Source organism: Echiichthys vipera (genome assembly GCF_963691815.1).
Source record: "Echiichthys vipera genome assembly, chromosome: 23".
Lineage (NCBI taxonomy): Eukaryota > Metazoa > Chordata > Actinopteri > Perciformes > Trachinidae > Echiichthys > Echiichthys vipera.
This window is the reverse complement of record NC_139848.1, coordinates 4,471,152-4,541,070: the sequence shown is the minus strand read 5'-3', so window position 1 is coordinate 4,541,070 and position 69,919 is coordinate 4,471,152. Positions and strand designations below refer to the sequence as shown.

At 43.5% G+C, this 69,919-nt stretch overlaps 6 protein-coding genes across 15 annotated transcripts in view; 1 reads left to right on the top strand and 5 right to left on the bottom strand.

Annotated features, from left to right (window-relative positions):
- abi2b (abl-interactor 2b) overlaps nt 1–13,770 on the bottom strand; it is a 16,025-nt gene extending 2,255 nt beyond the window's left edge. Inside the window, exons 1-11 of one of the 8 annotated variants that reach the window (XM_083938088.1) lie at nt 13,635–13,770; nt 10,470–10,637; nt 10,124–10,300; nt 9,091–9,194; nt 6,138–6,284; nt 4,393–4,517; nt 3,912–4,112; nt 2,497–2,661; nt 1,213–1,299; nt 222–410; nt 1–131 (exon numbers count right to left, since the gene is read on the bottom strand). The exon at nt 1–131 is cut by the window's left edge and continues 2,255 nt beyond it. In XM_083938088.1, coding sequence (XP_083794214.1) covers nt 1–131; nt 222–410; nt 1,213–1,299; nt 2,497–2,661; nt 3,912–4,112; nt 4,393–4,517; nt 6,138–6,284; nt 9,091–9,194; nt 10,124–10,300; nt 10,470–10,637; nt 13,635–13,751 — 1,611 coding nt within the window. In that variant the 5' untranslated portion in view covers nt 13,752–13,770. The remainder of the gene's footprint in view (nt 132–221; nt 411–1,212; nt 1,300–2,496; nt 2,662–3,911; nt 4,113–4,392; nt 4,518–6,137; nt 6,285–9,090; nt 9,195–10,123; nt 10,301–10,469; nt 10,638–13,634) is intronic. The other 7 variants (XM_083938089.1, XM_083938090.1, XM_083938092.1 and 4 more) reach the window with 7 other exon arrangements.
- A 1,588-nt stretch (nt 13,771–15,358) lies between these two features.
- On the bottom strand, nt 15,359–20,159 carry cyp20a1 (cytochrome P450, family 20, subfamily A, polypeptide 1). Its single transcript, XM_083937659.1, has 13 exons — nt 19,999–20,159; nt 19,313–19,362; nt 19,002–19,168; nt 18,751–18,896; nt 18,475–18,642; nt 18,148–18,226; nt 17,493–17,605; nt 17,327–17,381; nt 17,040–17,160; nt 16,797–16,908; nt 16,537–16,601; nt 16,326–16,415; nt 15,359–15,874 (listed from the first exon to the last, which is right to left on the bottom strand). The coding sequence occupies exons 1-13, from the start codon at nt 20,068–20,070 to the stop codon at nt 15,724–15,726; spliced, it is 1,389 nt and encodes a 462-aa protein (XP_083793785.1). The 5' UTR covers nt 20,071–20,159; the 3' UTR covers nt 15,359–15,723.
- A 1,251-nt stretch (nt 20,160–21,410) lies between these two features.
- On the bottom strand, nt 21,411–27,768 carry LOC310964535 (transmembrane protein 237A-like). The gene is made up of 14 exons (XM_083937713.1): nt 27,640–27,768; nt 27,529–27,564; nt 26,108–26,139; nt 25,993–26,006; nt 25,835–25,906; nt 24,278–24,406; nt 24,001–24,094; nt 22,798–22,955; nt 22,587–22,719; nt 22,300–22,491; nt 22,062–22,135; nt 21,870–21,957; nt 21,671–21,792; nt 21,411–21,577 (listed from the first exon to the last, which is right to left on the bottom strand). The coding sequence occupies exons 1-14, from the start codon at nt 27,658–27,660 to the stop codon at nt 21,513–21,515; spliced, it is 1,230 nt and encodes a 409-aa protein (XP_083793839.1). The 5' UTR covers nt 27,661–27,768; the 3' UTR covers nt 21,411–21,512.
- Nucleotides 27,769–28,343: 575 nt separating this feature from the next.
- Nucleotides 28,344–35,970, bottom strand: LOC310964731 (MAGUK p55 subfamily member 4-like; the record flags this gene model as incomplete). The annotated part of the gene is made up of 19 exons (XM_083937987.1): nt 28,344–28,535; nt 28,651–28,785; nt 28,859–28,967; nt 29,319–29,412; nt 29,584–29,664; nt 29,746–29,919; nt 29,995–30,036; nt 30,731–30,751; nt 30,863–30,937; nt 31,120–31,178; nt 31,473–31,669; nt 31,746–31,820; nt 31,934–32,019; nt 32,493–32,574; nt 34,915–35,046; nt 35,210–35,293; nt 35,387–35,464; nt 35,700–35,821; nt 35,913–35,970. The coding sequence occupies 19 exons, from the start codon at nt 35,968–35,970 to the stop codon at nt 28,344–28,346; spliced, it is 1,896 nt and encodes a 631-aa protein (XP_083794113.1).
- Nucleotides 35,971–41,153: 5,183 nt separating this feature from the next.
- als2b (alsin Rho guanine nucleotide exchange factor ALS2 b) lies at nt 41,154–55,924 on the bottom strand. Of its 3 annotated transcripts, none has more exons than XM_083937610.1 (34): nt 55,793–55,924; nt 54,417–54,467; nt 53,758–53,903; nt 52,575–53,551; nt 52,027–52,399; nt 50,382–50,556; nt 50,207–50,303; nt 49,993–50,070; nt 49,682–49,912; nt 49,383–49,554; nt 49,094–49,283; nt 48,925–48,990; nt 48,663–48,825; nt 48,196–48,327; nt 47,953–48,081; nt 45,673–45,743; nt 45,422–45,488; nt 45,121–45,317; nt 44,973–45,038; nt 44,778–44,876; nt 44,457–44,621; nt 44,253–44,364; nt 44,035–44,112; nt 43,758–43,897; nt 43,498–43,662; nt 43,307–43,424; nt 42,948–43,105; nt 42,747–42,863; nt 42,480–42,656; nt 42,335–42,392; nt 42,180–42,241; nt 41,944–42,093; nt 41,723–41,819; nt 41,154–41,590 (listed from the first exon to the last, which is right to left on the bottom strand). In XM_083937610.1, exons 2-34 carry the CDS (start codon nt 54,428–54,430, stop codon nt 41,552–41,554), a joined length of 5,079 nt encoding a protein of 1,692 aa, XP_083793736.1. In that variant the 5' UTR covers nt 54,431–54,467; nt 55,793–55,924; the 3' UTR covers nt 41,154–41,551. The 3 variants fall into 3 exon arrangements, with proteins under 3 accessions (XP_083793736.1, XP_083793735.1, XP_083793734.1); XM_083937609.1 differs by having other exon boundaries at nt 52,072–52,399; XM_083937608.1 differs by having other exon boundaries at nt 49,094–49,554; nt 52,072–52,399.
- A 5,152-nt stretch (nt 55,925–61,076) lies between these two features.
- On the top strand, nt 61,077–64,422 carry LOC310964730 (neuronal acetylcholine receptor subunit alpha-2-like; the record flags this gene model as incomplete). The annotated part of the gene is made up of 7 exons (XM_083937986.1): nt 61,077–61,199; nt 61,303–61,347; nt 61,444–61,553; nt 62,269–62,488; nt 62,845–63,338; nt 63,756–64,212; nt 64,297–64,422. Exons 2-7 carry the CDS (start codon nt 61,318–61,320, stop codon nt 64,420–64,422), a joined length of 1,437 nt encoding a protein of 478 aa, XP_083794112.1. The 5' UTR covers nt 61,077–61,199; nt 61,303–61,317.
- Nucleotides 64,423–69,919: the final 5,497 nt, after the last annotated feature.

Sequence of the window (69,919 nt, the reverse complement as noted above, 5' to 3'; positions counted from 1 at the left end):
GAGGCCCGTGGTCCCGTTCATCACGCCCTCGTACCAGCCGTCGTCGTTCTTCTTGATCACGTAGATAATGGCGCCCTCCTGGAACGAAAGCTCATCCTCCTTGTCTCGAGCGTAGTCGTAGATGGCCACCACTGCAAGACAACAAGAAGGGAGAAGAGTGTTGGGAACGGTGCAGCCTCAGTGTCCCATTATTTCCTTTACAGTGGGCAGTGAAGGCAGACCTTTCTCCATGTAGGTGCGTGGGGCCCAAGGCGGGTCCTCCTCGGCGTAGGGGTCACTGTACTCCACCACCGCCGACTCTTCCTCATCTTCTTCTTCATCCTCGTAGTCCTCCGGTGGCGGAGGAGGAGGTGTAGGTTCCTCAAATACCGGCTCGTCGGCGGGCGGGGGTGGAGGCGGCACGTCTGAGACTGTAAATAGTTTTCAGGCAGGCGGAGAAGAAACAGAGGAGCAGTTAGAGGCGGAGACAGGAGCAGAGAGACGACTGCGTTAGCCGGGACTTGATCATGCACGAGAGAAGGGAACGGAAACGGTCCGTGCTGGAGAATTTAGATGTTCAGTACTGTGATGAAACTATAACCACAGCACTTCACTGAGGATTAACTGCAAACACAGTCAAACACAGAAGGCTGAGGAGACAGGATCTAAAATGTGCACACGTGGATTTCAACGTGCACTTAAAGGTTCAAGTAGGAGTGAAATCTGATCATGCTCATGAACAAACATGCTCCATTATCCATGCTTTAAAAGTCTGTTCTTAATAACTTTGCTTACACATGTTAACGAGTGGTCAACCACCAACATCTGCAAAGTTCTACTTAATGCGTTTATGTGAACAAACACTTTGAATGTTCAGAGTATAACTACTTTTGTGTCCTACACTTGACGTGGCTCTGATTTGGGTCCACGTTGATTAAAAAAAGGCAGATAAGGAGGCAAACAAGTCACCGTGACATTCGTTTTACGCCCTGTGACAAACAAACAACGGAACACAGAATGATCAGATCCGAACATGTCTCCCTGGAGGTCTCACTCTGACAGATGTGTGCATTTATAATTCAAAAGAAAAACCCTAAATGTGGTGCCGTTAGACTCCCTGACGCAGCTGATGTTGGAGGTTGATCACTCGCTCACTCCAGTCCACTGACACTAACTGTTGGGGAAGGGGACGTTCATGCAGGTGGAGGAGAGCGAGGGGCTAAAACCACTTACTAGTCTCCTGAACCCGGGCCACAAAGCCCATCAGAGGCAGCTGAGGGGTGATCTGCATGGAGGGGGGAGGGGGCGCGAGCGGGCCTGCTATCACCAGACAGTATCAATACACAGAGATGGAGGAGGACGAGGCCGCAGAGACGGAGAAGGACACACACAATAAACAGCAGAGACATGAGAAAATGAGGTTAGAAGAACCCAGAAAGGTTAAAGAACAGGAATAAGAATAAAAAGAGTGTCAATGCAACATTTAGAATCTGTAACCACTGATTTCAGCACATAAATGTTTATGTTCTTTCCACCAATAATCCAAAAACTGCTCTGCACAAGTAAATACTTGTCTTTAATGACAGTAACTTTGTATATCCATGTGTCAAGCTGAGGTCTGAGATCTATTTTGTTTTGCATTTTATAATAAGTTGCATCCCCAAATGACTTAAAAATGAGGGCGCAGTCCCACTGTGCCTCCGTCCCGTGCCCCGTGCTTTAGGGTCCTTGTCCCCCCCTCCAGGCCCGTTTGTACTCACACTACCTGGGCCTCGGAGAATGCTTCTTGCTGCCTATACGTCATCACGCCGTAACACGTCACACGCATTGATGACGTCATGGCGGTGCGTGGCTTTGTTTACAAACTCTCCTCAGAGTTTTTGTGCGTCTTATCGACTGTTTTTGAATATATTTTTATCGACCAAATCGACAGTAAACACTCCACCTCCGCATCACACCAACGCGAACCTTTCGCCGTAGGCCTCGTGCTCGTACACGTGCGCACGCTTGTGCTCGTACATGTGCAAACGTGCTTTACTAAAGCCCACCTCTCCCAAACAGGCCTTGGACAGCAAGTGTGCCGCTCCTAGACGCGGTACGGTTGCACTCACACTGGTCAAAGGAAACAGACTTTAGCCGTGAAACCTGTTTGGGCACGGTACGGATGGACAGTGTGAGTGCGCCCTGAATCTAATTGCTTATTTTACTAAGTAGGCGTGGCACTTAAAAAGCAGACAGATGGAGGACAAAAGGTTGCAAAGAGCAGTGATGACAGAAGTTAAGTTGATGGGAAATGACAAAACCAGACAGGAGATCTTTTCTTAAAGACGCAGAAACACGTCACTGAAAAACACCTGGTTATAAGCATCATCAGATCGGTTCCAAGGGCTGTTAAACTTGAGATACTTCTCAGTATCTTGCAGCATTTGTTAAATTAAAAATAGCAAAAACAAGTTCAGCCTTTCCGGAGCATGCTCAGTTGTAATTATGTCCATTGACCACACATGTAAGCAGCACCTTGGTTCTGGGCGAAGTGCGGTCCCCCGTTGAGCTGGCTCTGGTTGTGGACCGCGTTGGGCTGACCGGTGACGGAGGAGGGTCGGCGGTACGGCAGCGAGCCTCCCACCTGCGAGTTCTGGGGCGGCTGAGCGGGCCGGTTCATGCTGTAGAACTGAGGAGCACCTGCGAGAAGACAACACCGCGGGGCAGCAGAGAGTCAGTGAACCAGGCAGGAGCATTTAGTCATCGTCCCTCTGGGGTCCTGAACATTAAGGTCAAACTCCTTTAGCCTTAAAGACATTCCTGCTTTTCCTTTCTTCTTAATTAACGATCATAAAAACAGGGTATTTTATGGTTCAGCTGCAGGCCAAGCAGTGACAAGCCTTTCAGGAAATGTCACAAAACAGCAGCAAATCTACTTTTTATAGACTCTTAAATGCATTTTAAGAATTACCATGATTAAGCATTTGGCTTCAACAGGGTTCATTTGCTACACTGAAAAGCAGCAACGCACATTAAATGATGATTACAATATCCAGCCACACAACAACAACAAAAACAACAAAAAGATGTCAACATTTCACCACAGAACTCATGCATTATACAGCAGAAAAATAAAATCATCACCACAGACGCAGCTGATGTGATGCTGTGAGGAATGAAGAGCAGCGGTGGAAAGAGGGAAACCTGCGCGCCGGCCGGCCGGCCGGACGATCCACACGTTTGATATTTCACGCCGTTTAGATGAATATTCTATTAAAAGTGAAGAGCTGTACAATGACCTTTAAAGTCGAATTTCTTTTGGAGCACTTAATCGTTCGAGGGCAAAATAAGACATCCTTTGAAATGCTGATAAGAAATTCCACAATATACTATCTCACATTTTCTGTACTTAAGATTGTACTTTTAAAAAAAAAATGTTTGATTAGGTTTGAAAGGGCGGAAACCTCAATCTGTCTCCTAAAACCTGGATGTTTGGAAGCAGAGCGTGATCTCAACGGACAGATTTTACACCGGCCTAAATGTCCCATTTAGAGTCATCATTATCCAGTTAACACCTGCACGTCTTTGCACGACTGCAGGAGGAAGCCGGAGAAACCCACGCAGACACGGGGACAACATGCAAACTCCACACAGAAGGGTGGCATGACTTAAGCGAATTCACTCTGAATAAGTAAACTGCAAACGAATGTTTTTCCTTAATTTAACAACTGCAACTAAACACCGTTATTACAGCGTTGTGACTGTTATTTCAGAATTCCTTTCAGAGAGTCACCTTGCGATTTCTAGTACGCAGAGCGAGCTGAATATACAGCGCGATGACGTGCCAGAGGATGAACACATCTGGGTCTTGCAAAGTGGAGGATGCATGTCAGGGGGAGGCGGGATGGAGGGTGTGCAGAGGCGAGCTACTCCCACCGGGTTACACTCACCTTGTGCAGGGTTGCCGTAAGCAGCGGGACCCGTGCCAGTGGGGGCTGCAGAGGCAGGGAGCTGGGGAGGGGGTGGGGGTACAGGCGGGATCTCTACAGGGGGGTTGGGGGCCTGTTGGGGGCCGTCTAGGGCAGAGGGAGGGGGTCCAGGGGTGGTGGCAGTATTGGGGGGAGGTTTAGCTGGGTTGGATGGGATGGGGACTGAACCAAGGGGATTGTAGAGGTAAAAGGAGGAGAGAAAAGGGTAAGTGAGGGAGGTCAAGACAAGATCAGAGTGAGAAGGGAGGAAAGGACTCCAGAAGATCCAGGGTTCCTACACATCCTCATTTCACTTAATTAAATCCACAACAGAGAGTGCAGGAATCCTGGATACTCAACAAAGATTAATCAAGTTAGTTATTTTCAGGCGCACACACACACATACACACACACCACACACACAGACAGATCCTGTATAGAGGAAACATGAAGGCGACGTTACCTGGGAAGGCCGTGGGCGGGGCCGGGGTGGGCACAGCGATGGGCACGCCCACGCTGCCACTGCCGCTGTTCTCTCGGCTGCTGCTGCGACTGCTGCTGGGGTGGCTGCCTCCGCTGCTCCCACTGCTGGTGGTGAGTAGGGCGGCAAACACGTCAGACCACAAACGCTCAGGTACTCTGTCACACTGCCGTGCACTCACACACCTCATTACTTTATTTTTTTCTTAATAACTTAACATTTCGCCCTGTTCGACCAAATAGCTCCAGAAACTATGGAGCCACAGGAACTGAACTCAGGAACTAAAGAGTAAAACTACAGATGCTTTTTACTGTCACACATCGAGCTTAATGTGTGGACCCATGCCATGGAGACGACGAGACAAGTTAATACTTAGGTTATTTGATTTGGTGGCACCGACTGCAAAGGGAAAATCGTGAGGGACCAAGAGTTTTGATAGCACAACACAAACGTTTCTAGTGCTGGTGTTTTATGGTTATTTATTTCTGTGTCTTAGCTCATTAAAAGCCAACAATATAAAATAGTTTTTCATGTCAAACATTACAAAAAATGTCTAATATTGATACTAGCGGCACGCACTTCCACGCATTTGTTCCCTACGAATCACTGATAGTTTTGCATTTGTTTTTCCACGTAAAAAGGACCAGAAGCAGTAGAACAAGACACCTTTCTTCTCACTGAGAAAAGTTCCTGTGGCGCAAACGGGCTAACACACACATCATTTACTTCAAAGTGACAGATTTGTCATTTTTGAATAAATCTCCTTATGTCATTCATCCGTCGTGTCCTGCCTAGGATCCAGGATTTGCGACAGGCCTGAATCAAAAGGGTTCAGGTCAGCATGTTGACGTCTTCCTCGGTTTCCTTCTCAATAACTCACATTATTAAATGTGGCACCCTCAAGAGCTTTGATGTGTTAATGTGAGCTGTTATGCCTTTGAAATGACTTTTAATGTCACAGTGATAAAAGAAAAAAAGCAGCTTTAAGCCTCACCAAGGACACGACACAGGTGACGCAGCAGCGACACGAGACAAAAGACAGAAAGAGGTGACACGCTGTAAAAGCACGAAGCATCAAGACACATGGGGCGGACGTTTTAGATACGACAGAAGGGAGCGCATGGCTGAGAGATGGAGAAAGTGAGCTGTGGATGGAGCGGTGCAGATAAAGACTCGTGCTGAGAGGAGAGTCAGGGAGCAGAAATGTTTAAAAAGCCTACAGATGGGACGCAATGACAAAACTCCCCATGCTTTTACTTCTCTCAGGACAGACAGGGGGATCTAGGAATACCTCTCGTGTTAGGGATGAAAGAGTCTCGTCTTGGGAGATGAGCTGAAGTTGGATTGACAGGACTGTAGGGGCGACGCTGCCTATTTATCTACTATTACCATAGGAACCTGTGTCTAGCAGAGCTAAATACAGCTCTGTGTCTCCTTTCTTTGTCCTCGTCTGAGCAGCGAGGAGAGCACAGAGGTGAGGGATTAACACACAAACCAATCTGGGCAAAAAGGTTAATGTTGGTGAAACTTTAGGTGGAAAAAAAAAGAAATAAAAGGGGAGTAAACCTGATTTCCACGAGTCGTTTCAGAGAAGGAGGGACAGGCATGTTCACAGGAGCTGGCTCGCATTTAAGTGTAGGAGAGGAGAAGAAGAAAGGGGGAGGAGGTGGAGGAAAAAGGGGGCGTGTTTAAGAAGTGTAACATGCTGGGAAGGGGGAGGGGGGTACCTGTACGTGCGGTTCCTCTGATTAACGGATGCAGTGCGTGCAGGGCTCTGCTGGGGGTGCGCCATGTTGCGCGTCGGGCTTGAGACGTAGTCGTTAGGGACAACGGGTGGACGCACCGGCTCAAGCGTCCTATAGGGGGAGTGGCGCCTGCGAGAGGGTCAGGAGGACAGGAGTCGAAAAAGGGAGAGGGGGGGCATCCACAGAGAAGTGTAAGGGGAGGGGGAGGGGGAAAGCAAGAAACAAACAAGTGCAAACTTAAAAAATGGGGTATGACTGGAGGTGAACATTAGGGTTGGCTGGGGCGAATCCACGGGCGGAGTCAGGACAAGAAACACTCGCTACTGTCGGTGTAAAACAACACTTCTGTCACTGTATGCTCATCCTTCCATCCTACTGACAAATGTATGTTACGTCCACTTCAGTGAGACCACATTGAGGCGATTAAACTGGCTTCCTGAATGTCAAAAAAAGGTACTTTTTGTGCTCTTTGATGTATTTACATTTAGATTTTTGCTTAAGCAAATAAGCGTTGGGGAAGCGAGAAAGTGATAAAGTGCATAACACAAACAGTTTATCACCAAATTACAAGCTTGTTAGTTTATTTTTCTCTCAATACTTGAAACACAGCACTTTTCCTCATGCAAAACAGAAGAAAACTGTGTTAAAAGTCCTTTACCAAAGGTCGTTTTTAGGCAGATGTGCGTGTTTTTGCACTTTAAACAACAAGACAATAAATGCTATGAGATCCTGCTGTGAGAAAGTTATAGAAACACAACATCAGAGTAACTGTTGTTGAGAATAAAAGCACCATCTGTTCTGCTAAAGTGTCCCTGACCATGACTGTGAACCCCTTCCTACATATTCTCAACTAGGAACCTACAAATCTATTTAACAAAACCAAAGGAAGTGTTTTAAACCGGACAGCAGCGCTACGTTCATGATGTCCTCAGGTTTTCTTTAAAAAAAGAGGGGGAAAGAAAAACAATAACCCTGAGATTTATTGATCGGGGTCTGAAAAGATGCACTGGCATGTAAATTTCCCAGCAGGGTGACCCATCTCTGAGCACTGTTGCTATGGCAAAACGTTGCTATGAGGAATATGGGGCAGCCAGGAGTGGGCGGGCTGGGTCACAAACACACAAACTGAAAGTAAAATTTGAAAAAACAAAGAAGAAGTTGAATAATAACAGGAGACAAATTAAAAAGTAAGATGTCCGCTCGTAGCCACAGGCTGCGGCAGAAGGTGCATCATGGAGGGTTGGAGCTGCGGTTGATCGGCATGCGTCTTGAAGGGACAGAGACACAAACACACACGGACACACACACTTCTGGGAGTCAACAAGAAGAGGTCGACACACTCGAGAACTCACACACTCGAAGAGACAGACGTACACAGAAACACAAACAGCACTTGACGCCCAGGAAGGTCCCACAGGTGACAAGAACACAACATTTATGTGCTGCACTAGCAGAGTCCCTGTGGGATAAGAGACACCTTCAACAGTCAGACACAGAACAGGAAAACACCAGGAACACCTCCATCTTTGGGATCAGGAGCACTTAAAGACAGGGTATGAGATCATTTCTAACTGTTTATCCTGAGCTTATTAATAATACAGAGTGTGAGAAATGGCTGCACACTATTGTCCACATGCGTCGTACTCTGATTAGAAAGTGAAGCAGAACAAAAAGAAGTCAAAAACCTTGATTAATCTCATCCCTCCTGTCCCCTGATGTCAGACAAATGCCAGGTTGAAGACTGGGAGATCTGAGTCCCCTAAAGCAACAACAAAAGGGGGCTTTTCCAGTGCCTGCTTGCTGAAATGTGACAGTTTCATGTTTCAAGCACATGTTACTTGTGTAGTATGTCAGTGATTTTAGCCTGAAGCAGCACGTTCAAGTGGCTGTGTGTTAGCATCGGCATCTCACTGAAGGAGCGCTCACTCAGGCCTCGACTTTCTGAATGGACTTTGCATATTCCTCTGGTTTACTCCTCCCACAGTCCAAAAACAAGTCAGGTGTGTGTGTGTGTGTGTGTGTGTGTGTGTGTGTGTGTGTGTGTGTGTGTGTGTGTGTGTGTGTGTGTGTGTGTGTGTGTGTGTGTGTGTGTGTGTGTGTGTTATTCTCTATAGCTGCGTCCACACTGGACTAATTGTAACCTAAAAATATGTTCTGAATTCAAGAATCCAAGGAATGTCTTGCTTTTGATACACTGGTGGCATTTTACTGCATGCACACATCCTTGGAAATGCTGTGTGAAAGAAACCTAGCTGCACTTTTATGTCTTGCTGTGCAATAAAACACCTGTACCTCCTGCAGGTTTTGACTTAAATCAGAAACTCTCTGATTATATAACACGTTTCATTCTCTTATGACCGCCTGTCTTTGGACATTAAACATTTTTTGGCTTCCTTTGGTCATGAAAAAGGCAAAAACGTGTCTATATTTCCAAAAAGCAAGGTGAAGAATAAAAGCATTTTTGCTATTTGTAAACAGGTTTCAGCACCACGTTGTAAAGTGTTGGATAGTTAAGTCTGAGGTAAAAAGGTCCTATTGTTTCGACAAAAGGTCCTATGGTTTATGGAGGTATGTACAGTATGTTTGTGTGCACGAAACCATAAAACAGCCTGATTTCAGCATGCAATTGGTGTGAAAACCTCTCCTGATTGTAGCAAAAAAGAACCTCTAAAAAAGGCTTACTCCTACACAGACGATGAACTGAAACAAAGAATGCCACTGCACAGAGCACCGGCACTAAAGTGCATTTTAAAATCACCCCAAAGACACTAATTAAACAAGGAGGTAAAAGGGGTGATGATGAAATTGGGAGCAACTAGGCCCCATCTGAGGGGCTTGTGGTTACGCTCCCAAAGCCACAACGACACAGCTACATTGGGCCCCTGACGGATACCACTCTGAACTCCTTAAGTCCATCTGAACACTGTTCACATACCCGAGGGTCCCTTTCCCTGACATGGGCGGGCTGGGGGGCTTCTGTGTGGGGGGGTTTGTGCGAGGGAGTGCACCTCCTCCAGCCTTCATGTTCTGAGCGCTGGCCTATGGGAAGAGAACAAAACATTTATATGAGAACTTTCATTATGTAAGAAGCCTTTAAAGGGAATTGTTTGACATTTGAAGAATTGTATTTATTTACTTTCATGCAGAGCAAAGAGACAGCTAGCTTCACAGACTAGATGATATAACCTGGATCTTTCACAAGGTCACAACACACCTCCTCTATAATTCACAGGTTATATCTTGTTTGTTCAATCAGCAAAACAAATGTGCAAAAACTGTAAGACTGCAACGTGTCGTTTTCACACTTTCAGACTTAAATGCAAAGTGTATTTGCCAAAAAGTGAAACTAATCCTTTAACAGCAAACAAACGTCTTAACAAACAAAAGAAGAACAGAAAAAAGACGGCTCTCAAACAATTAAAAATCACATAATCACAAAAAAAAGCCTCTTTTGTTTGAGGCTCTTACTTTGAAAGTCTTACCTTAAACCTTTGCAACCACTACGGTTGATTATAAAGATATAATTAGGCAAGCACAAAGAGAGAGAGAGAGAAGAAGAGATCAGAGGATTAGTGTGTGAAGGAGGTGTGTGAAAAACAATTATTCATGCATGTGGCACATAAAGCCAAGCTGGTGAAGTTCAGGCAACAATGGTTCAGTGTTCAAATCTGAGGAGTTTGGTCTTTGAGACCTTTTGTGAGGTTGAAACAAAGGATCTGATTTTGCGGAAAACAGGGAAGTCAGTAGGAAACCGGACATTCGTTTCTTTTCATACATTACTTTCTTACGTTACTGAAATAAAAAAGTAGCGAAACAAGTAATTATATCATCAAATTAACTTCCTAAACTGTCTTGTAGTCAGTGTGTTTCTTACGTGTTTCACTGGCAGAATTTAATATTGCTAAAGTTTAATCAAGAACAGCAGTGATTGATCCACATCATTAAGGGCAAAAGAACAAAATGAACACCTTGACTCCATGGCCCATGTCGTCGAGCATGCTGTAGTCGATAGGCTTGCGGATGTAACGCACAGGCCTCTCGGGATTGGCTGGAGCTATGATCTTGTGTGTGCGGGAGGTGTTCTTGTTGGTGGTGAGGATACCGATCTCTCGCCGTGCTACCTTCTCTTTGTGGATGTCCACCGTCTGAGGAAGAGAGAGGCAAGAGGACAGGACATATCTTCTTTAATGCCATGTATCAGTGCCACTAATTTGGCTTTTTATGGCTCGGTTTGACAGGACATCTGAAGGAGGTGCGTGGTTTATCTGTGACGTAGCTTAAAGGCGGAGCAATCGTTGTGTAATAATTGCCAACCTGTGAGATGTGGTTGATGGAAGACTCCATGCGGCGGAGCTGCGAGGCCTGGATGTCGAGCATCTGCAGCACATTGTTGGCCAGCGTGTTGATCAGGTAGGCTACGCTGGCCAGAGACTGGGTGGTGTAGTTCTTGGTCTCCTCCAGCGCCCTCTGCTTGTCTGGAGACTGAAGGAGCGAAAGGAGAAGCGTGACATTTCACATATTTGCAATTTAAAGTGTGCATAGTCCTCTAAACCTGCAACCTTTGACACAAGCTCATCCTGACGTCACATTTCAGAACTAAGTATCTAGTTAAAAACACAAATGGGAACCTGAATGTAATTTGTGGCAGCAGGATGAAAGGGAAACTGCTGCATCGAAGGTTTCAAGTGCCAAGAAGCCACATTTAAAGTTAAAACATACAAATGGGAAGTGAGCAGCAAGAAACAGAGCTGCAGCCAGAGTGAAAGGAGACTTCTGATGCAGCGTGGGCACATCTACGGGAGCATCAAAGAGCAGATGCACCCGCTAATGTTTCTGCAGGGAAACCAACTTCCTTACTGACACTGAACGTATCGCAACATGCAAGGTTGAGGTACAGAATACAAGTATTTAGTTATGCAAGTAAAAGTATATATTTCACTATATGCGTCGCAAAATGCTGATATTTTTATGACTTACTTTATTAACAGATGAATCAGTTTTCAAGCGACACATTTGATGGGTCCTGATTCTCAGATGTGAGGCTTTTCAGCTGACGTTACATAAATGATTATCTTTGGATTTTGGACCGGTGGTCGGACAAAACAAGCCATAAGAAGGGCGACCTGCGAGGGGCATTATTCACTATTATCTGACATTTTAATCTATTAATCTGGACAGTAATCTGCAGAGTAATTAGTAATGAAAATCATTAGTTGCAGCCCTGACACCAATCCATTCGTTATCTATTTACCAAACAAGCAGTCCCCCTCCTTCTATGTGCATAGCATAGCAGCAGATTGACTCCAACGCGCTCTGGGCCCCAGCAGCCTTTGGGTTGTGTTTGGGTATTGAGTGACTGATTGATTTTATTCTACGCTTTTCAATTTAAAACCACAGCTATGCTGCGGGAGACAAGTGTCAGGGTAGCCCCAATCAAAAAACAAATCTAGGGCTACCTATGGATTTATTTGTATTTCTGTTGCATCCCAAGACACCAACACGTCAAAGGGAAAATCAGGAAATGGGAAGAATCTGTTTACATCTGATCCATAAAAGCTGAATAAAGATATAAAACCTAACGAAAGGCAGCACAATAACGCCGTGAACTGAGCTTGTGATGCGACACAATTCCCCAACTCATCACACACAGTCTGCGAACAAACAGAGGATACAGAGGGTGCAGCACAACCCGAGTAAGGAGACAAACAGGTTATGTGGCAAAAGTCAGGAGTTGAGATCCGAGCTGTAGCTGCAGGACAGGAAAGAGACATGTTTTGATCTTCTACACTTTTGGATGGAGAGGAAAGATGCATGGAGCAGAAACCTACTGGCCACAGTGAAATTGTACACGCCTGAGGTTAGAGGCTGAAGATAAGGCAGTGCTCGCCGCTCACAGATGAGGATATACACTGTCTTTTTGGGGCCATTTAGTGAGTTTGGTGTCTCCTGATACAAATACCTCAACTCAGGTTATATGTTGATTATAAACCCTTTACCAGGGCTCTGTTTTTCCTACGTTTAAACTCAGAGACACTTAAAACTGCTGACTGAATTATGTTGTTGATGGAGAATGTGTATTTAATATTCAGTCATATGTAGCTGATACTTGGTACTGCATTAGCTCAACAGCAGGGGCGCAGTTTTGTGTCCATTCCTACGTTAACAAGGCGACAAGCGACCTGGCAGAGTGGGGCGAAATTAGGAGTGATGTATTCTACTAAATATCCCCCTAACAAATGCTTCTGTCCGGCTGATCTGTAAGTGATAATACCCGTCTGACAGCAGCTGGGAAAACCATGCAGGATGACAGAAAACCAGGGCGGCGTGCCAGACAGCAAGCTGCCAACATCCAAGGAAGCGTCCCCGCCTCCACAGCAACCTGTCAGACCTGATCAAGCCTGTTTATCAAGGATGTCAGAGCTCAGTATCACACCTTGTCAAAGCCTCTCCTCGCTGACACTGCGTGCGGCCCCAAATTCAAACCCACCGTGATAACAGGCGTGTAGAGTACGGGATGAGGCGAAGCTCGGGTGACCGAAATCGCTCCCACTTGTGGAATACTACTAATCAAAAGCTGTGAATGGGATTGATTACACTCATACACAAGCCGATGCTGTGCCGGTCAGCAGCCAATGAATCATGTTGTTCCCAGACCTAAAGAGACGTCATCACACCTTTTCCAAACACACTTTTCAAGCATTTCAAGCTGCATTTTCATGATTTCCTAGCACCGTACACACATTACATTTAATAAACTGATTATTGCACTTGTTCATCACATTAAATTAGATGGTATTGTCCTATAAACAACCAACCAATGGTGTTTGGAGACAGCTTTCAACAGAAGGACCATGAATGAAAGGCAAACTAACTCGTTCAATAGCTTGACAGCCATATAATCATCATCAAATTAAGTTATTATTCATGCAGAAATGTCAGAAAATGTTCTTTTCAGTCTTTCAAATATGGAGATCCCCTTTTCTCTGTGTTATATCATATGTGCCACCCCATATAACAGGCACTTCAGGGGGTTTCACACACTTAATTCAAAATCCAACCCACTTTAATCAAACCTTGAAAGCATCCTAATGAAATTGAACTGTTTTTAAGGATTTCCAGCACCTGTAAATGATCATTTAAGGGGGGGATCAAAAGCCATAAATCACGTGCATGATGTGGCTGCAAGAGCAAGTCCCAGTGTTGAGTCCAACATCATGCATCAGTGTGGTTAATCTGGTGTCAAAGCTCATCATCGCACAATAATCTGCTTTTGATTCCCTGCATCTCCGGCCGGTGCACGATCAGCTGATCGATCCTGCAGAGAGCAGCGCGTACATGGATGTCCACGGGTGCATGTTTGGTTATTTAGACCGTGGGGGTGAGAGGGCCTAGCAACACTAGCCTAGCATCAGCTCCACCGTTGATACCCGTGAAAAAACCCCGCTACACCGTCTTTTCCCCCCACACGTGGCCGCCTACCTGTACATAGTTGCTCTCGCAGTACTCCGCTACTCTTTCCAAATTGGTGAAACTGTCTAATAAAGCGCTTCGTCCTGCCGGAATCTCCTCTTCCAGAAGCATTTGTAGCTCCGCCATTTTCACATCTTTAGCAGGAGCTGTGTGTGTGTGTGTGTGTGTGTGTGAGTGTGTGTGTGTGTGTGTTGGAGGAGTAAGCTCTCTTGCGCCCCCACGGCCGTGTGCGGTACTGCAGGGTTCTCCCAGCAGCCGGTGGAGAGTGTGGAGGACTAAATCAGGTCTAAATAAATAAATAAATGCATAAATAATTAAACAAATACAGAAATACAAAAATCCATAAATAAATGTATGAACTAATTAATATAGGAATAAACAAATACATGCATTTATAAATAAATGAGTACGCAAATAAACAAATACAGGAATAAATGCATAAATAATAAAATAAATACAGGGATAAAAATATTAATAAATAAATGTATGAATTAATTAACACAGGAATGAACAAATACATGTATGAGTAAATAAATGAGTACACAAATAAATAAATACAGGAATAAAAATATTAATAAATAAATGTATGAATGAATAAGAACAGGAATAAACAAATACAGGAAGAAATGCATAAATAAATAAATATACAAATAAATAAATACCGGAATAAATGCAGAAATAAATGAATGAATAAATAAATAAATGCATAAATAATAAAATAAATACAGAGATAAAAATATGAATAAATAAATGTATGAATTAATTAATACAGGAATAAACAAATACATGTATGAGTAAATAAATGAGTACACAAATAAATAAATACAGGAATAAAAATATTAATAAATAAATGTATGAATGAATAAGAACAGGAATAAACAAATACAGGAATAAATGCATAAATAAATAAATATACAAATAAATAAATACCGGAATAAATGCAGAAATAAATGAATGAATAAATAAATAAATACATAAATAAATAAATATACAAATAAATAAATACCGGAATACATGAAGAAATGAATGAATGAATAAATAAATAAATAAATGCATAAATAATAAAATAAATACAGAAATCAAAATATTTATAAATACAAGTATGAATTAATTAAAACAGGAATAAACAAATACAGGAAGAAATGCATGAATAAATAAATATACAAATAAATAAATACCGGAATAAATGCAGAAATTAATGAATTTTGAAGATAAATAAAAGGATGCATGAAAAATGTATACATGAATAAATTAAAGAATACAATTGGCAATAAATTAATGCATTACATTTATTTCTACATTTGTTTATTTCTGTGTACATATGTTTATGAGGTAGAAGGTCCCATTTATTAATTTATATCAGCATAATTTTATAAATCTATTTCTGTATGCATGTATTTATTTCTGCGTGTATTTATCTATTGAGGATTTGGTCATGTTAAATCCATACTTTTACACCAACTCCCTAAAATAACACTTGTAAAAAAGTCATGATGATTTCCCTCAGGTCCCTTAGATTCTTTTATCCCTCTCCACAGGCTGTTACAGAGCAGCAGGTCTGGATCATGTGAGGAAGCAGCCTTGCCCAGGGGCCCTTCAGAAGCACATATATTAGTCGGTAAAGGGCGTCTGTAATAATTTATTCAGTTACACATTTCCATACGCAGACAGAAACCAGGTTTATAAAGACTGACACACCCATTCTCCACTGATACAAATTAAATTGTCTTTATTGATGTAGGGAACTTACACCGTAATACACATTTAATCTTGTTCAAATGAAATGACACTGTAGAGTATTCAACCATGTTAACAGCTTTCAACAAGTGCAAATGTGAACAGGCACAGATAACAATGTGCTTAAGGCCTCTGATTACTGTACAGTAAAAAGCACCACATAGACAACTGTGAGGATATTCTGGTGGTGCAACTATGACTGTACATGAAAACCACCAAGTGTACGTTACGTTTCTCTGGCAGATGGATCCTAAACATTCAAGAAATACTTTGCTGGTACGTCCTTTACTCTATTCATTATTGTTTGATTAGAAACATGACTCTTTAGCTCTTCGCCCCGCAGGGTTTTTAAGGATCAGTTCTAGCGTCTTCTGCTGACGGTGATCCAGGTTTCGTCCTTAGGTTTAGAAACCAGCTCTGATCGGACCTCCACGACCTGTCCCTTCAGCTGGTGAAGCTTCAGCTGGCGCACCAACGTGCTGATCAGCACAGTAGCAACAGTGTAGGCGAACCTGTCAAACACACCAAATATAATAGATTGATTGATTCATTCATTCATTCATCTTCAACCTCTTGTCCCTGTCAGGGTTGCGGGGGGCTGGAGCAGATCCCAGCTGACATCGGGCGTGAGGTGGGGTCCACCCTGGACAGGACGCCAGTCTATCACAGGACACATAGAGACGAACAGAGACAGACAACCATCCACACCTACGGGTGATTTAGAGTCATCAATGAACCGAACACCTGCACGTCTTTGGACTGTGGGAGGAAACTGGAGAACCCGGAGAAAACCCACACAGACACAGGGACAACATGCAAACTCCACAGAGAAGGGCCCCAGCCGGGATTCGAACCAGGAACCCTCTCGCTGTGAGGGGACAGTGCTAACCACAACACCACTGTGTGAAAATGTAATTTAAGTATGCAGGACATCCAAACGTAGAATGAATCCTGATCGTTTACCTGAGCTCGGGGCACGTTTGATTCCCTGAGAATCCGAGCAGACAGAAGCTCTTCCTGGCTGACTCCTCCTCAAATCGCTCTGGGTCAAACCTGGGGGACGTCACAGTTAAAAATTGGACAAATCAATATGCTGCATCTTCTGCATTTTAGTATTTGAAAAAGCAGCCAATTATCTGACTGCAAAGAAAATGCAAATGGATGTACAGTGAACCTGTATGGGGTGCTCCAGGTGTCAGAATCCTGCAGGACCACTCCCAAAGCGTAGATGACCAAAGTCTGAAACATGGCGAGCACAAAACTATGGTTTGCATTTTTGTTTTCATGACCCCCTTTACAAAATGTTTAATCCCCTGAATAATTATGGTTTATCTCCTCAATGCTTCTCTGTTTGATGTCTGGCTGTAATAATTTTACGATGAGCCGAACAGAAATAAACAGACAGAGAGTTACAGACGGCAGGAAACCAGATACCTCTTTGGGGATGACATGCTGATCGACTTTGCCCTCCACGCCCTGAAGGCGAGCTGCGACGGGGGTCAGCTTGGCAGTCCTCACCGTCTCGTTGAGGACCTGCTGGCAGTATCTACGCAAGGACAGAAATGTGATAAGATCAAGGTTATCGAACACACCAACCGTGTCTGGATGTGCATGTAAAGTGGGATTTTACATGTCACGGTTATGGATTAGATGTGAAGCCAGGTCCAAAGATCGTACCTGAGCTGAGGGATCTTGTCCAAGGTAACTGGATCTGAACCTAAAACCTCCTCCAGCTCCTGGTACAGTTTGTCCTGAACTTCCTCTGAGGTGGACAGAAAGTGAAGTGCCCAGATACACACTGCCGAAACACAGCATTTTAACATGATAAACATTAATGGATTAATAATATGATAAGTCCTGAAACATTTACACTCTCTTCCCTTCTTTTTAACCATAAACTGAGAATGACGTAGAAGATAGTTGTTAACTGCAGCTCTAAATAACGTTTGATGCTTGTCACTTACAGTTGGCAGTGATGACGCATCCAGCCAAACTGAAAACCATACAGTCCTCCATGATCTGAAACAAGCAGCAAACAATCATTTTCAGTATTTGATTTTGGGAGCCGTGACAATCTTTCAGTCGCCTCTGGGGTTTTAAACTCGAATCGGTGACTTCATCAGTATTCACCTGTCGTTCCGTGAGACTGGACTGAAGCAGAGCGTCGACAAATGCTGTCTGCTTCCTCTGGGCTTTTCTCTCCTTCGCCACTGACAGCAGCACGGACTCCATCTCTGACAGAGCTGAACACCCAGAAAATAAAAAAAGGACATTGCCATTACGTTCAGTTACTTTTTGAAGTTTTTTGGCTGCCTGACACACTGGGGATACAAGCTAAAAATACCTAATTTCAAGCATCCACCCAGCTTACCAGCACTTAAGACAACATCCAAAATGAACTCCACCAAGTGGTAAACCCGAGCAACAATTGTCTGTGGCAGGAAAATCAATAATAGCCCCCTAAAACAGTGGCTGTTCACTGATTAAAGCAATAATACTGAATAGGTCGGTAATGCAGTCTTTATCTGCTCTCAGACGGTTGAGCTGTCTGTCAAGCTGCTCTCCGCACACAGAGATCATGTCTGAGCCTCTGCAAACTTTTCCTTCTGTTTCTCCAACAACAGTAGAAGTACAACGCTGCTCCTACATGTCAACACACAGCAGGTGCAGGAGACCAAGACAAAAATAGAGTAACGAAAGACAAAAGGTTTCTTCAACAACTCAACATATATACAACGCCAGTTCTGTCAAAGCTGAGACAACTCATGATGCATACCTCACTCACCCTTCTCATAATGTCCTTTTCTGGTGGAGCTCTTCTCCAAGGAGCCGTCCAAGTAGCCTTTTCCAATTTCAGACCAAATCTAGTGAGTTAGCGGAGGAGAAAAACTAAATAAAGTGCCCAATTTAAACAGAACTTTAACAGGCAAATTACTGGATTATAAGGTGTTAAATCCCATGGAACTAAAATGGGACTGTTCAACAAAGATGTAAGGAGACGTGGATGGTAGAAGATGCAAAATCACACATTTGATAACCAAAGGAGCAGAGAAAAAGACCAGAATCCACAGCACAAAAGCAACTGAGGTTTGTGGAGTTGGCGTTGTCTCACCGCATCGTGGTTCTTGTGGAAGGAAAGGACTTTGGTATCGTCTCTGAAGCTCTCGCCCAGAGCCAGCTGGGTGACGTTCTTCATGGCCAGACCCAGCAGGTGGGCACACAGAGGGACATGCTGAGACTCTGGGAATGACTTCCACTTTCCTACCAGCTCCTCCACGAGCTACATAAAAAAAGGTATGTTTGGAAATATGTCTGAATGCTTGATTTCAGTGAGCAGTGTGAAAGTTTTGCAGTAGTGAATATGTCTTATTTTAACTGTGATACAAACCTTGAGGACAAGAGGGAAGTTGTTCTTCAGCGTGTTGTTGATGGCACCGTCGTACAACTTTTTCCTTATTACGGCCTCAGTGGCCCCACCTCCCATTCCCGACTGGTAACCTAGCAACGACTTCAGCATTGTCTCAAAGGAGTCAGCTGAGAAGAGCAAAAGAAAAGAAAAGTAAGCTTTGGTTGTTTTGTCTTTTACACAGACATACAATGAAAAATGACACATCTTGACTCAGTGTGACATCATCTTACTGGTGTGGTTGGGGTTGATGTGCTGCTGCAGCTGGTGCACAGAGCCCAAACTGACCACGGGCCGACCCCCGAACCAGAACGACGCCACCGACCCAAACTCCTGATGCAGACTGACGAGGAACTCATGCAGACTGCCTCTGTTCACAATGTCCTGCAGGTTCCCGTCCCTGAGAGAGCAGACAGCAATGATGCCAGTGTAATGTGGATAACCACTGATGTACATCATACTATTACATTTGTTTTGTTGTCATTAACTCATGCACATGAACTTTAACACACTAAATGAAAGTTAACAGAGGTGAAGAACTTACTTCTCATCTGTGGGATTGAGACCTGGGATACCAGAGGCCCTTCTGGATGACTGAAAACAAAATTAATACATTTCTTTAGATAGATTTTTGACAACATGGATAGACAATATAGTATCCTACCTACACTGGCGATCACACACACACACACACACACACACACACACACACACACACACACACACACACACACACACACACACACACACACACACACACACACACACACACACACACACACACACACACACACACACACACACACACACCTACAGCCTCCTGGAAGAAACTGTTAGCTCATTAAAGCAACTGTTAAATGATAATTAAATGCACCCTATGTCCAAACACACACATTGTATAACAACACAACCACTGCCATCTAATCAGGTCTGAACCTCTGGTTAAATCGGCATACATGGCGTACTTGTCAGTATCCATTAAATAAATTAAATAATAATAACATGAATTGCTTGTTTACTTGTTACCGCCCATCACGCATCTTTAAAATTAGATTCACCACACCAGGTAATTGATAAGTGTGTTAGATGTACCCCGACATGACAAAGAGACTGTAACAACCCGTTTTTAATGTATTAAATTACAATAAATGATTCGTATCCAGGCAACGAGATTATTTAATGTCAGAGGATAGCGTTAACGTGAAGCTAACGTCAAACTTGGAGACTTACCGGGTATAAATACAGAACAGCACCGACCAAAATGATGACAAAAGTGACAGCAAAGATGGCAAAGTCCAGCATGACTACTGGCTTTTTATAATAGCACTGGTTTTGCTAACTTCTGCTCATGAATAGCTGAGTTTTCCTGATGACACCATTACCGTTACCACGTCAACGGAACCTGCACTCTGGGTTCGACTACACGGTCTGTTTAGCGGGTAAGACAAAAATAATGGATCCCAGAGGGAATCGATGGGTGAGATCGATTAGTTTAAAGCGGGTCTTTCTCAAATGGGGGCTCACGGGAGTACTGCAAGGGGGTACATGAGACTAAATATATATATATATATATGCATGGATCCTAATTCCCCATTTCATATTTAGCACTCCTAATTTAACTGCTGTAAACAAATGCAATCAGGATTTAAGGTTGAAACGTAGCAGTACCAAGTGTTTTTGTATTTTAAAGGCTTTATAAAAGGCTTTTTCCCCCCTTAACAACACTGTTCTGCGTTGTCAGGGGGTACTTGGCTGAAAATAATATATAATAATTAACAAAAAAATGTGACTCATGCATGGACCCTTATTCCCCATTTAGCATTCCTAATTTAACTGCTGTAAACAAATGCAATCAGGATTTATGGTTAAAACGTATCAGTACCAAGTGTTTTTGTATTTTAAAGGCTTTATAAAGGCTTTTTTACCCCTTAACAACACTGTTTTTGCGTTGTTAGGGTGTACTTGGCTGAAAAGAATAACCCAAAGGGTGTACATTACTGTAAAAAGTTTGAGAACCACTGGTTTAAGGGATAAATGATCAAAAATCAATTATATTTAAAATACTAACACACACATACACCCCATTCAACCTTGATTCATCTGATACTTATTGAATCAGCTACAATATTCAATGTATAATCTAGAATTGATTACTTTTCCTTGGTTTCCTGGACACATTAAAGTTGGCGTCTGAATTTGGTATATTTGCTTTTTTAAATGTTAATTTCTTCTGAATTTTGGAGTAAAATTCAGATTTAAAAAAATCAGATACATTAGAATGAAGGCAGACATATTCAGGGTCGGAAATTCAAATGACACAGATGAAGTTGAGATTTAAATATACTGTAACGGACTGTAGTGACTGTTAATGTTAATGTTAGAATGTGTCACTGTTGTTGGCGTCGGCTGCGGCCCACAGTAGCCGCGTTCAGTTAGAAAATAAAGTGCAACAAACTGGATAAAGCCTCACCGCCTGATCATTGAGGGACGTTACAATACTATAAGTAAGATAAGGTCAAAATCTGAACAAATGTATCAACAGGTTTTGTGCATGCACCCATTTCTTTCAGAATGTAATAAAGACACGTTGTTAGATTTGTTGGATAAATATTTAAAAAGACACAAGCACATTCAAACTCCAAAATTACAAAAATAATGCTAAAATACAGTGAAAATGTTTGTGCAAAATGACAACAAAGCTGTACAGTATGTCTCAGAGCAGATGTACGGATAAATGGTCTTTCTCAGGCGGTCATTTCGGATTTGTCCTCTGGCCTGTGAGGCTCAATATTCATGGCATCGAGATACTCTGAGGAAGAAGGACAAGATAATAAAATCATAAAACAGTTTTTCTTGCTTTAAAATGTTTTGCAGTATTCAACACAGGACTATTGTGTCTCACCCTCAGTAGAGTCCTTCTCTGGTTGGGTGGCGATAAAGATCCAGGCCAGCCCCACCAGCAGAGCTACCACCAGGTTCACCGTCACCCATGGGTGTAGAATTTGGTGCTCCAACTCTGGTGGCCTATAGGAGAAATGCATTTGTATCACATCAAGGCTTCAGAGTAAGATAGAAGCATTAAATCACTCCAGTGAGCGCACCATAATGTTATGTTGAAGGCTGGATACAGGTTGATGCGATCGCTGGTCATCTGCTGGCTCAGAGAGAGGACCAACGCTGAGAAATACACTGGATGAGAGAGAGAGTGTGACTTAAGACCAAACAGAAACCATACGCCTGAGAGGAAAAGCATTATTAACACCTAAAAAACCTGTGTGTGTGTGTGGACTCACAGAATGAGGCGAGAGCCAGAGGGTCCAGGGTCATGAACTCCCGCAGAGTCGAGGCGCCTTTGGCCAGATTCACTCTGAGAAGACAAGAGTTGATCTTTGTCGGCTGCTCGTACTGTACTTTTACACACGTTTATGTATTAATACGTTAGCACGGTGGCTCTGTTAATACACGTTCATATGCGTTGGATCCGCTAGTTCGGGTTCACACAGCGTTTTTGTTGAGATGAGGGAGCTGTACCTGTCGAAGGCGGCCACCGTGTTGATGGCCAGCAGCATGTAGAGCAGAGACTGGGAGGGGTAAGCCAGACTGTGGTACTGCTCCAGCAGGTTGGGCAGAGCGGTGAGTTGCTGCCCGGCTAACATGTAAACCACCACGATGTTCCACACGGCATAGCCCGCCAGGAAGCCGTGACAATACAGACCTAACACCCTGCAGCACGCACAAAAGGAGAGGAGAGAAGATTAGGGCGGAGCAGACCACACACTCGTACGTATTTTACATCGTACAAGATGCTTTTGCTTCACCTGAAGCCTTTGTGCACTCTCATGGAAACGTCTTTGGTGGTCCAGAGCGAGGGAATGTGCTGGAAGTCTGTCATGTTATCCATCTCCGCACTGGTCTTCCTCCAGTCTGAGCGCTCAGCAGCCTGGAACCGCTCTGCGCAGCAACACACGGAAATTAACCATGGTGCCATTTAACTCCACTTGACCAAATTCTTCTTCTGTGGTTACTCACTGTTCCTCTCGACAAAGACCTTCCCCACCGGCTGGCTCTGACCCTGCGGGGCGGAGAACAGGGAATGCTGGGGGATCGGAGGAGGGGTGTCATTAACGATATCATCCTCTTCCACGTCCAACTCATCGGGGAGCTGCGATTCAACGGCTTTTGACTTCCTGAAATTACAAGAAATTACTGATTGATTGAAATATTGTAAAGGAAAACAGAAATTGTCACACAGAAAATAATGTTACACAAAATAAAAAGCATAATTAGATGAATGACAAACGTTTGCTGATTAGAATGACATGTTTATCTAATCCCACCCCTTCTCCATAACTCATGTTATTAAGCTTCATTAATCATAATTATTATTAACATTTTCATTTATTATTATTGTTATTTTTTAAACATATTCAAATATATAATTTTCTACAAATAAAATGTATTATTTAAAATAAATATACTATAATTTCTTTCACTTGTTTCACAAAATAAATTAATTATGTAAGCATATGTATATTTTTTATTATCTCACTATCTACATAATGTAGAATCTAAACTGTAATTTAATTCAGATATTACCCAAAAATAATTTAAAACAAAACAACAGAATAAAGGTTGTAGAGGAAAAGTACCAAATAGGATATTTTATACATATGTACCATTTCTTATTTTGATCAAATCTGCTGACGCTATTCATAAAATTGCATAAAATGTATTATTGTATAGTTAGATTTACACATTTTACATTTAAAAGATAAGTTATATAGATTATAGCAATTACTGAATAAGTGAAAACCTCTTCCTACTCCTTCTCAGGCAGCGTGAAATGTATATGTTTTTTTTTCTTATTTGTGAACTAATTTAATTTTGTATAGTTTTGTATTTTGTATTATGATTATTCCATTGTTTTATCCTGTGTGGGTCTGGTGTGGAGTGTGTAATGTATTGTGCGTTGTGTCTTGTCTCTTCTATTTGTATTTATTTATTTATTTAGTAGTATTTGTATTTTTTTAGCAGGGACTACGGATGCAAATGAGCATCTTTGCTATAATCCGGCACTTTTACAGTGATGTGTTGTTATCGTTCTTCATTAATGTGCACTGTCCCTAACAAATTAAGCATTGATTGATTGATTGTATTCTTTTTTTTGACGTGTCTGAAATAAATTCATAAAAATCAAATTCAAATTTAACACAACACAAACAGTTTTCTTACTTTTTCTTTTTGGGTTTTCTTAAAACTTCCTCTCCGTCAGTCGTCTGATCTGCTGCGTCTCCGTTCACCAGGTCGGCCTGGTCGTCGTCCAGATCTGAAACCATTCATTTACACGTCTGTAAATGTCACCATGGACCTCTGGGCTCGTCACAATGTGTCGTTTGAGCCTTCAAAAGTGAGGATTCCTCATTTACACCGAGGTGAAACTCCAACATCTGAACGTTAGTAGAACAACAATGTGGAAACGCAGCATTGAGCTCATGTTCTCAGTCTTTACCTATGGTGGCAGTTTTCTTTTTTTTCCTCCTCCTTTGTGGGGGTGCGTCCGTTGTGGGTTCAAGGGTAAACTGCTCTCCGACCTCAGATTCCCTCCGGCTGCCTAGTCCTCCCATCTCCACCCCACGACCTAAACAGGAAAAAGCAGAAGGAATGAGGAAACCTTGACCTGACCTGTGTCTACAAACTTGCCTTTAAGTGTAATTCCGGCGCAAAATCATTCCGTGGTCTTTTTTCGGCACTTAATACGTCAAATTAGCGATTGAGTTCAGTTGTTTTTGTGTAATGACTATTAACAGAGATATCCTTTAGAATCGCTAACAGCCGGATGTGGCTAACAGTGATTAGCTCGGGGCAATACAGTGAAGGCATTAAAACGTCTTTTTTAACCACTAATGCTGCTGAAAATAACAGCAAACCTCTGCAGCAGCATGAGAAGAGTCCCTACACACAAAACAAAGCACCAATGGGCTCCTTCCTTTGGGATTGACTTTGGTAATCCACTTGAATGGACTTTACTATGAGAGGAGCTGGTACAGGGGCCAGTAGGTAAGGGCGCACTCACACTGTCCATCCGTCCCGTGCCCAAACAGGTTTCACAGGTAAGGTCCAGTTCCTTTGACCAGTGTGAGTGCAACCGTACCGCGCCTATTTGCGGCACACTCGCCAGCCACGGACTGTTTGGGAGAGGTGGGTTTTTGTAAAGCACGTTTGCACATGTACGAGCACGAGCACGAGGCCTACGGCGGTTCTGAGGTCATTTCCTGTGCGCCTGTTGGGACATAGAAAAAAGAAGGAGGGACCATGCGCGGACATTTAAAACAATGGCGGCGAAAGGTTCACGTTGGTGTGATGCGGAGGTGGAGTGTTTACTGCAGATTTGGTCGATGAAAAGATTCAAAAACAGTCGACAAGACGCACAAAAACTCCGAGGTCTACGGAAAGATCTGGAAACAAAGCCACGCATCGCCATGACGTCATCAATGCGTGTGACGTGTTACGGCGTGATGACGTATAGGCAGCAAGAAGCATTCTCCGAGGCCCAGGTAGTGTGAGTACAAACGGGCCTGGAGGGGGGGACAAGGACCCTAAAGCACGGGGCACGGGACGGAGGCACAGTGGGAGTGCGCCCTAACACTCTTTTAATAAACTCTGGGTTCACTAACTACGTTGTAGGTGCTTTGTTTTGTGTGTAGGGACTTTTCTCATGCTGCTGCAGAGGTTTGCTGTTATTTTCAGCAGCATTAGTGGTTAAAAAAGACGTTTGAATGCCTTCACCTTGAACGATTACCCAGATTTCTCCCTTAATAGTTGTTACACGAAAAAAACTGTCTCGATAGCTTATTTGATATTTGGCAGTGGGATGATTTTGCGTGGAATTACACTTTCAAGCATCGTCTAAAGTGACGTAAGTATCTTAAGTATTGTCAGCTTAAGCTTAAACAACACCTTGTGAGCCTTCATGTTGGGGTTAACTTGCCCTTTAAATCCAGGTAAATTAAAAAAGTACAGTTTGTGTATGACAACAAATCAGCGCCAACACTGGTGGTCTACGTACCATCCATATCATCGACTCCATTTATGTCCTTTTTAACTCTCTTCTTCTTTTGTCTTGTTGCTGATACGTCTCCTGTACAAGGTGATAAACAAAGACAGAGAAGTTAAATGAAAGCAAGAGCTTCAGTAAAAATAAAGCCTGTAATTACTTTAACTCACCAGCCGTGTCTTGACTGCACGTTTACCACCGACAGACCAAAGAAGAGAGAAGACTGTTCAGCATAAATACTGTCGATGAAGACATTGTGTCGCAGTAGAAAACACATTTACCTACCTCGACATTGTGGGCAGAGCTCGCTGTCCTCGCTAAAGAGACAAAAAGGGATTTTACACATGGTCAGATACTTTTCAAGACAGAGTTTTGCTAAAATTACATAAAAAAACATCTTATAAGTCTTCAAAATGATATGTAAATGAGTGAGCGCCAGAATATTTCTGTTAAAGCGTAAAGTTACATTCAGATAAGACAAGTCACAAATAGAAAGACCTTACTGTCGTCTTACTGGCCATCCCAATCCAAGAGTCAAGTCAGAGTGGAGAGAAGCTACACTGTTAAATCCTCAGCTAAATCTGTGTTCATACATCTGCCAGGACCGGGGATTACTCAGGGCAGAGGTCACACAACCTTTTCAAACTCTTCTGTGCGAACGAGTGAATAGTTCCAGGAAGTGCGTCTGACAGTGAAATCTGCTTTAATCCTTCTGACGACGCTTGTTATGAACACCATGAATGTCTCTACAAGCACTCGGACAATATATGTCACAGAGATCTACTTTTCAGTCCACGTCAACCTCAACTGGCTCCTTTCAACACAAAGGAGCAGCGGCTCTACTCCGAGTTCCTCACCGGCTGAACTTCTCCCCCTCTCTCTAAGGGAGACTCCAGCCCCCCTCCTGAGGAAACACATTTCAGACGCTTGTACCCACGACCTCGTTCTTTGGGTCCTGACCCAGCTTTCGTGACCGTAAGGGGTAGGAACGAAGATACTAAGATAGCTAGGATGCCCCCTGGGCGCCTCCCTAGGGAGGTGTTCCAGGCACGTCCAGCTGGGAGGAGGCCTCGAGGAAGACCCAGGACCAGGTGGAGAGATTAGATCTCCACACTGGCCTGGGAACGCCTCAGGATCCCCCAGTTAGAGCTGGGTAATGTGGCCCGGGAAAGGGAAGTTTGGGGTCCCCTGCTAAAGCTGCTGCCCCCGCGACCCGACCCCCGGATAAGCGGATGAAGAATAATCTTGAGTTTAAACGCCTTCCTGGCTTTATAAATTGATGTTATGAGCATTAGTTACATGTCTTTTCCGATGCCTTTGTATGTTAAGGCTGCAACTAACATTAGGTTATCTGTTACCAACTTTTCAATTCACTTTAAAACATCATAAACTTGTAAACTTGTAGCTTGTTTGACTGACCAACAGCACAAAACTCAAAATATATTGAATTTGCACTCATGTTAAACACAGAAAAATCAATAAAGCTGAAAAGAATTGTGCTGAAATGATGTTTTTCCTCTTATATTAACTAAAAATACCAAATATACGATACTTAGTTTTCTTATCTAGTCGTTTTGCAGGGGATCCGATAATTTCCAATACGTGGTGGGTGTGATGAAGGGCATTTTTTTAAGCTTAAATGATCTTAATGTGCTGTGTATGTGAGGGTGATATAACAGGGATAACACATGAGTTATAGGACTAACCTGTGGAAGCGGCGGGAGCTCCCTGGGTCGCATTTTCTACAGTGGAAAAGCATAAAATGACATTAAAATTGTCGTAAAATAACATTTAAAGCGAAGCTACAGTAACGTTACCTTTGATCCGCCCGTGTCCATCCTTTAAGTTCAAGTATTCATCAAGTTTAAGACATTTCAGTGGATAAACATCTGTATTTTAACAGCTACAGCCGTTTAAAAGTGACCGTTACTTATTTTACTTTGTTTATATCGTGCAAGCGGAAGCTGTTACCCGGACACATTCACGCGTAGCACACAAGACTTCCTGCGTCTTCAAAATAAAAGCTCCCATAAAAGGCAACAAAACAAATGAAACGACTGTCAGAAGTGGTTTATTGATGTCAAAAACAGGTTAAAATATTAAAACATCTTTCCTTTGCTTGCACTTTTGCATGTGATCACATTATTTCAATTAAATAAGGACACAAAGTGTAATTTTTGTGCTAAACAGCTGTTTTTGTTCATGTTTAGTTTATGTTTTTTTTGGCATGCGATGACACATTTAGCCTATGGAAAACCATAAAAGAAATGACACAAATTACTAATGAAAAACAAAACATAAAACAAGAAACCACTTTGCTTTCTATAATGTAAACATCACTTGCAAAAATATCACATTCTTTATTGCAGGACTGTGTAAAAGAGTGGGGAGCAGGGCAATACATATGTGCCTATAATAATAATAATAATAGAAATAAAACATGAACATTGATGTACAGTGAGGAATGTGTAAAATAAAACTTTCATCTCCTTTGTCCCCTCTCGCCATCCTTCGTCCTCTCTTACGCCTCACTGGTGGGTCGTATCCAGCTGGCGGGGACCCATTGCGGCTCGTCCTGCGCCCTCCTCACCGCCGACAGCAGCTGGACGCAGGAGTCCTGCAGCTCATCGTTGACGATCACGTGGTCAAAGAACTGACAGAAATGAGACTCAATCTTCCGGGCAGCTTCTTCCATCTCCTGGAAGTCTTCATCCTGTGGAAGAAGCAAAAACCTTTACAACGTGTCCTTAATGAAATTTAAAAACGCAAAATCCAGAAGATAATTATTCTGTGACAAGGGCATTTCCCAGCCTGAGGTAAGAATTCACCTTGAACGGTCGGTTGACGTAGTAATTGGTGGTGATGTGCGAGTCCTGTCTTGTCTCCTTGAGGCGTTCCTGTGGCGGAGGCTTCACGTAGATGATGTAGGCCTTCAGCTCGTGGGTCCTCACTGCCTGAATGGACTAAATGGAGGGAATTAGTTATTATTAGTCAGTGGTATTTTAAAGAGGACAATAGTGTCATTGTTGCTCTTACGTTTGGCTCGATGTCGATGACGCAGATCTTTCCACTGTTCAAAACTTCCTTCACAGCCTCGATGCTGGTGCCGTACAGATTCCCTTTGTACTCCCCGTACTCCAGAAACCTGCAGGACATAAACACACAGGAATGATTTGATGTTGAAACATTCATTTCTGAATACATTTTATGAATGTAGTGAAAGCTTTAGGAGCTGTCAAATACACAGCCAGAGCTTTTTATAATTTCCATGGGTGTCTCAAGTTAGCATGGCTCTGAAAGGTTATCTTGAAACGTTGACCTCTAAAGATCCCATTGTTGTGTGTAATGTGTTACGCAGCTGACAGAATGAGAAACAATAATGTTAAAATGAGTCAAAGAGCATGAATATGTCATGTTTAGACTTTACACTGAAGTGAGGCAGTGTCTCCACTACATTCATCCATTATTCATGTGTTCCCAGCAGAGACGGCTGTACCTGTTGTTATACATCATGTTGTCAAAGATTTCTCGGCTGGTGAAGTGATATTCTCGGCCAGACTCCTCATATCCTTTGGGTGCTCTACTGGTGTCTGGGGAGGGAAAGATATAGATGTTACTGTTTCTCTTTTGACACAGACAATCGCTCAGCAGCTAACAAAAGATGATTGTACAAACTGATACACAAAAAGTGTGTGTTTTTCAAGGTTTTGTATGAGTTGTAAAGATTCTAAAACTGGTGCATGATGGTGATTTGCACGTACGAGGTACAGCTCCCTGAAAGATGTTGGGGTTTGTTTCAATCAAGCGCCTCCGAAGTTCGTTCACACCCACACTAGACGGACCTGAGGTAAAAGTAAAACCTTTAAAATGTATATACACGTGTTGTCAGAGACACAAATCATGCTTTATTAGTGACACTGTACCTGTAAGGGCAATGAGGCGATGTGCGTCCCGGGGGTGGCGCTGGTAGCGCACCACCTCCTCGTAAGGGCTGTTAAGGGTGCTGGGGCAGCTGCTAGTGCAGCGGGTGTGGCAGGACGGCTGGGTGGTGCTGTGAGACCGCCGCCGACACAGACGCATGCTGCGCCTGAAGCCCACTGACAGAAAACCAAAGTTAATGTAAATCTTTGAGAAATTATCCATGATATGTACATGTTCAGAACATGACTTACCTAAGTAGATCCCTTCAGCGTTGCTCCTGAAGTCATCCTCCTCTGGTTTGATGTGACGAGAAGCAGAATGGACGCGTGGAAGGGTAAAAAAAACATAAACAGAGAAATAAATACAGACACTAGACAATATTCTACATTATATTATGTATTATATGCCTGCCGTGGACAATGACAATAAGGTATTTAACTGTTTAACTCATCGGTGCTTACTGGAGGACAAACTATGTAACGGAAAATATGTCTTGCAAACATTTATCAGAAAATAATAAACAGAATATGTGGAAGGTAAAATGTATTCTTCTGACAGAAACATATTTTCATGCTCACAGACAAAAAAATCCAGACTTCAAAGGAAAAAAATAAAATAAAAAAAGGTTGTAACTGAACCAGCAGAGGTTGATATATGTCGACTTTTAATGTCTTGTGTTGCTCAAGCTCAAAGAAGTCTAGATCCTACATGTCCCATAATGCAACGCACAGAGTTTAAAACACATGTTTCCAATTGAAATCATATTAGTTTGACTATTTTTTGTACGTACTCTGTGTGTGTTTACTTCTGTCAGAGCACTTGTGCAAATGAGTGAGTTTATTGTCTCACCTCTGAGCTCCTCTGATATTTCCCACCGGACAGCAGAGAGAGTTTTGGAAATAAACAACATTTCAGATGAAGGTCGGGAGAAAGACTGGCACTGAATTCAGAGTTCAAACCAGATAAAATCCACAAAGACTTACCTACCAGATTCAAATGTCTCCTCATCTGACAGAAATGAAACAACACGGGCGGGGAATTAATCACAGAGCAGCAAAGACGTGCAGTGAATACAAGGTTACAGGTCAGTAAAGCCATAAGTGACGGGTGGAGATTTACCTGCTTCAACACATTTCTCATCGATGGCCATCATGTCTTCCTCTGCGGGTGAAAAATGGACATAAAGAGTTACATCTACAATAAAACATGTGCATTATTTATATTTTAAAGTTGACTACGACAGTGTAATCTTACCTTCGTCTACAGTGCTCACTTCAGTAAGCATGGGGTAGAACATAATGACAACTCAACTCTGAAACTGTGCGTACTTTTATATAAAGTCTGAGAGACGTTAAAGGACGTTTAGGTGAACTTACAGGTCTGCATGCAGGCATGTGGCTGATAAGGCTGGGACCACCAGAACTCCCTCTGCTTCCTGTCACAACACGCAGATTCTGGTTTAAATTATGCCACATTACACACAATATACTAATCTCATCTTTATAAATATCTAACATTAGCTTGAAGTCATGATGTTGCTGTTAAACTTGTCTATTCATCTATAAAATGACTGTTTTTGTCTGATCAACTGTCCAAAACACAAATATATTCAATTCACAACTGCAATCGTATGTAAGACTAGAAGAGAACGCAGTGGGAGTTCATGAATCATTAAAATATTTCCCAGTGAATAAGTAAAACATCTTGACACAACCAGTAAACTGCTGACCGTTTTAGCAGGTTTGTGGAGGGGATGAGGCCGGCGCAGGCCGCGTCGCTGGGCAGTTTCTTTGCCTGCCACCAGAGGGCGTCTGTCTGGTCCACAATCTCCAGGACGTCCCCTTTTCTGAAGCTCATACCGGCGTCAGCGCAGGGGATGGTCGGGTCCTGCTGCGGGCTGTAGTCAGCCATAGCCCGCACGTAGAGCTGTAATCAGGAAAGTTAGTTTAATATAATGAGAAGCTGTGTGTGTGTGTGTGTGTGTGTGTAGATGATGATTTACCATGGTTTGGTTGTGGACAGGCCTTTCTGTGATGGGAATGACCTTGAACATAATGGTGCCTTGTGACCTCACTTGCTGATTGGTTAAAAAGAAACACCATGGATTAATCAACAGACAACCTTGAACAAAGGAAAACAAAGTGCGGTACGTTTTACAGTTAGTATCCATGTCGTACAAGAATGACGTACCACAACTTGGATAACTTGCTCAGGTTCCATCCCATCCACAGGGAAACCATTGACCTCTATGATCCTATCCCCTGCATGGAGTAGACCTACACACACACACACACACACACACACACACACACACACACACACACACACACACACACACACACACACACACACACACACACACACACACACACACACACACACACACACACACACACACACACACACACACACACACACACACACACACACACACACACACACACACACACACACACACACACACACACACACACACACAAATAAAACTTTGGGCCAACATTTAATCTCCCATATTCTTTCAGTGTGTAAAAATCTCTAAATTGGGTCAGAGATTAAAGATAAAGTTTAAAAAAAATGTGCTCAATCAACAGGAAATACAATTTGAGCAAGTACTAAAATAAAAGGGTCGTACTTCTCCAATTGTTGCTTTGTCAGACTATCAAATGTGATTAATTAATATAAAAGTATTCAGAGTTCCAGATGAGGATACAAGGTTGCAGTAAATTGATGTTTGAGAGAAAAGGCTCACCACTCCGATCGGCCAGCCCTCCATGAATCACCCGAGCGATGAAAATCTCCCCCGTGATCTCGTTTCTCTTTATAGTCGCTCCCTGCAACAAGACAGATTAAAACAGAGGATGAATAAAGCTGCTGTGACGTGGAGAAGAGGCCAAATTGAAGATCACACAAATGAGGAAAAATAAAACTGATGTCTGAGAGAAGACATGACAGGCTGTAAAAGCTGGAAGGTTCAATTCAGAAGGTTCAGACACAAATGAGCGCGGGTGAAGTTCCTGAAATGACACGTCAGACATCACTGGTGAGGAAAGCATGAAAGATGAAATGGTCCACAACACCACAGAAGAAGCTGACGAGGGATGCAACAAAAAGTATAGAATAAACGTCAGCTACCAACGTGCGCGTTGCAGGTCAGCCACTCTGCGGAGACGTCTTGAAAGGACCCAAGAAGTCCACTCTTTGGACACGCGTCAGCTGTCACGTTGCCTTCTTCCTCTTCTTCTTCTTCCGCTGGTTTAAACGACCTCCTTTCACAGCGTGGGAGGTCTCCCTGGGCTCATCCGGCAGTCCATTGGTCAGAAGGTGCTTGGACTCTTGATGCTCAGCGTGCTTCTTATGCACCGAAGGGGCGTTGTTGGTTTTCAGGGTGGTTCGGGGTGACCCACGACAGGAAACAGACAGGCAGCTGGTCCCCTGAGAGGTGGAGGGAGCATCCAGGGAGCTGTTGAGGGAGCTGAAGGAGGATGAAGATGCAAGTGAGGGGAAGGAACATCTGGATTGGTGCGTCAGGGATGGACGTTCCCCTCGGCTATTCTTGGGCGTGCTGTCTTGCTCGGTAGTTTTCAGGGTGTTGATATCAGTCCTGGTGGCGGCCAGGAGCGTCTGCAGTCGGTCCACCACCTGAGTCAGCAGCACCAAGGCCTGGGAGTTGTCCTGCACCGTCTCTGACATGCGTTCCGTTGCGGCTGCCATCCTCTCCCCGAGGAGCTTGATGTCTTTGGTGCTGTTCTCCATGGAGCAGGCGGCCAACTGCACCGACGTCCGCAGCTCATCCAGACTCTCCTGTTTGGCGAGCTCCACGGGGGGCAGATCCAAAACACGGTGAGGGCGCATGGGGCTCGGTGGAGCAGTGCGGATGCGAGGGCTATGGTTTCGAAGCCTGGGAGGAAGGTCTGACTGGAGGGAGCCGTCCGCGTTGGAGTAGTAGGGTACGGTTAGACACGGGGGAGACATAGTCCACCTGCGGGCTGTAGGAAGCGGTGACGGCTCATTCCTGGACTGTCCTGCTTCATCTCCACTGTCTAGCTCTTCGATGATGTTGTCTCCAACGGAAAAAATAGACATTATTAATCCATGAAAAACCATGAGTGTCTGTGATGAATGATGGAAGAGGATGGATGGATGACACTTTTCTTACCGATCCGAACAGAGCTGTAGACTGACGGCGCTGAGTGATTCACACCCTGCTCCCAGAGCAGGTTGGAGTAACAAACTCTACACTGGCTCATCGGCTTGCTACAGTACATCTGACAGTTGCTCATGGGCTTATAACGAGGTGAAGGGTGTCGCTGAGCTGCTGCTGCGGGACACAGAGGCTCAGTTGGCGGGTAGCTGCCTCGGCGAACGCTACACCATGCTGAATCTGTGACGTCCAGGCTCTCAGCAGTAGGGCTCTGCTGGACCCTGAATGCATGATGAAGCCTCTGCTGGGTCAGACGCCTCAGCGCGTCCCAGTGGCTGCGGACTCTGGAGCTTTTTGCACACAAGGGGGACGCACTGGGCAGCGGCAGCCCGACTTGCTGGTGATCACGCAGCTGTGAGACAACAGAGTCACTCAAAAGTAGAGATGTGTCATGTTCAACACAGGAAGAAGGAAAATTCAGAATAGAAGCTTCATTGATTATCTGTTAATATTCTCACTATATTTGTTGTTTTCTATACTAGCTATCGTCTTTTTCAGTGGTTTCTGCTGTTAGGAAATCCGTAGCAACAACAGACAATTAGTCAAATTAGAGATTATAAAAATTCAAACATCTGGTCTTTGCTGGATGCAGTCAGCTGTTTGATTTATATCTGGTAAAAAAAAAGCCTACATATTAAAATATCCACGAACATCTGCTTCAGTTCTATTGAGGTCCAGTTTATATTCTGATATATATGCAGGGTTTACAGACAAATAAACAACTGTAAAACATGTTTATTGTGTTTGTTAAAAACACATTAAGTATTCTACTTGGTATTATTGGCAGCTTAAAGGGTCAGTTCACCAAAGAAATCTTCCTACTGTGCTACAGTCCTGCTATAAACCGTAGCAATAAACTTGCAGGCAACGTCACTTCACGGTCTGAAGGGATTCTTACACTCAGAGACGTTTGCCTGATGGGTTTTCCTATTTTCCCCAAGTAACGAAGAGACTTAGCTGCGTAACTTACCAGCGGCTGTTTGTTCTTAACCAGACAGACAATCCTGGTGGCCTCCTCATCATCCGGCAGGTCTTCTGGCATTGGTGGCAGCACCGGCTCATAGTCCTTCTGGGCCACCGTATCATGAGCCGAGAGAAGAGCCTACAAAACATAAAGAAACTCTGTTTCACTGGGGGTCGAAATAACAACGTAGTGTAGGTTCATTTTGGTGCATTTTTGCAGAATGCATTTATTTTTTCTTCACCTTTCTGTACATGATATGGAAATAAAGTTACTATGAATAAGACATGCTCAGTGTATTCACCTGCAGGTGCGGCAGTCTCAGGAGGCGGTAGAGCTCTTTGGCCTCTTCAGAGCAGCCCGGCAACGCTCTGATGTCAATCAGCACCTGCAGACGACAAACCACAAAAATCCACAATTTAAAGGTAAAAAAGAGGTTTTACAAACTGAATGTGAATAACAATATAATCTGAAGTGTAACCTGAAGTGAAAGTCCTGACGCGTAGTCCAGAGCTGGTGCTGGGGAATTCTTCAGGTACCTCTGAAGACATTCATAAACCTAAAAACAATGTTGGTGTATGAGTAATAACAACATCAGTCACAGTGCTTTTCAGTGAGTATTTAATTTATGACTGATTTCATTCACTTAGAGGGGTAGTTGTGTGCACATACAATCCCATATTTAGGATGCCAGGTGAAAGAAAACACATTCAATGAGAGAAAAAAAAAGGATATTTGAACTCCCCAAAACTCAATTTGACTAAAAAACACCCAGTAGTCATGAGTTTTCAGACCTTGAGCAACGACTGCAGCCAGGAGGCGTTGAGCAGACTGTGAAGGATCTCAGCTCCATCTATGTCCTGATTCACCGACTGCCTCACCTCCTCAATGACATCCGTCAGGATCTGACGCAGGCCTGCAACACACAAACACACACCAGGGGATTATGAAACGTGCACACAGTAAGCTGAAGTCGTAAACATAATACATACAAGTCCCCTACTGACCGTGTTCTCCTAGTTCACAGTGAGGGCTCAACACCTGAGCCTCCACCGCCTGCCTCATGGTCAAAGGACCCCCGACCTTTGACCACCCACTGACTGTTTACCTGGAAACCTGGAAAAGTGAAGCAGATTAATAATGTTTCAGTCATTTTTCAAGCGAAAATAATATAAAAAAAGCCAAATATGATCTGATTCCAGCTTCTAAAGTAAGAGCATCTGCTTCTAGCTTTGGGTTCTGGACTTGAAGCCCCAAATATACACCATGGGAAACCCTCCGTGTTATTTGTGCTATATTTCCTCCGTTAATTAATACATTGTTTGGTCTATGAAGTGTCTAAAAATACAGAAAAATGCCCTTTACACTTTCCTACATGTGATGTCTTCAAGTTATGTTCTACCAACAGTTAAAAACCTAAAAATACACAATCACATTATACATTTGAAACTGTATAGTGATGTGATACTTACTCAATTATCATTTTAAACTACACACTGCATCCTTATTATTTGCCCAGAGACGAAGCTCCTGTGATACATTACTACTAACTAAGGCCTCAGGTTGTCTGTGTTTGAATAAAACTTTATTTATGAATATGCATCACCTTTAAACAATTTAAAATAAAACTAGGGCACCTGTACAAGACAGGGCTGCAAGATTAGCTTATAATAGAGGAACCCAAGCAGTGTGCAGTGAGACTTTTGGTCCACTTCTTCACAGTGTCTGGTCGGTAATCCAGCCGTGAGCGTGCAGTGGGATCAGGTAAGGAGGTGAAGGCACTACTCCATGAGTGGTTAGTGTGAATGGGGTCAGGGGTTAATGGCACACTTCATGGCAGCTCGTAAGAGCGACGGTGGTGTAAATACAGAGATGTGCAGACCCTAATCTCTGACTGGTAAACCAGCAGGAGAAAGCAAACACACATCTATCATTTTAGCCTACATCAAGTCAATCTGACATTAAGGAGCAGGGAGATAAACCATCGGAACCATATTGGAAATACATGTGATGCAATTAACCATAAACAACTGTAAAACAACTGATTGCTTGTAATAAATAAAACAGAAAGAGCTCTTCAAGAGGTAGCTGTTGTTAAAGTAGTGGGAGAGTGTGATCCTTGTGTCTTACCTTCTGTAGGGATGCCACAAGTGTTTATCCTCCAGCTCCTGCAGGTTTAAGCATCAATACTTTTGCAAGAACATGTGTATATGATGGTCAAATATTCCCCGGAGACTGGACAGAGCACTATACTTTCATCAAGCTGCAGGGAACGAGAGAGAGGGAGAGAGAGAGGGCTGTAATCTCTCCCGATCCCACTTAATCCCGGGCAAGTGAGCTGCCTGCCTCTCGTCACCGGAAACCAGTTCCTCCCTCACCGGCTGGCTGGTTGCTGCGGAGCTGCCAAATCTTCTTAACTCTTTCAGCTTTTAGCGGCACGCAGGAGGAGCTGTGCGGAGAGGAGGCAACTCCACCGTCTGACAAAGAAGGAGACAATTGAGGTGTCAGGACAAAGATGATGAAGGTTCCTCAGCAATTTGTATTCAGAGTTAAGGAGACGTGTCATTTAAAGGTTGAGATGATCCTTTAGTTTGGTTAGGGATGGATTTAGGGAGTTGTGTAATTTAAAGGTTGGGAAAAAAGACTTCAGTAATTACTATATCTGCTAATCTGCCTCAACAGCTGGAGTTAATGGAGAGTGGACATCAGATAAACCATCTTTTAGTCTCCTTACTCAAACTCAAAAGGATTGGGGATAATCTCCTGATTGGTAATCTTATTCCAAAGGAAGTACAACAGTATATCCCCCCCCCTTCCTAAAAGTCCTTAAAGGCCTTATTGTACCAAACACACTGATATTATAGCTTTGCACTTAAAATCACATCTTTGTGAGCTTATTCGCAGCCTCAAGTCTCATGAAAGTTCAACGCTGAGAGGATTTGTCCGTGTGACACGAGAGCTCCTTGTGACCTGCAACAAGAAACATTTGCAATCAATCGCTTCCTTATCCTCCGCATGCTTTGGTTGTTTCTTACATTTGACTTATACTTAAAGGATATTATACAGCAGTACTTCTGCTATAACTTCACACACTTCTCTGATAAATTCTCACCTTGAGGATTATTTACCTGAATTTAAACAATTAAAATGAAGTGTAAAAAGAAAGATGAAGCTTTAGATGTGTCCTATTATCATAACCATCCTTTGTCTGATGGCCTTATACTACATTTTGTCAGTTGCAGGGCTCCATATTTAACAATTATAATGTCTTTAAAGCGTGTAAACATGGAAATGAGGTTTAGAAATGTCCTCCAGGTGAGAAAGCAAAGACAAAACTCTAAGTGTAGACTTGAAAACTGGCCTGTTTTGTAACTTTGCATGTGAAGTTATGCATTATTAGCGATACTTAGATTGGGATTGTTGTTTAAACTGCAAAACATCTACACACATTAAGAGGACTGCAACTAAAGATTAATTGGTGCCTATAAAATGTGAAGAAACCAAGAAACAAAACCCAAAGATATTCAGTTTAAAATCACATAAAACTGTTGGAGCAGATTAGTCAGTCAACATCCATCAAATGAATTTATTGCCCTCTTATTATTTAAAGGTACAATATATTTGACATCATGTAAAAGACACACAGGTGGAAGAAATGTCAGCCAGCTGAAACACAAAATACCAACTAGTAAAAACCCAAAAGTCCATTGACAAGACATTTTTAGACACAAAGCAACACAGTGTGACCTGCGTGGTGCGCTTCTTCACCGTCAACGTGTTGGGGAAATGAACCGGACGTGAGCTTATGAGCATAATCTGCAGACACTTCATGTATGTGAGTCAAGTGAGTTAAGGTCAGTTGTGTTGTACACTAAAACAATACTTCGTCTTTCGTTGTAAGCAGCAGCCACAGAGGGGATTTGAAAGACCCTGCACTTGTCAATCGCGTAAATGTTTGTTTTACAGAACAGCACATAATTCAAAGTCTATGGTTGACAAAATAACGTTATAAGATGTTTCTTTTTATGTTTGCATTTTTGGGGAATTAACTCCTTAGTTACAAAGACAATATTGCTTCGACTCTTTAAGCGTCAGGCACATGCGGTCTCAGCTGTAACAAGAGATGCCAACCAGGGATGGAGGAGCATCACAGTCGTTTTTAAAGTCACAAGGTGTGAGAGAGAGGCCCATCCACTAGGACTAGGTTGACAAACTGATCCAGTAAAGGGCCGTGTGGCTGCAGGTTTTCATTCCAACCAATCAAAAACACACCTGGTCCAACAAATCAACTGTGTGAAGACAGTTCAGGTGATTGAATGAGTCGAGTCAGGTGTGTTCTTGCTTGGTTAGAATGAAAACCTGCAGCCACAGCGGCCCTTTACTGGATCAGTTTGACACCCCTGCACTAGGATGTTTACCAGACATGTGGGGATCATATCAGCATTTCAACCATTTGAAGCTCTTTTTGAATGATAACTGTTACGTTTAACCTTTTCCTAACATTAAAAAAATAAATAAACACCATTTTTGGTTTAAAAGTAAATGAGAGAAAGTGTCGTAAATGACAGCAGCTTGAACTTGAAACCATTTCACACCCATTGTCTGTAGCTAGATTTCCAAAACCCCTCACCTAAATTGAGTCCCTTCCAAAGAGGCCTCTGATCCACTTCCCTTTTCTATTGTTAAACTATATTAAAAAGAAAAAAAGAAAAGGCTCTGTCATCCTCTGAATCCCCTCTTAAGCCCTTTTTTTATAAACTAGCATGTGTGACGCAAACCACAAAATAAGCAACAACGTGTGACGGTTAGTGCTGCAAAATGGTTTTAAAAAAGAACAGTTAGCATTAACAGATGGCGCAGAGAGTCAGCTTTGAACATCACATCTATAAAAACAGTGTTTGCATTAAGCCGACTGCCCGGCTCTCTGCAGAGGCACCGCCTGCAGAAGGAAGAAATCCACCGTTTGCATTTATCATTTTACAGATAAGCAAGTGTAGCAAGACATTCAAAAGGTGGTTAATTTCATGACTTCTCTCCCTGCAATGAACAATACACACTCTCGAGATTATTTTCAGGTTGAGTGTCACCCAATTTCTATTTAATCAGTCAGTGGGAATAAAGCTGATCCCTGTAGGAGGACTTGCAGCCCTACTGCTTAAAAACAGAGAAATGTTTAGAACAATGATTGCAGTTCACAACATTACACACCACAACATGAGAGCGTAAGGAAAGAAACATCTCTAAAATGTTCCAGCTCTCTGATATTGCATTTTATTGGTTTATTTAGAGAAAAAAGGTACCAAAAAATACCAACTTTTGGATTACTGAACAGTAATAATGTGTAATGAAACTGAAGAATAAAGCGATTACATGTTTTAATGTTTTTGTTCATTCCCAACTCCAATTTCAGCCCCATATTTCGGATTTTGTAGGGCCATGTCAATATTCATTATGCTGCAAACTGGGCTCAGAAACACACAAGTGTCTCTCAGATTGTCTATGAAAAACATTTATTTGCACTAGTTTCTCCTCTGGGCTCCTGCAGGGCTTTAAAAGAGCAGCTCAGCTTGGTTTTGGGTGCATGAACCGTTGTTGTAGCTTCTGTTAAAGCTGGTGAACTAAACATCCATGTTACTTCAAGTGTGTGCATTTAGAAAACATGTGCTCTTCAGTCAACAGAATACATCTTTGCAGCTCTAACTTTAGCTTCAGAAACAAGTCATGGTGATGATCTGTCTCATAGTTAGAGCTGGCTATATTAGCCATTATTTAGGTAACTACTGTATAACTGTATTCTGCTGCCAGCTGCTGTAACAGGAGAATATTGGTATCATTAAGAGTCATAGCTAAGTCAGTTTATATGTATAATACAGTATCAAACCCAACCTGTTAGCTGTCATCCTTAAGTCTATTCTCTTTAAAAAATACTGTTTGAAAACACTTCAGAAAAGCATGAATGCCACCGATGTGTCGCTTGTCGAAGTTTGTTGTCGCAAATTGAGCTAGCTGTAAACATGCTGCTGTCTACCGCTCAGGATAAAGTCACTAAATAAAAAAAAGGTTTGTCAATTGAATAAAGTGACATCCTCTCAGGAGGTCATTTCCTTGTTTTGTCCGTTCTTCATGTAGGTTTCAGGTGGATAACAAGTCCCAAAAAAATGAATGTTTTCTTTCCAAAAAGTTGTTTTTCATGTTGAAAAATTGATTCTTCTGAATGAAGAAAAGCAGGTCCAGTACATCTGTTGTCTGTGAGAAGATAAACCACAGAACTAACCGTTGGCACTAAAAAAACAAACAACAACACAATGAACCTTGAATTCCTTCCAGGTAACAACACACAGGAGGACAGTCGTTCAGCTGTCGACAGTTTTACACTGGGCGGTATGAAGCAGCTCATCTCTGGCAGTAGAACACCGATAACATTCACATGTGTACCTTCATGATGACAGGATAAGAAGCTGGACGAGGTCACTAAAAGGGGAAAGATTATGTTTTTGTGTGTATCACAGAGGGCGGGAGGTGGTCCCGTCTCCATGACAGCAGTAGATGGAGCTGTGGGCAACCTGTTCATATGATCCTCCACTTCCTACCCTGCGACTGGCTGTGTTGGTGGGTTGGGACAGCATGAAGTAACGCCACGCTCCTCTTAAGTGATCTTCTCATGCTGGATCTGGTAGTAACACGCCTGAAGGTGGAAAAGGCCCAAATAAAAGCACATAAGAGCCGTCAAATATTAGTTGGTCAATGATTTTATGAATGTTCATCCTCAGTCCTTGCAGTGAATTATTAAATGACAGTGTGTGTGTGTGTGTGTTACCTTGAGTGTGGTGAACATGATTCCATGCTCTCCGTGCTGCACGCAGGGGTCCATGAGGTCTTCAATCAGGCTGACCTCTGACCCCAGGTTCCTGATTCTGCAGAGAAAAAGGGCAAAGCAGCTACAAGTCTGATTTTAAGCAACATAAAGGTCAACGAGAGACAATCACTGTTGTATTATTTGCTTGTGTAAATGCATTTGTGCTTTGGATTAGAGCTGACCGTGCACGCAGCACCACATAGAGAAAGACGGGGAAAAGGTCATCCATGGACCACAGGAAGTCCTGCTTCAGTAGCGAATGAACTTCCTGAGTGATCTCCTCAAAGGTGAGCTGGATCACCTGCAGCTTGTCTGACGGGGTGAATGTTGTGCTGCAAACAAACGAGGAAACTTGTCAGGAACTTTAGCGTGAACTTCATTTCAGACATGTGCGTTTCTCCGTAGAATAGAGTTGTACCTGATCTGCTGTAGTGTTTCCACAGCAGAGGCAAAACAGACATCCTTAGTGCTGGAGAGGACCTTAAAGAGGCCGGGAGCCGAAACAAACACTGGTTACAAACTGTTTACATATTTCTACTCATGGTGTCTTATGCCATGTCAACTAAAGCATACCTGCTGCTTCTCCCCGGGTTCAGGCATGGAGACGTGAAAGGAAACAGGCCAAAACTTTCTGAGGGAAGGTAAAAGAAAACAGAGTTTAATGCAAAACATGAAATGAAGCAAGACTCAAAACTGCAGCGGCCAGTGTAAGACGTACTGTTGGACACCCAGGAAGGCGAGCAGGGCCAGGTCGGGCTGCTTGTTAAGGCGGAGGACGCAGTCCCAGTAGACATCGTCCTCTCTCTCCTTGTCCAGAGCGTAGAGGGTGAAGAGCGGCGGGTAGAGACGAGGAAGCAGGACGGGAAGCAGCAGGGCAGAGCTGCTCACCACACGACTAAGGACAAAAAAGACACACAGGAGAGTTTAATGTGATCCAACCGAGGTCGATCAAAGCTTCAAGGAGGGGACATTGCTCTGTTTTTACCCAGGTTTTGGTGACTCTAGCTGGGTATCGGTCAAGCTTGGATCCTTCTTCTCCTGCAGGTTGGTGGTCGGCTCTGGAATTAGACCGCCCTCTTCTGGCAGGTCTGGGAAAAGAAACCTGCAGAGAACACACAAACACAAATATTGATATATCATCTATATCCATTTTGAACATTCATTAGAAGTTAGTTATGTGAACTACCTGACGATCTGGAAGATGCGGTTGAGGTAGGACTTGATCTCGTTGACTGCCTGATGCAGCAGCCTACGATTCGCCCCAACCCCCACATAAGTCATCCTGTAGACCGCCACCAGGGTTTCCACCAGACGGCCAAGTGGATGGAGGGGGGTATCACACGCCTGGAGGAAGTAGAGAAAGGATTATTATTACTCGGAACTGGAATCAGGTTGCTTTTATTGTGAAAACGTCACAGGAAATACAATGGGTCTTGCCCTGTGTGCGGCACTAAATCAGATCACAGGATTACAATTTTAAGTTCATGCTGCGCTCAGTGAAATTGTTTTTGGAAGTGAGGAGTGGTTGCCGCTGGCGGGTTTTACCTTGATGAGGTAGAGACGGATGATGTGATATCTCTCCATGGTGATTGGTCCTAGGTGCTGTGGGATGACCTCCAGACTCTCCAGGGTTCTGCTGTGACTTCGAGACAACATCTCCGGACTGGGGAACACAAGAAACACAAACATTAGAAACCTAAACAACAAAATGCACGCAAGCACGCACACACGCCTACCTGTCCTCGATGTGCCTTCGGCTTGTGGTGAGGGCCACGGCGATGTTCTCCCAGGCCTTCCAGTTCTCTCCTCGACCCGGCGCCTCGCAGCCCAACTGACTCCAACACTCCTTAAACACCGCCTGCCACTTATCATCCGCACACACACACAGACGCCCCAGCTTCCTGCCACATCACACACAAAGTATATAAAATCATTAGAAGATCAATAAATAAATCCTCATAACACGTTTTCTTTTTCTATACATTTCTAAACTTACACAGCACATGTCTTGTCCTTGTCCTTATCGGTGTCGAACAGGTGTGGTTTGAAGTAGGAGCCCGCCACTTTGAGGCCAGAGCCCCACTCGCCATTGAAGGAACCCTCCAGGTAGTCCCCGTTTGCCATGGTAAGCACGCCCTGGGGGGAGAGCCAATCAGTAAGCCAAATTACACTGATGTACACTTTACTGCAAGTCATTATTTTCCCATTAAGCTATATTTTATTACGTTTTAATAGTTAAAGATATATTTATTGGCATTTTGCTCATTAGTCACCTTTCCATTGAGGGTCCAGTCGTCAGAGAATTCCCCCTCGTACTTGGTGTCGTCCTCTGAAAGCAAGATCCCAGTGCCCTAAAAGACAGAAAATAGCTCTCTTCAGTCCCTTGTTTTTCATTCAACACAACTTGGTGAATAACAAACATCATTTCAATAACCTTCAATGGAAAACATGCACACAAAACTCGACTAAAATCATAGACAGAGGTGCTCACCATCATCTTATTGTCTCTGAAGGATCCTTCATAGTACAGGCCAAACTGAGTGACGACAACCCCGGTGCCTTGCCGCAGGTGATCCTGCCACATGCCCATGTACTTCTCCCCTCTGGACAGAGAAATCTTGCGTGTTAACATGACCGTATTGAATTTGCACGGAAATATCTTTGCTCTTAAATGAAGCTGAAACGTTGAGCGTACTTTGTGATATCATCAAAGACTCCATAGCCAGTTTTCTTGTCCTGCAGCCACTGTCCAATGAAGACACTGGGGGAGGAGGTGTTGAGCTTGCCACTTCGCAGCACACCGTGGCCGTGTCGCATGCTGTCCTGGAAGGATCCGTCGTAAACCTCGCCACTGGCATACCTGCAGACAGACGGAGAAATGTTTATACTTCCTGCCAAATGCAATTAGGATGCTGAGCCTACTTTAAGGCGGCTCTTCCCCCATTTTATTTGTCTTTTTACTGCATTTCAAACTACATTGTTTGCTCCTTCCCTGCTTCATCTTTGTCACACTCACCTGTATGTCCCGAGGCCGTGCATCTTGCCGTCCTTCCAGTGACCTTGATAGTGATCGTTCTTGTTAAGCGTCTTATTGGGAGCCACAAAGTCACCAAAGCTAAAAAAACACATAAAGAAGCACAAAGAAACAAAAGCTTTAAACCACCCGACATGTGAAAGAATTAGACGTGAGGCGCTTGCAACATACACTCACCCGTCTTCCAGTCCGTTCTTGAATGCCCCCGTGTATATTCTCCCATCAGGCCATTTCAACACTCCCCTGAAAAACAGTCAATCCTAATCATTACTACATGTCAATGCATGAAGTATTCTATTGAAATGCAGAAAAACTGTTGTCTAACCTGCCGTTGGGCTTGCCAGCAAGCCAGCGTCCTTCGTACTTTGCCTCTTTCAACCGTCCGTCCTTATAATAAGTGTAAGAGGCCGTCCTGGAGGTAGGAGGTTCCAGCTTCTGACCTGAACCGATTGATGCTGTGTCCTGCCCCGCCCCGTTCAGGGCCTGGTCCACCGCCTGGTTGATGGAGCGAAGCCACTTAGCCTAAAACGGATAAAAGCACACTTTCAAGGACTTCACACAGCAGCAACAAATGGAAATTAAATTTAACAAGGTCAGCATTTTGTCAGAAGCATTAGAAGATCTACCTTCTCCATGGCAGAGGAGGCCAACAGGGTGAACGTCTCCTCTGGTGAGATCACCTTTAAACCATATCTGCACAAACACACACACACAGTCATATACATTTATTAAAAAAGAAAATATACAGTATGTGCGGTAAGATAAGACTGAGACAGGGATCATCACAGTGTCAAAGGTTTTCTGCAGTCCCCAAACACTTTAAGATCCAGAAATTATATAATTTATCATTTTCAACACTGTGATTAAGCAGACTTACAGGCTAGTGTCCTCCTCTGGGATCGGTTCAACCCAAAGCGTCGCCAAGGGGAAGACATGATGGGTGGAGAACTGGAGGAGGGGAGAGGAACAAGCATGGAGGATGGGAAGAGGGGAGGAGAAAAGAAAAAGGAAAGGCGAGTGTGTAGAAAGGGAAAGAAACGGGAATCGTCATTAATCTTATTAACATATATCTGACCACACTTAGAGACAGTGACACAAGCCTGATTGCTGTTACACACAAACAGGAGATGAACTAACAGCCTTTTCTATATTATTCAAGCAGGACACTGAAGACTAAGGAGCGAGTCTTCACTCACACAGGAGAGGGCAAATGATATTCCTCGTCTCCCTGAAGCATATTTCCTTCCTGCTCCAGTCAAAAACAATTATTAAAGGAGTAAAAGAGGAGTAAATGTCATGTGATTATTGCTACAAGAAGTATATAGTAGAAGTTTTTTGAAATAATAACCTGATTTTAGTCTTACAAACATTGTTATTGCTGCACATTCAGGAAGACACTGAATATTGCATGTTGTTTAAGATTAACTGAAGGGATGCTGGAATCCGTCATGCAACAATACATCGAGTCAATGTATTCATATGATTTTTGAAAAGGAAGTTAAGGCGTAAACATGCACTCTCTTTTGCACAGACACCCTGCTTCTCAGTCATACAGTTGTTACAGATCACATCACAAGACACCCAGGACGATCAGAGTCTACTGCTACCAGAAATGATTTCTCAGCCTCGATTTTACGCCGCACTTCGGTTATTCAAATACACAAACTGGAGTTTCACACAGCGCTGACATTTCTGTTTTTACGATTACAGACAGACAGGAATCACAGTCAGGAAGTCGGGGGACTGAAATGTGCAGGACTACGACGGGACTGGTGCGGACTAGAAAAGATCGGACGGGAAATGCAAATATAAAGTAAAAAAGGAGACGAACAGGGAGAAAGGGAAGGAAATTGCTTTGGAGAAGGGAACCAGAAGCTACGTCAACCATTAAATTACATGTGAACCAACAGTTAGAACCAAGGCTTCAATGGGAAGAAGACTCCAAAATGAAGAAGAATATTGTCACAGGTTTATTTTGAGTTTAGGATTTAAAGCTGGATTGGTTGAACTGTGTAAAATGAAGAATGGCAATACATAAGTATAGAACTAAAATGCATTAACACCCATCGAGCCTTGGTTACAGTCAGTGCATTCTTCCATGCAGTCTCCCTCAGATGGAGAGCAGGCAGAGGGCGAAAGTGAGGGTAGGGCTGGGTATCCGTGGACATATTGTTTCTGCACAAGTTTAAAACAAACAGTCCTTGCTCTGTGCACAAATACACCATAAAAGTCGACTGAAGAGAACATCCAGCAGATTGATTAAGCAGAATCAAGTGGATATATATTCCTAAGTTAAGCTTTAGCACAAAAGTAGAGTATGAAATTGCCCCTTTGTGTTCGTGAGCTGCAGCAAAATGTTTCGTTCTGGAAGTTGCATGGAGGTTTCTGGAATATACATGGGGCCATAGCTTGCTGTTTAAAACTACAGTGCCGTTTTGCACAGAACAAAGACTGGATTTTATCTCCTATTTCGTATACTTAGTAAAAAGAGAGGGACTAATTACAGCAACAGATATCTTAATTTATGTGAGCATTGGATACAAGTGGACATTTTAATCTAGCCTTTAAATCCTGGTTTGATTTATATTTCTGCATCAATGTGATGAAGTTCCTTCATTTGTCAGGTGTTTAATATGCTCGACGATTTCCCCAAAGTAACCATACTTAAGATTATAATAAGACATTTTATGTTGTATGTAATATAAAATAACATAAGACAAAGAGTAAACTTCTGTATTACAATCAATAACACAACCTCATTCATATTTTGGTGCCTTGTTAAGCCCCAGATATGACTTCACCAGTTTTCTTCACATCTCATCTCACACACACACAATCAGGCCCACAATACACACAATACTAGGACAGGGATGGGGCTCAGGGAGACAGCTACAGCTATGGCCACTTCACACACACACACACAAGCACGCACACACACACACGCACGCACACACACGCATACACACCACGGTACAGGTGGCCTGCTGACATTTGCTTCTGGCTGCATACTTACGAGATTTTTACAAGGCGCCACGCCCTGAAAGCACGGAGGCAAGCACACACAAAGGCTTGAAACACACCAAGTTACAATGTCAGCTTTAAAAAAGTTAGAATGATGGGATGGAAAAGGGTGTGTGTGAGTGTTTGTGTGTCTGACCTGTGCATGGACCAAAGCGTCGTTGAAAAGGATGAACCAGTTGACGGAGAACCTCCCGGCGTTCTGCAGCGTCAGAGCTTTGTTGCTGCTCTCACAGATGAGCCGGCGGTGCGGCTTCCGCAGAGAATCCTGGCGACACACAAAGTCACCATTCAGCAATCGTCATGTGACAACACGAGGAGTCAACATGAAGGACACACTTGTGGTGGAAATGAAAAGAAACACACACTCGAGTGAGTTTACCGTCATTTTGCCAGGGAAGCTCTTCCAGAAGTGAAAAGTGTAGTCGGCATCCTTCCTTTTTCTCTTGAGCTGGAGGGCCAAAGCTTCAAACTTCGAGCAGCTGTCCTGCAGCCTCTGGTAGTCATCAGAGCACTGACAACACACACACACACACACACACACACACACACACACACACACACACACACACACACACACACACACACACACACACACACACACACACACACACACACACACACACACACACACACACACACACACACACACACACACACACACACACACACACACACACACACAAATATTGAATGTGAATATTTGTTTTCAACCATGCAGGTAGGAAGATTTGAACTCAAAATCTAAACATTTCAACCGCTTTTTACTAAATCTTGATAAACTTTTACTGCTTTAAATTAAATATCCACACATACATGCTGACTGTATCTTGCCAGTGTTTCACCCACCACTTCAAAGCAGGTGGCCAGTTTGAGCAGCAGCCGGCCGTATTCGTGAAGGTGGCGAGTCGGGAGGTAAAAGAGCGCCACCAGGAGGTCGGCCATGGTGGGGTTCTCCTCGCTGCACTCCGACAGCCTTTTGAGCAGCTCGGGACTCTTCCCAAAGAAATCTCTTCAAAGAAAATGATCAGTAGTTATCAGAAATTGTCCATCAGTTGATCTATTTCAGCATTTACAGCAATGTGCAATCTCTCTTTTTGTGTGTGCTCACAGCGAGGGTTTGGTCAGGGTCTGGAAACCTCCCATCACATGGAAGTTGCCCACAGCGCTGCAGTACCTTTGATGAGAGAGACACTTGTGTGAAGTGGCAGAAAACAGATTTTATCCATTCAATCTATTTTTTCAAGACCAACAAATAGTCAAATGATCATAACACATACTCATGGTAACAGTCGAGGAAAATGCTGGTGTGGTCGAGGATGAGCAGGGTCTTGACGTCGCGGACACGGCGCATGTTGGCGGTGAGGCTGGCTGCGTGCTGCCCGGTTAGGTGACACAAGAGGCTGAATCTGCCGGCCAGAGTTTGCAAGAGCCCGAGGGCCACCTGTCCGAGGGCCGAACTCAGAGACTCTGGAGAAGGAGAGAAGGACGGTGCACAAACAGAAAGAAATTCAGCCACAACTAAAGAGAATTTAAAAAGAAATCTGGATTCCCTGATGTTCGACGTACCCAGCTCCAGCAGGGGGCGTATTATTTGTGTCTTGATGTTGCACAGCTTGCAGTAGAACTTCCTCTCGGCTGAGGCCAACTCGTGGAGGCTGGCGATGAAACCCATCACGTTCCTGTCCCAGAGCGCCACGCATCTCTGGCCACCCGCAAACACGTTGCTCACATAACCAAGCTGGAAGACACGAGAGACAACATGATGCAAATACACAGACTAACAGCCATCACGTACTTTGAAAGTATTTGTTTAAGCCAGCAGTAGGTACCAGCCGACGACCTAAAGAAAACTACTCTGAGCTTACGTCCATGCAGAAGGGGAGCAGTACAGGCTGTCGGGTGTAGCCTCCTATCCGATCCTCCTCTTCCTCCCCATCTTCCTGTTGACTCCGCTGTTTGGCGTTGCTCTCCTCCGCCCCCTCTTTCACCTGCTGCCCGCTGTAATAGATAATAGGTCGGAAGCAGTCTCCGTCTGCGAGCAGGAGGGTGTGTCTCTCTCCAGCACTTATGTCCCAGACCCGGATCCCCTCTGACAGCTGGGAGAAGAAGCAGAAAGAAACATGAACATCAAGGCTTTCTGCAGCTGCGTGTTTTGTATAGGAGGTGGTTTCCTCACTTTTGAAAGGCGGGGGACAGTGCTTGGAGACTCCATGTGTCCAAGCTGACCAGAGCTGTTACTTCCCCACGAAATCACCTGGAGGATTTGACCAAATGTACATATGGATAGAAAAGTAAATGAAAAACAGGTTGACAACAACTGATTTTGAAGTGTAAAGGCAATAAAGCAGTGAAAAGTTTAAGGTAACAGGTAAACGTATCCACTAACTCACCTGAGACTGAGCGGTTAGAGCAAGGGAATGGTGAGCACCGGCCGACACACGCACCACCTCCTTATTGTTCAAACTCTTGATGCAGAGGGGCTGTAATCTGCAAAAAGACACACCCCACTGCAGTCAGAAACTTGTGTATAATTGCCAGATGCATTGCCAAGAGACTTCCTCTAACCTGGCCAGACTGTCTCCATGTCCCAGCTGTCCCTGTTCGCCGTGTCCCCAACTCCACACCTCCGTCTGCAGGGTGGGAAACACCTCCTGGGCCTCAGGGACCGCCCCTCCCAGTGGGGTGAGGGCGACTGCTCGCATCCTTGGACGACCGATTTTTCTCAGCAGCCGCGGGGACACTGTGGTTGCACAGACAAAAACAAACACACCCTATTCTTAAAAGGTCTTTCTTGTATTTCTTCCTTCAGGCTTGAGTGACATTAGCTTTAATTACACATAAAATAGCACTGAAAATGTGTATGGTGAGATATTTCTGTATAGTTTTCATTGTTGTGTAAGTTAATAAAATGTTGACATGCTTTCAAAGCGAGCCTGAGCCACAGCGATGGAAAGTACCCCAACCTGGATGAGTCTCAGGTGCAAAGTCCAGCAGAAAGAAATCAATGCGTTATCAAAACACGGCCTCACAGACACAGCAGTGATGTTTAGCTCTACAGCAGCCACGTCCTGTCAAACACACGCTGTCATACAGCAGACGTACAATGACAAGACGCCTGCAGGAAGCCGATAAAGCAAACAAAGATGTATGTTTACATAAGAGGGTTATGAGTGAAAAAAGATCAAGAACCACTGATTTAGACCCATTCCGACCTTTTGATGATGAACTCTGACCAATTGACTTTGTCATTTTTGGGCTTTTGCATAAAAAGGGTGCTTGCCATGAAGTTAACTTTCCCCTGGCTGTGAAATAAAGGGCGTGTGGACACAACAGCTAATTTCCTCCGTTCAAATAACACAAAACAATGCACACACACATCTTTAAGGCCTTCAGCTGGGAGCCATCTGGTCCAAAGGACAGAGACACAGAGAGGAGAGTAAAGTGTTTGAGAAATCTGATCTTTCAGCCTTAAAACCTGACATTCATGTAGCCCGCAAGAGGAAACTCCGAAACGCAGATAAGAAATCGACAGCAACTAATCTCTATCTATGAGCAAAGAGCGATATAATGATGATAGACCGGGCAAAGTCTATCCATCCATTTTCTATAACTGCTTATTCCTGTTTGGGGTCACAAAGAAGACAGATATCCCACAATGCACCTATCCTAATCACCTTCATTCTTCACCATTAAAACTGCTAAATCCTTCTGTGCCCTCCAATGTTTTCTTGATCACTGAAAAACCCTGTCAGGCTAAACATCAATCTGCATTCCTCAGTTTTTAATCACACAAAGGCGACCATTCACAAAGGCTAACCTCGCTCCAACTGGACCCGCAAATGAGCGTCAATCACATGCTCAAAGCAGGACTCAAAGATTCATTATGGCATCATGGTGGGCCAGAGTCGGGTTTTTATTGGAGCCATTTTGAGAAGCTAGCAACACTGTGGCTTCCTTTTGAGCATTTTAAAAGTACATTATTTTCTCTGGTCTGTCTTGACACAAATTAGAAATGAATCCATATTTAAAACAATCATTAGTTGCAGGCCTTTAAATACTGCGGAGAAGGACTTTGAGGAATATAGATGGAGATGACATAGGCCGAATATAAAAGACTCAACTGACTTTGACAAGCTTACAAGATGGATGAGGAAGCCTAAAGCAAAGTCAAATACACAAATTAATCTGCACATGCGCAAGAAGTACTTACGCAGCAGAGTATAGGAGGAGGATAAGAGGTGAACAGCGTATCTACCCTGAGAGAGGAGTCCTGGTAGCGAGAGGCGACGCCGCAGTCCCTCAGCCTCCTCCTCACGGATGTCCCCTGTGCTGGAGCTCTTCTTGGTCTGCACAGAGTCTTCCAGGCGGACTCGCTCTGTGGTGTTGTCGCCCACAGTACACGTGAGCCCTGCAGGCCCACCTGACCTCGCCACCCCTGAAGGCAGGTACAAGTTCATCATCTTTTTGAGGGACAAGGCCTCGTAGGTGGAGGCGACCCTCTCACCCACTGCAGTGGCACAGGAGGTCACCAGGCTGTTGAGTGTGGAGCTGGGGTTGGAGGAAGACAGCTCTCCTGCTGACGGCTGGAAGAAAAATACAGTAGGGACACGCATGAACCCACACTTGTTAATGTCAAATACTAAAAATGAGGTTGGTAGAGTCGTCTGGGTACTATGAGATCAATTTGAAATAGACATTCAGTGCTGTTTTTTGGGACTTCAACTAATGTCCTTGTAACTTTGATGCAGTCCAACTTACCAGCAGAGCGTGTGGTCCTCCAGGAGTCGCCTTATCCGTCAGCTCAGCCTGCGTGTTGTCTGTCAGTTTCTTCAGGTAGTCTTTCACAGCCTTCTCATCTGGATAGGGTGAATTCTTGACCCCTAAAACAACAACCCCACTGGATTGAGCTGAGGGATCATAGTCCGGGGCTGGTAGTGCACCGTTAGCTAAAGCTGATTCCTCTTTCTCCAAGTCCTGAGTGGGGTCAGAGGAGGCGTCAGCACCTTTAGCAGGCGCTGGAGAGTTTGAGGAGGCAGTATGGGAGGAGAGGGCTGGCTCGGACGGGGATGTTTTGAGGCCTTGCGTCGGAGCACGTGCTTCCAGCCTGCTCTCATCCTCAGTCATCTCTACACCGAGGGGGCAGTAGTGACCGTCAGAGATGATGACATGGTCCTCTTTGTCCGTCATAGTGTACAGCAGCTGGTTACACTGTCTGCATTTGTCCACTGGGGGCCGGTTGATGTCCTGAGGGCCCAGGCAGCGCACCAAGGCCAGGCTGTGTGAAGCTCCGCAGGCCACCTGTAATACATACCTGCCCGCCAAGTGTTCAACCTTTTGTGGTTTCCAGACAGGGAAGATGGTGACGTTGAGGCCAAGCTGGGAACCGCTGCCCCACGCCCACACCTCCCGCTGGACTGACAGCGCCAGGGTGTGCTGCTCCCCACAGGCCAGCTCCATCACTGGGACCGTCTGCGGGGGGCTGGTGACTGAGTCCACCACAGCGACTGGAGTCGGGTTGGGGACGGTGCTGAGGCCCGACAAGCCGCACTGACCTGAGCCGTTGTCCCCCCACATGTGGACACCACCGTCTTCTGTCACTGCCCCGCTGTGGAAGCTTCCAGCTGCAACAGCGACCACCCGCTGACCGCTAAGCGCGCTCTCCAGGGTGGGTTTCGCCGGCTCGGCCACTTGACTCTGCTTCCACGGCAACTCCCCAAAACTGTACACCTGCCCTCCTGAATTGGGAGCAACAACAGAACAATAATATAAAAGGAACATGGCAGGAAAAGCAAATAAATGATTTGTAAAGAAGAAACCCAAATGTCAGTCCCAGAAGTCTAAAGGTTAAGTTTTTATCTTGGTTACTAATGGCCTCACATCTCTACAGTCTGTTTGTAATGAAGGGATACAAATACCCAAAAGTATATTTTTTAAAAATGACCTTCCACCAGCAGGACGCCATGTCGTGCGCCCAGGGCGACCTGAAGGACAGGCCCGGGGAGGAGCAGCCTTTCTGGGGTGACCCTGCAGGAGTAGCCCTTCCAGGTGTGGAGCAGGCCTCGCTCTCCACCGCCGTCATCCCCAGAGCTGAAAGATCAATAAATAAAAACAAACATGAGTAGAGTTGGAATGGTTAATGACTCACTGGTGATATTATAGATTTTCTTCTTCATAGGTGCATGTCAACCAGACCATTTGCTCAGTATTATCTTTTGTAAACTGATACTGAACCTTTAAAAGTGCTGCCAACACGAACCACACAAGGTATTATCATGGGAACAAAATGTTTTTCGTCTAACAAGCCAGACAAGTACTTAAAGTAAATACAAAACAGCAATATTAGGATGTGAAGAAGAGAGATTAGAGGGATGTGGGTGGAGGAAAAAGCACACAAACTGCCGGCAGGTCCTCAGTATTCAGCCTAAACCAGCTTTTCATCCTCCCTCATGTGCTGCGTTTGAACAACAGATGTTTTGTGGGTGAAAGCAGAAGTGAACTCCATCTGTAGCCGGTGTCACATGGTGATCACATCCAGCCTGCCAGCAGAAACATGTGAAAGCTACTAGTTGAGCAGAATAATCCTCTGTAGGTGAGACCTACCTCTTCCTCTCCATCAGTGGGAGTTTATGTTTCCATCAGGATGACAAGTCTCTGTTGAAACACACACAGACTTCATTATCTGAGAGCTTCTATTTCATGTGGTTTACTTTATTTTATCATTCAGAAGCAATGAATGTGGAGTTCAAGTCACTTCTTAAATCCCTTCCCCTGATAAACAATAAAAAAAGCAGATTTATAGACTTTAAAAATAATGCATTTGATGAACTTCCTCGAAATCATATCGGTTACTTTACTTCATCCTCTATTATTCACTATTTATCTTATTGTACAATGAATTGACCCCTTTTGTGGGGTGATTCACTGTGTATCCTATTATACTTTGTCAATTTCTCTTGTATGCATGCATGTAAAGATGTATGTCTTGTGTTTATATACTATATGTGATTTATTCTGCTCTCTGAAACTGTATTGTGTATTTGTGTCTGAGTAGGATTGTATTTTTTTATGAATAAAAATAATTGTTTTATTTTTTTTGCTAAACTACAAAAATTAATAAACCAATTCTGCTTAAATACAATAATCTTCAAAAAACAACAAAAAAGAAATCTGCTTAAAAACAAAAGAATATATAGTTAATTATGCTAAAATAAAAAGATACAAACAAATCAATTCTGCTAAAATACAATAATATGCAAAAAATAAATCTGCTAAAATGCGAAAACATATTCTGCAAAAACAAAATAATATATAATAAATTATGCAAAAACCCCCCAAAAATAAATTAAGCTAAAATACAAAATAATCTGCTAAAAAACAAAAGAAAATAATCTACAAAAACAAAGAAATAAATCTGCTAAAATCCAATAGAATATATAGTAAATTCTGCTAAAATACAAAGATAAAAATAAAATAAATCAATTCTTCTAAAAAACAAAAATGAAATAAATCAATTCTGCTAAAATACAATAACATGCAAAAAAGAAATCTGCTTAAAATGCGAAATACATAATAAATTCTGCTAAAATACAAAGATAAAAAAAATCTTTTGAAAATAAAAACAAAAGATTTTAAAGTAAACTGGCTGAGAGCTGGTAAAACACTCCTGAAAGCTTTCATGTTGCTGTCAATGCAACCAAAGTGTTCTGCAAACACTGAAAAGAGACAACCAGGAGAAATGTAAAAATGAGAGTGTTAATGGTTTAATTTTAAAACACTTCAGAGTCTCACCTTTACTCCCATAATCAGCATTTATCGCCTGCAGCATCTGCCAACTGTCACCATCTGCAGTTCGCTGCTTCACTGTTAATCCTGCTGGCTAGCATGAGCTAATCACGGCTAACTAGCAAATCCGCTAACCCCAAACCACAGGTGTCTTTTCTTTATTTCATCAGATTAAAACGCCTTTTGTTTCTCACCAGCTGGCTCCGCACACTTCTCCTCGACGTGTTCAGTCAGTCAGGGAAGAAAAACACACACTGTTAAGTGTTTAACAGCTGAAGCCGCCGGTTGTTGTTCATCTTAGTGTTGACACAGAGAGGCGCCGCTACACAAAGATCGTCTATGAACACACACAGTCTCGCTCAGAGTTCATTACATATCAAAGCTGCTCCGCGGTTCATCAAAACAGCAGCAGAGTGAGACGTCACACCGGTTTCCTCATCTTGGAATCTTTCTTCTTCTACTACTTCCGTGTTTAAACGCGCTCAACAGCGCCATCTGGTGACAAAGGCCGTGTGGCGCATCCCCAAACTACAATATCACATCGAGTAGCTGTTTTCAAGATTCAAGATTAAAGAAGCTTCATTTATTTATCCCGAGGGAAATGATTGTGCAACAGTTTCAATACAAAGATGGGAAAGGGTCAAAATGACAATAAGCTTAAAAACATCAATCACATCAAAATAAAGCTAACATAAAATAAATCAAACAATAACTAAATGTGACAGAGTGCAACAGACATTGTGGTTAAACGCAGGTTTATACAATATACAACAATACGCAGCGTGCAGTTTAGCCGCATGTTAAATAAAACAAGTACAAACTAAATAAGTGATAAGGAGCGATAAGTGATAACAGTGATAAAAAACGTTTAAAAAAGATTTTTAAAATGTATTATCTATTTATTAAGATTTTATTAAATATTAAAAAGTACTGAATTATTATAACATTTCAGCGTAGTAGACTAGTACAGATTTTTGTTCTGATTTTATACATTTAATTAAATTCTATTTTATTTACAGTGCCAAATCATTACAAAAGTTCTCTCAGGACACTTTACAGAGTAGGTAAAGACCACACTCTATGACTTATTTATAATTTACAGAGACCCAACAAGCAAATGTATTAATTATTAAAAAGTACTAAATTATGAACATTTCAGTGTAGAAAAAACAAACCACACTAGTACATTTTTTTGTTATGATTTAGTACATTTATCTATTCAATTCAATTAAATTCAATTTTATTTATAGTGCCATAACATGTCATATCATCATATCATAACAAAGGTTATCTCAGGACACTTTACAGAGTAGGTATAGACCACACTTTATGACTTATTTATGATTTACACAGACCCAACAATTCAAAATCTCATTTTTTTGTGTGTGTTTTTATGTATTGCTCAATTGCTTTGGGAAAGTTAACTTATTTATTTATTTATTTATTTCAGGCTCCATTCATTACAATAGCATTTGCACAGGAAACAGCAACATTTTAATGCATTTGTGCCTGAAAAGGAGCGGGAAGAAGAGAAACTCTCATGTATACACCACCCCTGTTTCTCAACAAGTGCCTCAAACAGAAAGTGTGTCGTCACTTCCTGAATTGATGCAAATAAATGTAAATGAACAAAAACAACTCGTTTTACATGTCCATTTAATTGAATCTAAACATTAAACATAAAGAAAAAAATGCAATTGTAAACTCAACTGTTAGTTTGGTTGCATTTAACTTTGATAAGGATCGATGAGAGAACTGTCGGCTGCAAACACAACGAGAGCCTGTCCAAATAAAATCACCTTATTTTAAACAACTGCATGCAAAAGGATATTTTTGCAAACGACTTTGAGGTCCTACATGAGCCCTCTCCTGCTACTACTGCTATTATTATTATTATTATTCATACTTCTATCATCATTACTGCTCATATATATTATTGCAAATATCCTTTATTTATAATAAGTAATAATAATATCTCTAATGTGGATTTCCTGGTCATGTCACTGTTCTATTCTTTCTTCACCTGTTCCTAATAAATAATTCCTAAAATCATAACTTATTATCATTTGGTCTCCAGTTGCTGTAGATGGATGAATGTCGGAGCTGCAGCTGATGTGGACGACCGCTTGGTGGCGTCATAGACTCTATTTACAGCAGATATCTCTTTTAATCAGGAGAAGCGCGTGTCAATAATCACATTAACGATGCCTCCTTGTCTGTGAGTGAGCATGCGCAGTAGCAGACCTCCTAAATGCAATCAGCCGTCATTATTGTTATTGATCCCACCTGTGTCACAATACCTGTCATTACAGTCAGGAGCAGTGAGGAAAGACATATGTATTGAGTAACGCAGCAGAAGCCCACTGCAGTGTAACAATATTACATTAAAGGCAAAACGAAGTCTGTAAAAGCAGCCTAGAAAATCACAGGATGTCCCAGATGTTATTCTTATCTTATATTAATTAATTGTGATGCATAGATGTTTGCACAACTTTAATTCTGCACATGCATGCAGGATAATTACTTTCATATTTGAATAATAACATGATCATAATGCAGAATAAGTCCAGCCTGGATAGGAACATCATGATAGGTGTACGTTCAGATGTGCTCGCGTGCTGATGACAGTTATATACACACGCACACACACACACATACACACACACATATATATTTATATATATATATATATATATATATATATATGATAATGTTGGGAGGGTTTGATTCATCCAGCTGTTGAAGGACTGCTCTGGATGATGAACGCTGGGGAAACAAAAGCACTTGCACACTTTTAAGGCATCCTGAGATTTTTAATTTATTTAAACAAAATCAGTGTGTGAGGATTCAAATGGAGCTGAAAAGAGATTTCCCCTGGACTCCAGCGCTTCTCTGCTGCTGCATCTGCATCAGCTCCGGTGAGTGAGGCGGTGATCCCGCAGCTTTAAGGATGGGGTTGTAATCAAGCTGGATTTTTAACCTGCAGGCTGCTGATATTTGCTTTAACTGTGTAGTTTATTAAAACATGATAGCTGATGTTCTCTTAATATTCCTATCAGCACGTTAGTCAATCATGTTGGGACTTTTATAGGCTGAAAGTATTTACCTCAGGAGTATATGTGCATTTAAAAGCCTTCTTATAGTAAATAAGAGCATTAGTCTTCTCTATAAATATGTTTAATGTGCACTGATATGATGTTGTGATAGTGTAGAGAAGGGTTAACGGGGTGATTCTGCCACTTGATAGTGATTTGATCACATCTGGGACTGACTTTATAATACTTCATTCATATTTATGCATCTTTCTTTGCAGTATCTATTATAGTACTGCTGCTGTTCACCTAATGTCATTAAATAAAAAGGTTTTTAACAATGTTCTTGTAATATATGGGACTTAAAGGGTGCTTCTGCCCCTTAATAGTGACTTTATAATATTTGGAGATGACTTTACCCTCTGCAGTGTCATGTTGTTGTTTCACGAGTACCTGAAGCGTTTCTATCTCCCGTGATAATCCTCATAATAACAGTTTACGTCTGAAATGTACAATATTATTCCTGAGAGCAGAGTCCTGGTACCTACTGATGTCACTTAGTAACAACGAAAACGACTCCTGCTAAATTACATGAAGATGTAATTATTGTGCAGGAGGTTTCAGTCGTTACACAAGTACAACACAACGTGCGTTCACGTCGTTTTTAAACCGAACAAATTCCCCCAAATTTCAAAGTCTATAATATGGATGAAGAGGGTTTATGCTTCTTGGATGTGATCATGATACTCAGGACATACTTTACTTTACCCCAACGTTAAGTTGCATTTACAGAGAGTTCAAAACTCTCTATAAACATTTTAGATGACATAAAAAAAAGTTGAATTTTTAGTGAAACTGATAATAAACAAGAGGAACCTATGATACTTGATGTTGATGTGATGTTTCTTGTGATTATGTAACTTCTAGAAACTATCTGCCATAGTCTAAGTGCAAAGTGTGATGAAATGAAGGACTGAAAACAACAGTCATTTTATAAGTTCAGCATCCGTGAGGAACTCGGAGTAGAGCCGCTGCTCCTTTGCGTTGAAAGGAGCCAGTTGAGGTGGTTCAGGATCATCTGGTAAGGATGAACCCTGGGCGCCTCCCTAGGGAGGTGTTCCAGGCACGTCCAGCTGGGAGGAGGCCTCGGGGAAGACCCAGGACCAGGTGGAGAGATTAGATCTCCACACTGGCCCGGGAACGCCTCAGGATCCCCCAGTTAGAGCTGGTTAATGTGGCCCAGGAAAGGGAAGTTTGGGGTCCCCTGCTAGAGCTGCTGCCCCCGAGACCCGACCCTGGATAAGAGGCTGAAGATGAGATGAGATGAATCAGGACAGACGAGAGAATATTTTTCTACACCTGAAGCATTTAAGCAGAATCATTTGTCGTAAATGAAACGTAGTTTGCATGAAGACACTGAGAAAAGTCTGACTCCTGAGACTCAAACTGCAGCGTAACCCAACAACATGCATCTCCTCCACTGGCAGAGCCTCACCTGCAGCGTCAGTTATAAATAGCCAATAAAATCACAAGAACTGGCATTACACATTCTCATCCTTTGTGCTCTCGGCTCGTCGGTTCTTGCTCTGGCTAATCTTAAATGGCGCTCTGGTGTTGCCAGATTAGCTGCCAGACAGTTCAAAGCTGCGTACTCAGAGGAGACAGAGGGAAGGAGAGAGATCACTGCTCCTAAAGGTGATTTTCTTTTGTTCATTTAACGTGCGGGACAAAGCAAACCCCGTCCGACACAAAAGGTCGAACACTTGAAATAAGAGAGGTTTATCTCAGGCGCCCTGATGAGTGATAACTGTTGATTAAGTTCAATTATCTTTAATGATTTTTTCCCTGTGTGACATAAAACTAAATGATGTGCAGTAGATCGCAGTCTGAACCTGTTACATTTTATGAATAATAAAGTTCAGATAATTGCTTTTTCCCCAGAGAGAGGACACATTTACTCACTATCTCCACTGTAATGGCTTAGAAACAAGGGGCTATAAAGGGAATAGCCCTTTAAAACCATGGAGGGAGATGAAGGTAAGGAGATAAATCATGCAGAGACACTATGAATGGGTTAAAATCTAAACTAAAACAGCTTAAAGGAGTTTAGAAATCCTGTGTTTGAGTGCATAAACACAAGATATTTAAAAGTACGGATGCCTCTTGGCACAACTGCATTGTGATTTCCTGTATTATTAAAATGATTATTAAATAATTTACTAATGCTTAATTGATCAGTCAAAGTCATACTTGATGAGGGAAGTATGAGGCTACAGCTTAAGGTAACAAATCCACCTATCAGCACCTCTAAAGCTCACTAATCACACGTTATGTCTCGTGTTTAAGCCTATAACCTGTTAAAGACCTTGACATGCAGATAATTCTCTGTGTCCGTCCCTTGTCTGTGTATTTGTCAGTGCTGACTGAACACTGGAGTCCCGTTCACACCGAGGACCAGCTCTTCAGGAGCTTGTTTGGGGGCTACAGCAAGTGGACGCGTCCGGCGCGAAACATCACTGACGTGGTCATTGTCAAGTTCGGTCTCTCCATCGCACAGCTGATAGACGTGGTGGGAACCCCCCACACTCATTCATTCTAATATGTAAGAGTCTAATAATTAGAGTTAATCCCTTCTTACCTGATCTTATCTCTAATGTTTGGCGCCAAAACAGGATGAGAAAAATCAGATGATGACGACCAACGTGTGGCTGAAACAGGTACAGGAGAAATCATCATCGTTTGGCCTTTTGGCCGTACAAGTGTGGAAACTAAACGTGTTCTTGGGGTCTTTAAAACTGTGTCTGTGTTGGCAGGAGTGGACTGACTACAAACTGCAGTGGAACCCGTCCGATTTCGACAATGTGACGTCCATCAGAGTCCCGTCTGAGCTCATCTGGGTGCCCGACATTGTGCTGTACAACAAGTAAAAACATACGCAGTCACAGTTTGCTTCAGGTGCACAAATCCCTGTTAGTTATTGAGGAGTTTAGTTTAATTATGTAACTTTGTAGAATGAAAACTAATGTATGCAAGCGAAGACTTCGTTCTAAGGAAGTCCAGTGTTTCAGTCTCGTTCCTTGATCCCTGTTTATCGTCCAAGGACACACTTAAACGGACATGACTTTCCGTAGGCGGAGCGGGAAATTGTCTGTAGTGACCAATTACCCGCTTGATCCATAGCAATGTCCTCATCCTCTGAAGAGCCGTACGAGCAGGGTAGGTCACTCATATGGAGCCAAAAAGCGTAATGATACCATTTCTGCATATTCCTGCATACCAATTGACGATGCATGCAAATGATCGTGTTGAATAAATGATCCTGGCTCTGTTGCGTCTCTGCTGTGATCTTGCATCATACAGTTTTAAGCCAGACTCCGGTTTCCTCCCCTCAGGGCCCCCGAGGAAGTACTAAACCTTAAATGTGTCTGGATGGAAACAAAGCTTTCTCCTCCTTCAGCGTTTGTGTAAATGAGCTTGCATCATGAATACAGCGTAGTTAAGATTCATTAATCAATTATTAAACATAGCCGGTGTAAAAGGGGGATAGTGTAGGGTTTATGGATGGAAAGTTGGGCGCCTTGTTTCAACATTTCCTGTCTCAATTCGATGTTTCTCCCCTCTTCTTCTTCTTTTTCCAGTGCTGATGGAGACTTCGCCGTCACCCACATGACCAAGGCCCACGTGTTTCACAACGGTCGTGTCCGCTGGGTGCCCCCGGCCATCTACAAGTCCTCCTGCTCCATCGATGTCACCTTCTTCCCTTTCGACCAGCAGAGCTGCAAGATGAAGTTCGGCTCCTGGACGTACGACCGCGCCAAGATCGACCTGGAGCCCATTGAGAACACGGTGGACTTGAAGGTTGTTGTAGCCAGAAGTGGCGCCTCTGTTCTCTTGTGGTTTTCCAGCTGTTATCTACGCTTCACGCATCTTTTCCTAAGATTTTGTTTTGCAGAAGGATGCCAGCTAAACATTCGGGATGCTTGCTTTTCTAATGAACAGGACAATTCTCCGCTTGTTGCTGTTTAATGCAGCATCAACTATCGGAGAAAACAAAACGCATGAATTCGTTTTTCAAGACACGAAACCTCTCCAGGATTAGAGGTTCATGTTCTTGTTGAGTCCTCCTCTGTGGAGCATAAATGTCTATATAAAATGCATCAAATAGATATTTTAGTCTGAACATTTTCATCCCTAGAAACAAATGTCATTCCTAGGATTACTGGGAGAGCGGAGAGTGGGCGATCGTCAACGCCGTGGGAACCTACAACACCAAGAAATACGACTGCTGCCACGAGATCTACCCCGACATCACCTACTACTTTGTCATCCGTCGCCTGCCGTTGTTCTACACCATCAACCTCATCATCCCCTGCCTCCTCATCTCCTGCCTCACCGTCCTGGTCTTTTACCTCCCGTCGGACTGCGGCGAGAAGATCACACTGTGCATCTCTGTGCTGCTGTCGCTCACCGTCTTCCTGCTGCTCATCACCGAGATCATCCCCTCCACGTCGCTGGTCATACCGCTGATCGGGGAGTACCTGCTCTTCACGATGATTTTCGTCACGCTGTCCATCGTCATCACTGTGTTTGTGCTCAACGTGCACCATCGCTCGTCGGCGACTCACACCATGCCTCGATGGGTTCGGAGGCTCTTCCTGTCTGCAGTGCCACGCTGGCTGTGCATGAAGCGTCCAGAGCACGGTGTCAGGTCTGGAAGTTGAGAAAACATGAAGGCGGCAATGTTTAGGCTACTGTATGTGAATGCAAAGTCCAAATCATTCCCTTCTTCCTCTGTATTACACTTTATGGGATGCAGCAATAGAACAGTTTCGCGGTTTACCGATGGTTATCACATTGTGTACATTTCAAAAGGGATTTCAGTGTTTCTTCATCCAATAAAAAAGCTTCTGTTTAATTTATTAAGGGTCATTGCAACTGATAATAATAATAATAGTTGTTTAAGTCAGTGAAACCGTGATTATATTGTTAAAATCTCATTATTTCGATCTATTGTTAACCAACTTTGCCACCTGTAAAGGTTTTAATTGTCTTGGTGAAGCTTTTGTTTAATATTAAATAGGATTTTAAGTTGAACAACATGCTCACTGATGTGTTGTTGTCTTAGGCCGCGCCACCTGGCTGATAAACTCCACCCTGTCCGGACGCCAGGCCCCTCCCACAGCTCCTCCACCTGGGTCACTCAGGAGTCTGACATAGACCTCCATGGTTACCAGGGTGATGATGACAGCGACAGCCAGCTCGACTCCTTGGATACGGGAGATGAAATTCACTACTGTGACCTTCACGGTTACACAAGCGCAGGTCGTCTGGGGAGGTTTGGCATGAAGGCAGCTGGTCGGCCGAGGATTTCTCCCCTCTCTCCTCCTTTTGCTCCATCTCTCGGTTACATCCTCCTCCCGCAGAGACACTCCTCTCTCAGCTTGGACTGGGACACCCCTCCTGCGGTGCATGGTTTGATGCAGAGCCCATCGGCCTCTCTTGCGTCTCCTGCGGTGGTATCCGCCCTGGAGGGGGTGACCTACATCGCAGATCACCTCAGAGCTGAAGATGCAGACTTCTCAGTGAGTGATGACGTGATTCTTTGTTGTTGACAGAAGTGATTTGATTTTACCTCTGCTCCTCTTTTGTCTTTTCCATCTCTGCAGGTGAAGGAGGACTGGAAGTATGTTGCCATGGTTGTAGACCGGATCTTCCTTTGGATGTTCATTATCGTGTGTCTGCTGGGGACACTCGGGCTCTTCCTGCCTCCGTGGCTCTCTGGGATGTTTTAGAACCACATGAGAAATCAAACAGAATAACACAGTCAAATAAATACATAATAGTCTGTCTGTAGTTTCCTTTCATTTTGAAGTTTCATAACCAACAATCTCCCTTTTTTGCTTTGTAAATAACCCAAACGATTAATTGATTATTAAAAATCGCTGCTAATTGTTTCAGAAAACACAAAAAAATGCACAAAAACTAATTGCAGCTGATTAAACTTCCTCTGCGTATGTTCTTACGTACAGTGTGGGGCTGTTCGGCAGAATATAGTTTCGTCGATCAGCCGGTTACCACTGAAGAAAAACAGTGAAAGTGAAAAACCTTGACTAGGAAACAACACATTTACGTCACTTAAGGGAGAAAAATTCAAGTGTTTTAAGCAGCACATCTAATAATAATGAAGCAGACAAGAAGAGAGGGAAGGATATATAACTATTATCACTGTTATTTGATAAATTGGCTAATTACAGTGGATGAAAGTAGCTGTCAATCATAAAATACTCTGCCTTCTCTTGGGTCTCCTCCATTATCATCCACGTGATGTATTAAGGTCAACATGCGGCACTTTTCCAAAAGTAATCCCTTTGTAATGGGTGTAACAAATGAGCCACATCCCCTGCTGAAGTGAACAAAGTGATCTTGGGAAGCAGGCGAACAACGGTTAAGTCAGTAAGAAGGTGAACTGAGGCCGATTCAAGCGAGGGACAACGGCAGGATAGTTACCAGGACAAGTTAGGCTGTGTCTCTTATTCATTTGCATCTCCAGTAGCATCAGTGTCTGTTTCCTTGTTCAGGGAACTCCAAACTCAATGATTCACTGTTTGCACGATCTAAAACTTTCCACTAAAATGTTCAATTTCATACCCGAAGCAAAGCAATAATCGTCCCATTATCCTGTAATCAAGTGATGCCGATAACACTGGTGTATTTTGTACCTTTGGTGCCGCGGACAGAGAGGTTTTTTTCCACATACTTTTACCCAGGAGCTGGATTTCCAGTAAAGATGATTGCAGCTCTTTTAATATTAACACAGTTATAGTTTTGTAAAAGTAAAAGGAAGGCAGTGTGTTATGTCTACACCAATCTGTTTTTAGTTATTATAGTTGTAATAGCTTACAGACAAATTGATGTATTGAAAGAGGGGTCATTCAAAACCAGCCACACACGAGTCATAGCCAGAGTCATGCGATGGTGATATTGAACAACATGCATCCAAAAAAGGGAAAGGCTCATAGTGTGCAGAGATATCTTGGCTGCATCCACATAAAGAAGAAGAAGAAGAAGAAGAAGAAGAAGAAGAAGAAGAAGAAGAAGAAGAAGAAGAAGAAGAAGAAGAAGAAGAAGAAGAAGAAGAAGAAGAAGAAGAAGAAGAAGAAGAAGAAGAAGAAGAAGAAGAAGAAGAAGAAGAAGAAGAAGAAGAAGAAGAAGAAGAAGAAGAAGATTTTTTTGATTTTTAACAGCACTTTATTTACAGTTAATTAAAAAACAGGAAACAGTTAATTAAAAACAGGAAATAGTTAATTATAAACAGGAAACAGTCGATTAAAAACAGGAAGTGGTTGTGATCAGTGACTCAGAGGAGGAAAGAGGCAAAAGTGAGCTCTCCCTCGGTGAGCCGGCACAGCAGCTGCTCATGAGCCCACTGCTGCTCAAACACCCCCGTGTTCCCTGTGATCCTGTGGAAGCACAGCTCCAGCTTCAGCCTGGCCTTCACGCTGTGCTTCCACAGGATCACAGGGTCAACAGTCGGCCCGCCCTGCAGTTTGTCCCGGCGAGTCAGATAAATAGACATTTTTGCTTCCCCAATTAAAAAATTTAGAAGCTGACACTTTGTTTTGTCTGTTTTTTTAAAACCGACTCCACAGATAAAAAGGGGGGCAGTGAACAAGACGCCAAACAGGTTAAAAACACGGGTTAAAACCTTAAAAATCCCTGCCAACCTCCTGCACTCAGTAAAAAGGTGAAACACGTTCTCGGGCAGCCTGCAGAACGGGCACTCGTTCACAACACTGTTGTTAAAAACAGATAAAAAAGCGTTGGTGGCAATGGCCCCGTGTAGAATCCTCCATTGGAGGTCTCCGGTCCTCTTTCTCAGTGGAGGTTTATACAGGGTCCTCCACTGAGGGCTCAGCCCGCCCAGCCTCTCAGTCCAAACACACGGCGCTCTGTCACACAGCCTCCTCATGTTCAAAGTTTTAACACAGTTCATGTACAGAGTCTTGTTTTCTGCTTTTTGCAGGCTCAGTTTTATTTTGGTGGTGTTCTGTAGTAGGGGGCCGCTGAGCTCTGTGAAATCGGGGCACAGGTGGATCTCCGGGTAGGGGTCGGTCGGATCGGGCTCAGCTTCTCTCCTGCTGCGCTTGATGAGGAGGACCTTCTCTCTCGCCGTCAGCCTGTTCCTCCATAGCTCCAGGCTCCTCTGCACCAGCCGGACAGACCGCACCCCCAGCACCGAGCCCAGAGCCCGGTCGTCCGTGAGCGCGGGTCCTGCCACATCCACCAGCTGGCCCAGGCAGACAATCTCGGACCTGCACAGCGCCCCCATCAGCCCAGGCACGGCACTGCAGCAAACATCCAACCTGGCACCACAAACCAGAGGCTCCTTCAACAACCAGTACAGAGAGTTACAGTGTCCGCTCCTTTCACTTCTAAACAGCCCCCAGGATTTAAAAACACCCTGATAAAAAGGAGGTAACCCGCCTAACTTTAAAAATTTAAAATCAGTTAAAAACAGAGCAGCATCCAGCCCCAGGTTGTTGACACGCCTGAGTATACAGCTGGCCACGCCTCTCCACACCAGATCCTCAGGTCCAGTCAGAAACCTCTGAATGAACTGGATCCTGAGGGTGGCTGTTCTGCTGGCCAGGTGGACTAGGCCCTGGCCCCCCTCGTCTCTGGGTAAAAACAATACTGATTGAGGAACCCAGTGCTTTTTGGTCCAGAAAAACCTCACCATTTTTGCTTGTATTTGAGCAATGAGCCCTGAGGGAGGGTCCAGACAGGCGAGCCGGTGCCACAGTAGAGAGGCCACCAGGTTATTTAAAACAAGGACCCTCCCTCGAAAGGACATCTGAGCGTGGATCCACCTCCACTTAGCCAGTTTGCTGTCGACTTTCTCTACCACATTTACCCAGTTCTTTTTTTCTGTACTGTTGTTCCCGATGTGCACACCTAGATAGTTAAAGCCTTCTCTTCCCCACGTCAGGCTTTGAGGGAGAACGGGGAGGCCCTCCCGCCACTCGCCAACAGCAAGGGCCTCGCTCTTCCCCCAGTTCACCCTCGCAGCCGACACATGAGAAAATTTGTCTATCACATTGTTTAAAACACACACATCTTTTTGATCTCTTATAAAAACAACAATATCATCAGCATAAGCCGATAAAACCACACTACTGCTAAAACCAGGTAAAATCAGGCCTCGAACAGATGACCTTATCTGTTGTAGGAGGGGTTCCAGGGAGAGCGCATAGAGCATCCCCGACAGAGCACAGCCCTGCCGGACACCTCTATGCACCCTAAAAGGAGCACACAAGCTGCCATTCAACTTCAGCACACTCTCAATGTCACTGTACAGCACCTTGATCTTGGCTATAAGACCAGCGCTGAACCCAAACCTCTCCATGACTCCCCAAAGGAAGTCGTGTTCAACGCGGTCAAAAGCCTTTTCTTGATCTAATGAGATCAACCCAGTGTTCATGCCTAATGAACTAGAGACCTCCAAAACATCCCGAATGAGGTAGATATTATCTACCATGAGCCTGCCGGGCACACAGTACGTCTGGTCCCGGTGAACAACCTGCTCCATGGTTCTTCTCAGCCTGCTGGCTAAGACCTTAGACAGGAGCTTGTAGTCCGTGCAGAGGAGGGAGACGGGCCGCCAGTTCTTGATGTCCAGTAAATTCCCTTTTTTCGGAAGGAGAGTGATGATGGCTCTGCGACACGATAGAGGGAGTGATCCCACCTCCAGGCTTTCGTTGAACACCTCCAGGATGTCCTGGGCCAAGATGTTCCAGAAGGCTCTATAAAATTCCACAGTGAGTCCGTCTATGCCTGGAGCTTTTCTCCCCTGCATACTCTGCAGTGCAGCAAACAGTTCTTCAGTCGTTAATGGGCTGTCAAGCTCCAAAATTGCCTCTCTGGACACGTGAGGAAGTCCTTCGCAGACTTCGTCCATCAGTTCTTTGTTTTGCTTGAACTCACTCTTGAATAAAGAGGCATAAAAGCTGACAGCTCTCTCTCTGATCAGGCCCGGCTCCCTCAGCTCCTGTCCTGTCTCAGCCAGCAGGGAGTGGATTTGTCTCCGCTGGCCTTGTTTCTTCTCCAGGCTGAAGAAGAAGCTCGATGGAGCATCCATCTCTGTTATGGATTGAACCCGGGACCGGACCAGTGCACCTTGTACTCTAGTGTCCAGCAGGTTGGCTAAAGTAACCCTTTTAGTCTTGAGGATTTCAATACATCCTCGATCTCCTGTGGACTCGCTCACACACTCGAGATCCACAATATCAGTCTCCAGATCCTTAATAGATCTGGTGATGTCACGTGTGACATTGAGCGTGTGCTGCTGACATAGAAGCTTAATTTGTACTTTGCCATGGTCCCACCACTGCCTCAGACTGACAAACTCTGTTTTTTTCTGTTTAAAATCATTCCAAAAAAAGCTAAAAGCCTCTCTAAAAGATTTATCCACAGTTAAAACAGAGTTAAAATGCCAATAGGCGCTTTTGGGTAAAATGTTCCTGATAAAAACGTCACATAAAACCAACGAATGGTCAGTAAAACCCACCGGTAAAATCTTACACATTTTAATAACACCCACTTTATGTTTAAAAACATAAAAACGATCCAGTCTGGCCAAAGAGATTCGGTTTTCTCTAACGTGGGACCATGTGTACTGTCTGCAGCCCGTGTGCATCCTTCTCCACACGTCCACCAGGCCGCGGGAGGAGACCAGCTGCCTCAGGGCACGCTGGGATACTGGATGAGGCTCTGCATGGTTGCGATCTAAAATCTCATTTTCAGTACAGTTAAAATCCCCCCCCACGAATAAATAATCCTCCGAGTCACAGCTGCTTAAAACGTCATTCACTGTTTCAAAGAAGCGCTTCCTCTCTGTACCGTTGTTGGGAGCATAGATGTTGATAAAAACCACGTTAAAATGTTCAAAACCAGCTTTAACTAAAAGACACCTCCCCTCAACGACATGTGTGACCTCCAGAGAGGTGGGAGTGAACCTTTTAGAGAGCAGGAGGCCCACTCCTCCACTGAGGGTGGTGTTATGGCTTAAAACCACTGATCCTTCCCATTCCCTGCTCCAGTCGGCCTCATTCCCGACATCGCTGTGTGTTTCTTGGAGAAAGAGGACATCGATGTGTTTTAGTTTGGTCATCTGGAAAACCACTGCCCTCTTTCTCATCTCTCTAGCACCGTTTATATTTAAGCTGCCTACTTTAAAAAGATCCATAATGATGAAGGTGTTAAAAACCAGACTAAAAACAATCAATGAAA

Coding starts and splice junctions, on each gene's coding strand:
- LOC310964535 (XM_083937713.1), bottom strand. CDS start 27,660: ATGGACACGGGCGGATCAAAG. Junction 27,565..27,639: donor TGGACACGGGCGGATCAAAG/GTAACGTTACTG, acceptor TTTCCACTGTAG/AAAATGCGACCCAGGGAGCT. Junction 26,140..27,528: donor AGCTCCCGCCGCTTCCACAG/GTTAGTCCTATA, acceptor TTGTCTCTTTAG/CGAGGACAGCGAGCTCTGCC.
- cyp20a1 (XM_083937659.1), bottom strand. CDS start 20,070: ATGCTGGACTTTGCCATCTTTGCTGTCACTTTTGTCATCATTTTGGTC. Junction 19,169..19,312: donor CTCAATCCCACAGATGAGAA/GTAAGTTCTTCA, acceptor CTGCTCTCTCAG/GGACGGGAACCTGCAGGACA. Junction 17,161..17,326: donor ATGCGTCATCACTGCCAACT/GTAAGTGACAAG, acceptor GTGTTTCGGCAG/TGTGTATCTGGGCACTTCAC.
- als2b (XM_083937608.1), bottom strand. Junction 53,552..53,757: donor TGGCGTCCTGCTGGTGGAAG/GTCATTTTTAAA, acceptor CTCCCAATTCAG/GAGGGCAGGTGTACAGTTTT. Junction 42,393..42,479: donor GCCTTCCTGGGTGTCCAACA/GTACGTCTTACA, acceptor ACCTTCCCTCAG/AAAGTTTTGGCCTGTTTCCT.